At 47.6% G+C, this 68,596-nt stretch overlaps 1 protein-coding gene across 4 annotated transcripts; it reads left to right on the top strand.

Annotated features, from left to right (window-relative positions):
• The first annotated feature begins 6,968 nt into the window (after positions 1-6,968).
• LOC127054221 (nuclear factor 7, brain-like) lies at positions 6,969-41,340 on the top strand. 4 transcript variants are annotated; one of them, XM_050960246.1, is made up of 8 exons: positions 6,969-7,183; positions 13,485-13,544; positions 14,349-14,471; positions 24,633-25,101; positions 34,578-34,600; positions 35,208-35,320; positions 39,004-39,063; positions 39,696-41,340. In XM_050960246.1, the coding sequence occupies exons 4-8, from the start codon at positions 24,676-24,678 to the stop codon at positions 40,250-40,252; spliced, it is 1,179 nt and encodes a 392-aa protein (XP_050816203.1). In that variant the 5' UTR covers positions 6,969-7,183; positions 13,485-13,544; positions 14,349-14,471; positions 24,633-24,675; the 3' UTR covers positions 40,253-41,340. The 4 variants fall into 4 exon arrangements, with proteins under 4 accessions (XP_050816203.1, XP_050816202.1, XP_050816204.1 ...); XM_050960245.1 differs by having other exon boundaries at positions 14,349-14,467; positions 39,696-41,339; XM_050960247.1 differs by lacking the exon at positions 14,349-14,471.
• Positions 41,341-68,596: the final 27,256 nt, after the last annotated feature.

Below are 68,596 nucleotides of genomic sequence, written 5' to 3' on the forward strand. Positions count from 1 at the left end.
GAGCTCTGTTTCACATGTGTGGGTCCCCGCCACTCCCTGGGGGTGTACTAGGGTGACCAGATGTCCTGATTTTATAGGGACAGTCCCAATTTTCTGATTTATTTCTTATATAGGATCCTATTACCCTCCACCCCATCCCGATTTCTCATACTTGCTGTCTGGTTACCCTAGGGTGTACACAGGTGTGGGTCCCAGCTGCTCCTTGCCCCCCTCATTGAAGCAGGTGTGCAGGGTTACTACCCTGGGAACTGCAGGGCAGCAGTGGACATGGGGCTGGCTGGAGGCAGGGCAGGGTCTGACTGGAGGAAGGGTCTGGCTGCAGGCAGGGCAAGGGGTGTGGGGATGGCTGGAGATAGGTATGTGTGGGGTGGGGTGGGCTGGCTGGCTTCAGGCAGGGCCACAGGAGGCTGAGGCATGGGTTGGCAGGGCTGGAGACAGAGGAGTGCAGGACTGGCTGGCTTCAGGCAAGGGTGTGTGGCAGGGGTTGCCTGGAGACAGGGCAGGGGATGGTTGGCTGGAGATAGGGCAGGGGATGCAGGGCTCGCTCCAGCCCCTGCTGGGAGCCCCAAGCCCTTTAAATTGCCCCCTGGGGAAGCCGAACCACCCCAGTACAGCGCACTCGCTCTTGCTGGTACAATGAACCGGGGCAGGGCCTGATTCAGTGGAATTGGTTGAATTGGCCTAAAGCCAGCCATGCCAGTATATCCAGGACATTACTTGCACACTTTTCCCCCATTGATACCTAGTAGTTGCACTGCCATCTCCCATAGCTACTTATGTTGCAGCATTTTTGTTAAAACTAAATTGGGAAGAAAAATGACTGATTCAGAACCTGTTTAATGCTTACGTTATTGCTAAAGGGTGTGGTGAGATGTAAACTTGGAGAGAGGAAGGTTTCTGTGATATTGCAAACTGTACTACAGTATCTCAAATGCCAAGCTGCATTTCAGTGATCTGAGGTCTGAAGAACAGTGTGGAACTAGCTATTTTATGGGATGTCTACATTTCATCCTGTAGTAACATAACTAGTGATAGGAAAGCAGGGAGAGAGAAGTGTGTGCGTGTGTGTGTGTGTGCGCGCGCGCGCGCACTCGAGCGCTTGGCAAGGCTGGTGGCCACGGGGCCAATGGGTGTGGGTGGGCTGGGTGGGATCTCGGGAGTCATGTCTCAGGGATCTGCCCTGCTCCCCAGCAATGCTTCAGCTCTGAGCTGTCTCCACTGCCTGGGACCTGTGGGGCCCCACCTGCCTCCCCGGGGGAAGAGCCACCTGGGACTGGTGCAGAGGCTGGGCCAGTCTCGGCCAGTCACAGAGGACAGTAGGGGGTGGGGAGAGGCTGAACTGGGTCCTGAGGGAGCTTGGCCTGGGTAGGCTGTGCTTCAGCCTGGCTGATTGCACCACTCCCAAGGGGCCGGAGTTTTCCTGCCCCAGGACCAGCTCTGGCTGCGCTGCCAGCTCAGCCTCCCATCAGGGCTGGCTATTGTGGCTGGGGGTTAGGGTGTGGCCAGTGATGAGCTGCCAAAATCTTAACAACCAGTTCACTATAAAAAGTTCTGATTTAAGGGTGGGGAGCTGGGGCTGGGGGAGACATACTGGTGGGGCTGGGGGCCCCTCCAGGGCCCAGGCCAGTTGCCCCGCTTGCCCCCTCCCCTCTCCTCTGGCCAGCCCTGGAGCTTGCAGCAGGACACACACACCCCCGCCACCTTGCCAGGCCTCTCAAAAAGCGGCAGCAGGACAACACTCTCAAGCTCAGCTGAGCTGCCAAGCTGATGTCGGTGGCTGAACACGCTGCAGTGGGGGGAAACGGGGCAAGGGCCAGGGGAGCCTCAGCCTCCTCAGCTGGGAATCCTGGGAGCAACAGGATGGTCCAGCCAGGGCCGGCGCTTCCATTTAGGTGGCCTAGGCAATCGTCTAGGGCGCCAGGATTATTGGGGGGCGGCATTTTGCTGGGGGTGGGGTGGCAGGCGGCTCCAGTGGACCTGCAGCAGACATTCCTGTGGACAGTCCGCTGCTCCCGAGGCTCCAATGGACCTCTCGCAGGCATGCCTGCGGCAGCTCCAGTGGAGCCGCGGATCAGCGCGCGGGATGGCAAAATGGCCGTGCGCCTAGAGCGCTAAAAACACTAGTGCCGGTCCTGGGTCCAGCCTGCGGACTGGAGTTCTTTGCCCACCTCCTGGCCCTTTAACAACCGGTTCTCCACGGAGGTCTGATTTTAGCAACCGGTTCTTGGAGCTGTGGGAACTGGCTTCAGCTCACCACTGCATGTGGGAGGGTAGGTCTCTAGTGGGTCTGGGGGGATGCTGGGCAGTGGGGGCGTGGGGAGATCTGTGTGTGTTGGGGCAGCAGTGAGGGGATCTGTGGGGGGGCTCAGTTGTGGAAGGGCTGTGGGAGGTCTTCAGCTAGGGGGTGACTGGGCAGTAAGAGGATCTGTTGGGGGGTTCTGAGTAGGTGGGGAAGTGGTCTGGGAGGGCACTGGGCACGGGGGTTAGTGGGGGTCTCTGGGTGGTGTGGAACTGGGCGTAGGTAGTCAGAGGGGTGCTGGGCAGGGGTGTGTGTCGGGGGGTCTCTGGGTGGTGTGGCACTGGGCGTAGGGAGCCAGAAGGGTGCTGGGCAGGGGTGTGTGGGGGGGTGTCTCTGGATGGTGTGGCACTGGGCGTAGGGAGCCAGAGGGGTGCTGGGCAGGGGTGTGTGTGTGGGGGTCTCTGGATGGTGTGGCACTGGGCGTAGGGAGTCAGAGGGGTGCTGGGCAGGGGTGTGTGGGGGGGTCTCTGGGTGGTGTGGCACTGGGTGTAGGTAGTCAGAGGGGTGCTGGGCAGGAGTGTGGGGGGGTCTCTGGGTGGTGTGGTACTGGGCGTAGGGAGTCAGAGGGGTGCTGGGCAGGAGTGTGTGGAGGGGTCTCTGGGTGCTGTGGCACTGGGTGTAGGTAGTCAGAGGGGTGCTGGGCAGGAGTGTGTGGAGGGGTCTTTGGGTGGTGTGGTACTGGGCGTAGGGAGTCAGAGGGGTGCTGGGCAGGCGTGTGTGGAGGGGTCTCTGGGTGGTGTGGCACTGGGTGTAGGTAGTCAGAGGGGTGCTGGGCAGGGGTGTGTGTGGCGGGGTCTCTGGGTGGTGTGGCACTGGGTGTAGGGAGTCAGAGGGGTGCTGGGCAGGGGTGTGTGTGGCGGGGTCTCTGGGTGGTGTGGCACTGGGCGTAGGGAGCCAGAGGGGTGCTGGGCAGGGGGGTAGCATGGTGCAGCATGGGCCCACACCGAAGGGGAAGAAGCAGGATGGCAGCACAGGGCTGGGCTGGACAGTGCCCGTCTGGCAGCTCCCGGGTTGTAAGCAGTGCCCTTGTACTGGGCTGGGTGTTTGAGTGAGGGGTGCAGGCTCTGACCTGGGGTATAGCAGGGGGTGCAGACATGTGGGCTCTGGGAGGGAGTTAGCAACTCAGCACGTTGTGTAAGAGAAAGAAGCTGCAGTGATTTCATACAGACATAGAAACTGACAGAGACACTTTTACAAAGTCAAAACGTGAGAGGCAGAGTTTGAGGGAGGGAGGGGGCGTCTGTACAATATTTCACTGCATTCAGCCTCCTGGCTGGAGCAATAACAGCCCTGCAACACTTGTGTGAGACAGAGAGGAGCTGCGGTGTCTGAGCTTTGACAATATAGGAATTGGGAGGTCTGTGCCTTTAAGACCCAGCCCCAGGAACCCGCCCCCTGCTCCGGGGCTGACATGCAGCGTCCTGGGAGCAGAACGAAAACAGGCTCTGCCCCCACCACAACCCCCGACACCCCCAGATTTTCGAGCACAGCGGATGGCTCATCCCCAGGGGTCGCTGTTCCCCCCTCTCCCCCTCCCTAAACGGGGGGTTTGTCCCCGCACAGGGTCTGGCAGCGTCTCCCTCCCCGGGCTTAACCCCGGCTACCACCCTCGACCCCCGATTTTCCCCCTTCAACCCCTCTCCCGCCGCTATCTACAGCAGTTTGATCCCCCCTGGCCAGTAAATTTTTGCCCCCTGCTCAGACCCTGGCAGCCCCCCCGCTGCGATTTGCCCCCCTTGGTGCTTTTAAAGCCCCCCAAAGAGGAGGCAGCAAATCGTAAGCAGAAGTGAGGGCAGAGAGAGGGCAGCGGCGACACCAAAGGTTACTGCGCATGCTCAGTTCATCTGCGCATGCTCGGTGCAGCCAAAGTCGGGAATCTGGAGCGGTCACTGTTTCCGTCGTTACACCCCACCTGTCAGAATGAGCTACCCATGGGAGAAAGCTGGGAGAGCAGCTCATTCCAGTAGCGAAGCAAACAAACCCTGCTACTAGGGCTGTCAATTAATCCCAGTTAACGGCATAGACTCAGACTTTAGGGTCAGAAGGGACCAATATGATCATCTAGTCTGACCTCCTGCACAAAGCAGGCTACAGAATCCTACCCATCCACTTCTATAACAAACTCCTAACCTATGTCTGAGTTACTGAAGTCTTCAAATTGTGGTTTTATGCAATTAACTAAAAAAAATTAATTGTGAGTGATTGCACTTATAATAATAGATTATCAATTGAATGTATTAAATATTTTTGGATGTTTTTCTACATTTTCAATATTGATTTCAGTTACAACAAACAATACAAAGTGCACCGTGCTCGCTTTATATTATTTTTATTACAAATATATGCACTGTAAAAATTATAAAAGAAATAGTATTTTTCAATTCACCTCATACAAGTACTGAAGCACAATCTCTTTATTGTTAAAGTGCAACTTACAAATGCAATTTTTTTGATTTCATAACTGCACTCAAAAATAAAACAGTGTAAAACTTTAGAGCCTACAAATCCACTTAGTCCTACTTCTTATTCTACCAATTGCTAAGACAAAAAAGTTTGTTTACATTGATAGAAGATACTGCTGCCTGCTTCTTATTTACAATGTTACCTGAAAGTGAGAACAGGCATTTGTATGGCATTTTTGTAGCTGGCGTTGCAAGGTATTTACATGCCAGATATGATAAACATTCTTATGCCCCTTCGGTGCGTCGGTCACCATTCCAGAGGACGTATTTCCGTGCTGATGATGCTTGTTAAAAAAATATGCATCAATTAAATTTGTGACTGTATTCCTTGGGGGGAGAATTGTATGTCTCCTGCTCTGTTTTATCCGAATTCTGCATATATTTCGTGTCATAGCAGTCCCTGGTGATGACCTAACATATATTAGTTTTAAAAACACTTTCACAGCAGATTTGACAAAACGCAAAGAAGGTACCGATGTGAGAATTCTAAAAATAGCTACAGCATTCTACTCAAGGATTAAGAATCTGAAATGCCATCCAAAATTGGAGAGAGATAAGGTGTGGAACATGCTTTTAGAAGTCTTGAAAGAGCAACACTTTGATGCGGAAACTACAGAACCCAAACTACCAAAAAAGAAAACGAACCTTCTGCTGGTGGCATCTGACTCAGATGATGAAAATGAACATGCGTCAGTCTGCACTGCTTTGTATCGTTATTAAGCAGAACGCATCATCAGCATGGATGCATGTCCTCTAGAATGGTGGTTGAAGCATGAATAGACATATGACTCTTTAGTGCATCTGGCATGTAAATATCTTGCAACGCCAGCTACAGTAGTGCCATGTGAATGCCTGTTCTCACTCATTGTAAACAAGAAGCAGGCAGCATTATCTCCTGCAAATTGTAACCATCCTTGTTTGTCTGAGTGAATAGCTGCCCACAGGGGCGGCTCTAGGTATTTTGCTGCCCCAGGCACGGCAGGCAGGCTGCCTTTGGTAGCTTATCTGCAGGAGGTCTCCGGTCCCGCGGATTCGGTGGCATGCATGCGGGAGGTCCGCTGAAACCGCGGGACCAGTGGACCCTCCACAGGCATGCTATCGAAGGCAACCCGCCTGCCGCCTTCGCGGCGGCCAGCACAGCACCACTCGCTTGGCGTGCTGGTGCCTGGAGCTGCCCCTGGCTGCCCAATAAGTAGGACTGAGTGGACTTGTATCATAACCTAGTCCCAGATTTGGACCTTAGCGTCCAAAATATGGGGGTTAGCATGAAAACCTCCCAGCTTAGTTACCAGCTTGGACCTGGTAAAGCTGCCACCACCCAAAAAATTAGAGTGTTTTGGGGCACTCTGGTCCCCCCAAACCTTCCCTGGGGACCCCAAGACCCAAATCCCTTGAGTCTCATAACAAAGGGAAATAAACCTTTTCCCTTCCCCCCTCCAGGTGTTCCTGGAGAGATACACAGAAACAAGCCTAGGGCAGGGGTCCGCAATGCGGTGCCTGCGGGCGAGCCCACGTCCTGGCCAGTGGTCGAGCATCCACTGAAATGCTGCTGCGACGCCTCTCGATGACATCATCGAGAGGCGTTGCCACCGAATTTCGGCAGCATTTTGGCGGATGCTCGACCACTGCCACGGTCCTTCATCTGGCACCCGTCAGACAAAAGGGTTGAGAACCACTGCCTAGGGGCTGCAGGGACCTGGTAGTAGTGCAGAGCCAGAGCAGGTAGGGAGCCTGCCTTAGACCCGGGCTCTGGTGCTGACCAGCAGGGCGGCCTGGGGCAGGGGGTGGTGCAAGTGGGGCAATTTGCCCTGGCCCAGTGGCGGTCTGGGTCTTTGGCAGTGGGGGGCTCTTCAATGCTGCTAAAGATGCAGAGTGACTGAAGGGCCCCCCACTGCTGAAATGCCGCAAAAGACCTGGACCGCTGCCAGGTGAGTACAAGTGCTGCAGCTCCCTTGCTTTGCCCCAGGCCCCCTGAATCCTCTGGGCAGCCCTACTGACCAGAGCTGCCAGGGTCCCTTTTCGACCACGAGTTCTGGTGGAAAACTGGATGGCTGGCGCCCCTATCTGGCTCCTGCACAAATTCCACCCCCTTCCCCCTTTGCTCACTTTGATTGCAGTGAGCTGATTGGGATGCAAGCGAGGGCAGCGGCCTCAGCAGATGTGACTGAGCATGTTCCGGTCTCTCCAGCCTGCTCAGTAACAGCAAAGTAGCAAATCGTGGTGGGAAGCAAATTCTGTGATCCCACGCGAGGGTGGCAGAGCTCTGCGCTGTCTCCTCCTCCTCCTCCTCTGAGTAGCAGTCAGCTCATCTCTGCTTCTCCCGGCACCACCCGGCCGGGAAGGGGAGAGAGGGGACCCCGTGGCAGCCCCCAGGCCTGGGAGAGGGACATGAAGAGCCCCAGGAGCTGCCAGAGAAGCAGAGGTGAGGCTGGAGGGCGGATATGAGGGTGGAACTGATATGGGGGCGGAGGAAGGGGCAGATGTGGTGGGGGATTGACGTGGGGGCTGGGCAGGATTGAAGGGTCAGTCAGATCTGGGGGGCAGAACTGATGCGGGGGCTGTGGGGGAGTGAATTGATATGAGGATTAGGGGCAGATTAATTGCTGGACTGGGGGCCGGGCAAATGAGGGGGTGGGCGTTTGTGCAGTGTTGCAGACATCAATTCACTCCGTAGATGTGGGTGAGGGGGCAGCTAATTGTCTCTCACACGCTGGGGATGACGGAGGGGGGGCGTTCCCCAGACATCTAAAGAGACCAAAAACATGATATAATCTTTAAAAAAAACACCACCACACGATTTGGGGGTTAATTTCATTATTTTGAAGGGGATGACTCATGGAGGTCGGCAGTGCTACATTTTCACAAAAGACTCCAGGGCTGTGACTCTCTGAATGGCTTCCTAGCATCTCAGCAAACCGCATGAATCAGTTTCTGGAAGGGAACCTCCCAGTTGCTGTGCAGGTGGAGCATATCTCTGAGCTGAGGAAAGTGAGACTTGCCCTTTTCCACTGTCCAGATGGAGCCGGGGCCTCAGGGAAGCCTAGGAAAAGTCTCCAGAGTGAAGCTACTTGCGACATCAGAACCTGTCACTCTAGACTGTCAGTGCAGTTTCTTTCTAGCCTGCAGCTCCCCTGCTGAAAGGGATCACATACAGATGTCTCCTGCCCTCAGTGCAGACAAGCTGTGCAAGAAAGAAACCTCAGGCCAGCAGAGCTGGCAAGTTGTGTGGGAGCACCAGCTCCACTGTAGTTAAAATTGAGAAGCTCTTTCTGTTTTAAGGATGACATTTCTTAGTGCTCTCAAATCTGCATAGATACTTGGATTGCCTTGTAAGTTGCTGTGCCTTATGGGAGCAAGGAATAGGGTTAATGACCAAATTAGGGGTCATTTGACAAAGGGGTTCCTAAGATATAGCTTCCCCCCAACCATTTTTCTTAAAATTGATGGATTTTCCAACAAATTTTTGTGCGCGCTTGGGGAATCAAGCCATGGCTCTGTTCAGACCCCAAAGGATCTCACTAACATTTATCCCCCCATGTGCCTGACACCCATTACCTCTTAGGACAGTGGCCAGAAACTTTTCATAGTTGTGCCCCTGCCTTACCCCTGTCTGCTCCCCTCTCCCCAGCCCTCCCCTGAGCTGGTGCTCAGAGTGGGGCTGCGGTTCCTGAGGGGGTCAAATGTGTGAACAGAGATAAAGGGGCTGAGGCTGGAGCTGCACCTGAGGGTGCGGCTGGGGCTGGGGCTGGGGCCAGGACCGGGAATGGACCGTGGCCGTGGGCTGAGACTGGGGGCAGAGGCGGGAGTGAAGTTGCAGCTGGGCCATGGTGAGGGCCAACAGCTGGGACCACATCTGGGTGTGGAGCCACACTGAGGCTAGGGATGGGGCTAGGAGATGGGACTGCATCTGGGGTTGGAGCAGAGCTGGGAGTGCTGTCGGATTGGGTGGTGCTCCTCCCCATCTCCCGTGGGGGCTGACCAGAGCCTGCCGCACTCCCTTAACATTCCTCCATGCCCCTCTAGTTTGGGGACCTCTGTCTTAGGAGGAGCAACATTTAAAATGTTCTGTTCAATAAAGAGTTACACTCTTCAGACTGGCTGGAGCCTAATGCTCATGCACAGAATGGATTACACTGCACATGGCAGAGTACCCAAGAAGGTTACTAGCCACCAGGCTTTGCTGTGACCTGCGTGGCTCAAGGAATGTGCTGTGCACATTCCAGAACAACACCCCTCATTGTAAGTTGAGAACCCATTGCCTGACTAACCTAATTGCCTTCTATGACGAGATAACTGCCCCTGTGGATAAGGGGACAGCAGTGGACATGTTATTCCTTGACTTTAGCAAAGCTTTTGATATGATCTCCCACAGTATTCTTGCTGGCAAGTTAAAGTAGTATGGTTGGGATGACTGGACTATCAGGTGGATAGAAAACTGGCTAGATCGTCCAGCTCAACGGGTGGTGATCAATGGCTCCCTATCTAATTGGCAGCCGGTATCAAGTGGAGTGCCCCAAGGGTCGGTCCTGGGGCAGATTTTGTTCAATATCTTCATTAATGATCTGGAGGGTGGCGTGGACTGCACCCTCAGCAAGTTTGCAGATTACACTAAGCTGGAAGGAGTAGTAGATATGCTGGAGAGTAGGGATAGTATACAGAGGGACCTAGACAAATTAGAGGCTTGGACCAAAATAAATCTGATGAGGTTCAACACGGACAAGTGCAGAGTCCTGCACTTAGGATGGAAGGAATCCCATGCGCTGCTCCAGACCAGGAACCGAATGGCTAGGCAGCAGTTCTGCAGAAAAGGACCTAGGAGTTACAGAGGCTGAGAAGCTGGATATGAGTCAACAGTGTGCCCTTGTTGCCAGGAAGGCTAATGGCATTTTGGGCTATATAAATAGGGGCATTGCCAGCAGATCGAGGGATGTGATCAGTCCCTTCTATTCAGCATTGGTGAGGCGTCATGTGGAGTATTGTGTCCAGTTTTGGGCCCCACACCAGAAGAGGGATGTGGAAAAATTGGAAAGAGTCCAGTGGAGGGCAACAAAAATGATTAAGGGGCTGGAGCACATGACTTATGAGGAGAGGCTGAAGGAACTGGGTTTGTTTAATCTGCAGAAGAGAAGAATGAGGAGGGATTTGATAGCTGCTTTCAACTACCTGAAGGGGGGTTCCAAAGAGGATGGATCTAGACTGTTCTCAGTAGTACTAGATGACAGGTCAAGGAGTAATGGTCTCAGGTTGCAGTGGGGGAGGTTTAGGTTAGATATTAGGAAAAATGTTTTCACTAGGTGGGTGGTGAAGCACTGGAATGCGTTACCTAGGAAGGTGGTGGACTGTCCTTCCTTAGACGTTTTTAAGGTCAGGCTTGACAAAGCCCTGGCTGGGATGATTCTGTTGGGGATTGGTCCTGCTTTAAGCAGGGGGTTGGACTAGATGACCTCCTGAGGTCCCTTCCAACCCTGATATTCTGTGATTCTGTGATTCTGTGACTGGAGGGAATCTAACATAATACTGATTTAAAAAAAAAAATGCTCCAGAGGTGATTCTTGAAAGTATTTGCTGGTAAGCCTAAATTTAGAACCAGACAAACTGGTGGGAAAGGGAAATTGTGCCTCAGCAATCTAATTCATTGAGGATGTCAACAAGCATGTGGACAAGAGTGATCCAGTGGATATAGTTTACTTGGACTCTCGGAAAGTCTTTGGCACAGTCCCTCACCAAAGGCTCTTCGCAAAATAAGCAGTCATGAGATAAAAGGAAAGGTCTTCTCATGAATCAGTAACTGGTTAAAAAATAGGAAACAAAGGGTAGGAATAAATGGTCAGTTTTCACAGTGGAGAGAGGTAATTAGCAGGATCCCTCAAAGATCTGTTCTGTTCAACATATTCATAAATGATCAGAAAAAGGGGGTGAACAGTGAGGTAGAAAATTTTGCAGATGATTCAGAATAGTTCAATCCAAAGCTGACTGGGAAGAGTTACAAAGGACTCTCCCAGAACTGGATGACTGGGCAACAAAATGGCAGATGATATTCAGTGTTGATAAATGCAGAGTGATGACCAGTGGAAAAAATAATCCCAACTATACATACAAAATGATGGGGTCTAAATTAGCTGTTACACTCAAGAAAGAGATCTGAAAACATGTGCTTGACATACAGTTACAGTACAAAAACTAACAATATTAGGAACTATTTATTAGGAAAGGGATATATAGTAAAACAAAATATCGTAATGCCACTATATAATTCCATGATATGCCCACATCTTGAATACTTCATGCAGTTCTGGTTACCTCATCTCAATAAAGATATATTAGAAAGGTAAAAGCAGCAGAGAATCCTGTGGCACCTTATAGACGAACAGACGTTTTGGAGCATGAGCTTTCGTGGGTGAATACCCACTCCGTTGGATGCATGTAGTGGAAATTTCCAGGGGCAGGTATATATATGCAAGCAAGAAGCAAGCTAAAGATAACGAAGTTAGTTCAGTCAGGGAGGATGAGGCCCTGTTCTAGTAGTTGAGGTGTGAAAACCAAAGGAGGAGAAACTGGTTTTGTAGTTGGCAAGCCATTCACAGTCTTTGTTTAATCCTGAGCTGATGGTGTCAAATTTGCAGATGAACTGAAGCTCAGCAGTTTCTCTTTGAAGTCTGGTCCTGAAGTTTTTTTGCTGCAGGATGGCCACCTTAAGGTCTGCTATTGTGTGGCCAGGGAGGTTGAAGTGTTCTCCTACAGGTTTTTGTATATTGCCATTCCTAATATCTGATTTGTGTCCATTTATCCTTTTCCGTAGAGACTGTCCAGTTTGGCCAATGTATATAGCAGAGGGGCATTGCTGGCATATATTACATTGGTGGACGTGTAGGTGAATGAACCGGTGATGTGTGGCTGATCTGGTTAGGTCCTGTGATTGGTATCGCTGGTGTAGATATGTGGGCAGAGTTGGCATCGAGGTTTGTTGCATGGATTGGTTCCTGAGCTAGAGTTCCTATGGTGTGGTGTGCAGTTACTGGTGAGAATATGCTTCAGGTTGGCAGGTTCTCTGTGGGCGAGGACTGGCCTGCCACCCAAAGCCTGTGAAAGTGTGGGATCATTGTCCAGGATGGGTTGTAGATCCCTGACAATGCGTTGGAGGGGTTTTAGCTGGGGACTGTATGTGATAGCCAGTGGAGTCCTGTTGGTTTCTTTCTTGGGTATGTCTTGCAGTTAGGAGGCTTCTGGGTACACGTCTGGCTCTGTTGATCTGTTTCCTTATTTCCTTGTGCCGGTATTGTAGTTTTGAGAATGCTTGGTGGAGATTTTGTAGGTGTTGGTCTCTGTCTGAGGGGTTAGAGCAGGTGCGGTTGTACCTCAGCACTTGGCTGTAGACAATGGATCGTGTGGTGTGCCCGGGATGGAAGCTGGAGGCATGAAGGTAGGCATAGCGGTTGGTAGGTTTTCGGTATAGGGTGATGTTAATGTGACCATCACTTATTTGCACTGTGGTGTCTAGGAAGTGGACCTCCCATGTAGATTGGTCCAGGCTGAGGTTGATGGTGGGGTGGAAGTTGTTGAAATCGTGGTGGAATTTTTCCAGAGTCTCCTTCCTATGGGTCCAGATGATGAAGATGTCATCAATGTAGCGTAAGTAGAGAAGGGAAGTGGCCTGTAGAATTTGGTGTTGGAGAGTTGTCTGGCGGCCTCCTTTTGGTAGTCAGACCTGTTCATGATGACAACAGCAACTCCTTTATCCGCCTCTTTGATGATAATGTCAGGGTGGTTTCTGAGGCTGTGGATGGCATTGTGTTCTGCACGACTTAGGTTATGAGGCAAGCAATGTTGTTTTTCCACTATTTTTTCCAGTGGGGTGAGAAAACTGCTTGATCTAAATACTGCCTAGTCTAATGAGGTGTAAGATTTAGACTGTGCGCTTTACCTTTTATTTTCTTTGGTACCTATCTCTGACCGTTTGTGCCTACCACTTATAATCACTCAAAATCTATCTTTCCATAGTTGTTAAATCTGCTTTATATTTTACCGAAAACAATATGTTTTGGTTGAAGTGCTTGGAAAATCTCAGCTCTGGTTACAAAGGCCAGTGTGTGTCCTCCCCACATCAAGGGAGGGGTGGACTGGGTAATAAACTAACACTGGTCAGGCTTCTGACTAGGGCAAGCTGGTATAGATCTGAGGTGTGAGGCTCAGGGCTTGGGAGATTTGCTGGTGCCTTTCATGCAATTTAGCTGGGTGTGGAGCTGCACATGCTATTGTACTGAGTGATAACAGTGCCTGGAGGGGTTTGCTGTTTGTCACTGGCAAAGCATTGTGAGAGGTCGCCCAGGCTGGGGAGTTAAGGGGGCACAGTGGTATCCCAATTCTAGGTTGTGTACCCAGGGGATCCTCTCACAATGGGCAACTGTCAGAAGACAGGATACTGGGCTAGATGGACCATTGGTTTGACTCAGTGTGGTTGTTCTTATATTCTTCTACTGATTTTCTTTTTTCTTAAGATGGTTGTGATGTTGAGTGGCTGTTGATTCAACAGCTTTGATATACCTGAATGAAAGAGGAAATAAAAGTGCAAGGCTTCAGATTAATTTTTATCTGGCCTCTTTAGAAAGATCTGTGTGTGTGTATTCCTCTGTCATAATAAAAACATTTGTCAGTTAATAGGGGCAATGCCATTGTAAATATGACAAAGTAAAATCTCATCTCACTTATTCTGTTATTCCCTCCAGATGCTCTGCCATCTGAAATGGAGAGGGAGTATTGGAAGTGATTGTTGTCATATACAAAGGGTGAGCTTTATTAAAATTAAGAGAAAATTCACATATAAACCTCTTTGTTAAAGTAACATGAACACACCACTCAAACGCACACTAATAATCAGAAACATTGTCACTGACCAGCCCCCATACACCTAATCTCAACTCATAGGATTTCCCAACTACGTTTTATTAAATATCTCTGTGTGTTTCTTTCCTCTCTGCCTTTTTCTCAGTCATAATTAATGTCAGTTATGTCAATAAAGTATTGAAGGATGTTTAAAGCTGAATCCAATAATCATCTCCATTGGTTTTGATGGCTTTCAAGGCATGGATATATTATTAGACGGGAATATTGGAGAATTCCAACACGTTTCCCATAGAATGCTGCAACACAGCCAGTGATCACATGGCCAACAAAAGTGGTATAATAAGATTACCACTCATGGACTTAAACTGAATATCCAGCTGGGCCATGTTTAAGATTTAGGTAAAGATTGATGTGGTAGAGTTCAATCTGCAAGGCAGCCATTTCCCTTTGGGATTTGTCATGATAAGCCAGATAAGAATGGGGATTTCTTTATAAGTATTGAAATTCCATCAGAGTTGGGTACCTCCCTCCCTCAGACTCCATGGAAAATCCCAGATGTACAGTATAAGCTTTTCTAGATATTCAGAGAAAGCTGAGTAAAGATCTCTGCATAAAGAATCCCTTGTTTATGTCTGGCTGCTAGCCCTTCAGCTTCCCTCTCATCCCCCAACAGCTTGTCTGCCAAAGCTTATAGGCTTCAGGTGGGCTAGATGACCACATTGTAATGGATACCTTTTCAATTTCAGTGGTCCCTTATACCTGGCCATTGACCCACCTCAGAGAACATTGAGTTGTAAAGTGGGCCTGGTTGTCAGTTACACTGAAGCCCCTTCATACCACTCTGGCAGCATAAAGGGTCCTGGAAGTAGGTATTAGCTACATTATTATTTTATTATTTCTCTGTTATTTTTATTAGCATAGTGTCTAGGAGTCCAACTTATGGACCAGGACTCCACTGTGTTAGGTGCGATACAAACAGAATGAAATGATGGTCCCTGCACCTGAGAGCGTACAGTCTAAGCCAACAGCTGGATACAGCCAGCCAGATAGGGTAGCACAAGGAAACAAAGAGACAGCACTGCTCAGCAGGAAAGGTGGTGGTCTTGGAACACTTGTGGCCTAACTGTTGTCCAGCCTTTTGTAGACATCAGGGCAAAGAAGAGTTGTAAGCAGGGATTTGAAGGAGAAGAAAGAGGGAGTTTTGTGGATGTTTATGGGTAGTTCCTCTGAGGCCTGAGGGGCAACATGAGAGGAAGCATGAAGGTGCTTATTTGCAATGTAACAAGGGGGTGATGGAGGGTGGTCCCATGGGCTGATTGGAGGTGGGAGTCGACCTTTTAATAGTGAATGAGAGATGATAATTGGGTGGAGATAAGTCAGAAAGGGCCTTGAAAATGAAGACAAGCAGGTTATGTTTGATGTGGTAGAGAAGGGGGAATCAGTGGAGGGATGCAAAGAGAGGGGTGACATGGGCAAAGTGGTGGGTTAAGAGAATGACTTTGCAGCAGCATTCTGAGTGGACATGAGCAGGCAAGGTGGCATTGTCAAGGACAAAGAAAAGGATGTTGTGGCAATTGAGATACACAGTAATGAGAGCTTGGATAAGCATTTCAGCTGTGTGTGTGGATGGAGGAGGCTGCATCTTAGCTATGTTGTGGAGAAAGAATCAGCACAATTTATACCTAGCCTGGATGTGAGGATCTAGAGAAAGAAGTGTTAAAAAGATTTTTAATGAAAAAAAATTTCATGTGGTTTTTCATTATATAAAAATTTCATAACATTTTTGTTAGTTTGCTTTCCCTTTCTTCCGCTCCCCTTCTTCTCACACAGCTGAACTTGTATAAATATATTGACACTGCTGTAACTGTGTCCACTCTGGAGGTTGTACCAGTATAACCGTATCAGTAAAAAAAAAAATCCCATCCAAAACTGACTTTGTTATGCTGCTACAGATGCTGTGTGTCCATCAGGCCTTATGCTGTGTCCATCACCAGAGTATCTGAGGCCAGATTCACAAGTCAATCTAGGTGCCTAAATCCCAGTTTTGGTATCATTGCGGTTCACCCCCACCTACCTAACCGTGTAGGCACCTGAATTTTCTTGGTGAAAGGTCCTAGGTGCCTGAGTTCTGCCTCACTCTTGGTAGCCGGATGCCTGTCTCCCACCAAGAGCCCCAGTGCAATCTACAGAACAAGGGCAGACAGACGTCCATATACCTATCATGCCTGCAGAGTCTAATCCAGAAGGTGTGCTCAGAGGCCTCCTACCCACTCGGGTCCCATTCAAAATCTGTCAGGAGGAAGAGCTTCTGCAGCTGCCTACCTTATAACTGTTAGCCTTGTGGTTACAACAAGCACTTAACCTGGGTCTCCCACATCCTGGCTCAATTCCCCCCTTCCTGCCTGCCTCGGGGGAAAAGGATTTGAACAGGTGGTCTCCCACCACTCACCAGCAGGCGTTCACCACTGAGCTCTGGGCTATTCTAATGCGAGTTCTCTCAGTCTCCCCTGTAGAAGCTGTTCCATTGTATAGAAATACTTCCATAGTCATTGGGCCTCAGCGTGAGTGTGAGAATAACTATAACCTGGTGCTTGGGGCACACACCTTACCAACATGGAAGAATGGGTTGCACTAATTGTCACACACACACACAGGTGATGGGCAGGGAGAGTGAAGGGCAGTGACAATGAAGGAGAGAAGTCAGTGTGACAGTGAGATTGGTAAGTGCTTTTCAAAGTCAGGTGTGATTCATGACATAGCTCACCCATTTTGTGCATTTGTTCATGAGAAGTGGAGTTATTTCAGTGCCTTAAAAAAATTGTTGAAGTGTTTCTTGTTCCTATTCTGATTATTAAATGACCATTCCCAGCACTGCTGAAGCCCTCACAGTGATGGGAGATCAAATATTTAAAAAAAATATTAAGTGATTTTTGTGGATTTTTTCCCCCATATTAATACTTTTTTTTTTTTTTGGTTCCATTTTGTTTTTCCTGGAGGGAGCAGACAGGACCAGGGTCATTCCCTGCTGACCAAACACCAATAGGAACAGATGTTGCATGGTAATATGATGAGAACACAGAAGGAAATAGGACCTATGCACACACTGTAAAAGATTATTATATTACACTAGAAAATACCCTGACTCTGGGTCACCAAATTCTCCTACAATGGGAAAATGACCTGCTGCAAAATCTGCTACCACGGGGCAAAGGGGCAATATTAATTGTAGAACAAAAACCAAACAACAAATGTTAAAAAACTAGGATGTACAGAGTCAAGGTGACATTTCTTATGCAACAAAATGTACAGCTTAACCCCTCTCCCCCATGTCTCCCAGTATCCTCAAAGCCTCACTTCCTCGCACAGCCCTACACACTTCCCCTCTTCCCCCATGGGACTTTACACTCTTCCCTACTCCTTATGGGCAGGCTTGGCAGAATTCAGTGTGTTTTTTATAATTTTGATTGATAACATTTGATGTTTATTTTTAAGCATTTTTCTCTATTTTTATTTGTTCAAATGTTCACAGTTGTGCAAAATTGTGGGTTTTAAACATGTTTTTCCAATTTTTATCTAGTGAAATGTTCACAGTTGCAGGAGAGTCTGTAAATAAGGAGTGGTCAGACAATAATTATTTAATGGCAGTAAACATTGAGATTCAAAAAAATTAAAGCTTTATAACCATTAAAGCACAAATTGTCAACATTGCATGACAAAATGCACAAAGTAAATATCCTTACATCAAACTGTAACTAGTTCTCAAGCAGCATTTTTCTTACTTTGCCTATCTGTAAATTCTGATGATTAACAATGTAAATATTTTTTTCATTGCGCTGTGTGTGTGTGTGTGCACGCGCGTGTGCAGTGAAATCAACAATTATTGACATTTACCAATAAAAATTTATCCTTCCAAGCTTGGATGGGGAGATTGAGTGCTGGGGGGAGTCCTTGTGGGGGCTGGGTGCAGGTGCTGAAGGGCAGTCCCTAAGTGGGGGACTGGGTGCATGGGGGTAGTCCCTGGATGCGGGACTGGATGCTGGAGGGGGCAGTCCCTCTCTGAAGGGCAGGCACATGTGGCAGCCCAGTTTGGGGGGGCGGGTCAGGATGCTGGAGGGACAGACCTAGGGGGTTGGGTGATGGGGGGGAATTCTCTGGCTGGGGGGGAGTCTCTGGGTGGGGGGGGGGCTGGGTGCATAAGGGGCACCATGCGATTATTCCATATCCTGACATTATTTGCACTCACAAGGGCATTTGCCTGTGTGCCCTGGTCCATCCCTGGGACAATCTGTTGGGCAGTGCTGTGAGGGAAATAGCACAATACACTGATATGGGGCCAGGTTGATGTGGGAGACTCTAGCTTATCCATTGGAAATGGCCCCAGACAGGCTGGTACAAGAGTCCTGGCTGGGATGAAACAGTTGTCTCAGCTGTCTATTCTGAGAAAAGTAAAGGAGACTGATAGATTCTGCATAGAACACTGGGATAAAAGCTTGCAAAAAAGATCCATATCCCAAACATGCATAGATATGGGAAGACCTGGGTCATCCTGTGGAACAGTTTGCCAGAGGATGTTGTGAAGGCCAAGACTATAACAGGGTTCAAAAAAGAACTAGATAAGTTCATGGAGGATAGGTCCATCAATGGCTACTAGCCAGGATGGGCAGGGATAGTGTCCCTAGCCTCTCTTTGCCAGAAACTCAGTATGGGCGATGGAATGGAGCACTTGATGATTGCCTGTTCTGTTCATTCCCTCTGAAGCACCTAGCATTGGCCTCTGTCGGAAGACAGGATACTGGGCTAGATGGACCTATAGTCTGACCCAGTATGGCCATTCTTATGTCCTTATCTTCTTATGACCTTGAAAGAGAAATCTTCCAAATCTCACCAGGTATCGAAACTTTGTGTGTGGAAGCAGTCTGTGCTGCAACAAACTCCACTGGCACCAACACTAAGACCAGCATCAGTACTGAAACCTACATCTGGATCACTGTTGGATCCAGAACCAACAGTGGTGCAGAGAAGTCTGCTGGTACCAATATTTTTTTATTGCCGTTACTAGGGCATACTTTCTCCCCGGCATTGAATAGGGAACCATACCCCTTACAGTCCCTACCCAGTACTGATGGAATGTGGAAGAACAGCTGAGGACTTGCTGAAGTTCATCACTAGCTGAATCTCAGAACAATTAGTGATTATCTCTGAGAGCTCATGGAGGACAGGTGAGGTACCAGAGGACTAATGAAGGGCAAACATAGTACCTATTTTTCAACAGGGGAACAGAGAGGACCTGGGAAAGTATAGACCAGTTAGCCTAACTTTGATACCTGGAAAAATATTGGAACAAATTATTAAACAATCAGTTGGTAAGCACCTAGTAGATAATAGGGTTATAAGGAAAAGCCAGGATGGATTTTGTCAAGAACAAATCATGCCAAACCAACCAAATTTCTTCCTTTGATAATGTTTCTGGCCTAGTTGATAGGGGTGATGCAGTAGACGTGATATAACTTGTTTTTAGGATGGCTTTTGACACAGTCCCACGTGATGTTCTCATAAGCAAACTAGAAAAATGTGGTTTAGATGAACTGACTATCTGGTGGGTGCAAAACTGTTTGAAAGACTGTACTCTATGAGTAGTTATCAATGGTTCGCTGTCAAACTGGGAGTGTGTATTTACGGGGATCGCTCGGAAGTCATTACTGGATCTGGGACTGTTCAGTATTTTCATGAATGACTTGGATAATTGAGTAGAGAATGTTCATATAAAAGCTGTAGATGACACCAAGCTGAGAGGGGTTGCAAGCACATTGAAGGATAGGATTAGAATTCAAAACAACCTTGACAAATTGGAGAATTGGTCTGAAATCAACAAGATTAAATTCAGTAAAGCAAGTGCAAAATACTTCACTTAGGAAGGAAAAATGAAATGTACAACTACAAAATGTGGAATAACTGGCTAGGTGGTAGTGCTGCTGAAAAGGATTTGTGGGTTATAGTGGATCACAAATTGAATGTGAATCAACAATGTGATACAGTTGCAAAAAAAGCTAATATCATTCTGGGGTGTATTAACAGAAGTATCACTTTGCCCAGCCCAGGTGAGGTCTCAGCTGGAGTACTGTGTCCAGTTCTGGCCACCACATTTTAAGAAAGATGTAGACAAATTGGGGGGGAGGCACAGGAGAGCAACAAAAATGATCAAAGGTTTAGAAAACATGACCTATGAGGAAAGGTTACAAAAACTGGGCATGTTTAGACTTAAAAAAACAAAACCGAGGGGGAAACTGATAGTCTTCAGCTATGTTAAGGGCTGTGATAAAGAGGACTGTGATCAGTTGTTCTCCATGTCCACTGAAGGTAGGCAAGAAGTAATGGGCTTAATCTGCAGCAAAGGAGATTTACTTCCTAACTCTCAGAGTAGTTAAACTCTGGAATAGACTTCCAAGGGATTCTGTGGAATCCCCATCACTGGAGGTTTTAAAAACAGGCTGGCGAAATCGGGTGGTCTACTTTTACTTCGTCCTGCCTCAGTGCAGGGGGATGTACTTGATGACTTCTCCAAGTCCTTTCCAGTCCTACATTTCAATGATTCTATGGTAACATTTTGGGTTTTTCCCCCCTTCTCCTTCCTCTCTTTCTCTACCCCTTTCTCTACCTCTCCTCCCACACCTATACTGGTATAAATACATTTACACCAGTATAACTGTGTCCACTCTAGGGGTTGTACTGCTATGACTATATCAGTTAAAAAAAAATCACACCTCCAACTGACATAGTTATGCTGGTATAGAAAGTGTGTGTCAGCCAGAATGTATCCTGTGTACATCACTGAACTATTTGAGCACCTCCAAGTCCTGCATTCAGTGGCATGACTGCCATGTGTATGTGTGGTATGTTTCTACTTTATCTCCTCCCTTTTCCAGAGAGATTTTTTTTTTTAAAGTAAATTGCTTCTCTGCTCTATATGGTTAACAGAGGCAAGTCAAAGCAGTGCAGCTGGCACATGGAGAAGTTTTTTTTTATTTTTTTATTATTACTCTTCTGGTTCTTAGAATAGCAGGAATTCATCCCACAGTCTTTGATGTACTGCCAAGAAAGCTCTGTCTCCTGCACTGATAAATTTTGTGCTTGCAGTAGGAAGTTTCATTAAGCCATCAGCTATTGAAACAAACAACCAATAAGCAACTACTAAGCAATTTGAGAAAACTCAGAAATCCAGAGTTAAAGTTACACAAAACTCACTAAATTATTATAGATGAGGGTTGAACTTGCAACACAAAGACACATTTGAATGCAAAGAATTGCACAATTAAAATGACCCCATACTGTTATCTCTATCCTTGTAGCTTCAGCCAGACTTGGGTGCGTGGAAGCAGTCTGTGCTGCAACAAACTCCACTGGCACCAACACTAAGACCAGCATCAGTACTGAAACCTACATCTGGATCACTGTTGGATCCAGAACCAACAGTGGTGCAGAGAAGTCTGCTGGTACCAAATATATTTCTTATTGGTACCAGCAGACTGGAGTGTAGCGGGGTCATCACCCCACTCCGGCCCTGAAAGGGTTAAAGGCCAGCCCTTGGAGAAGGCTGGGCTGAGAGCCAATAAGAGGCTGGGAAGCAGCCAATCAGGGCCAGGCTGGGCCCTATTAAAGAGCTGCTGGGCCAGATGGCAAACAGTCTTTCTCTAGCTTTAGAGAGAGTTTCTCTCCATCCTTGAAGTGAGAAGGACCTGGCTGCCTGGGAGCTCAGGGTACTGGAAGCACAGCAGTGCTGGGGAAGGGCAAGAGGAGCTGGGGAGCTCCAGCCTGGCAACTCCCCAGGCTGAGGCCTTGTTTAAGGCCCAAGCAGGTACTGGGGCTGCCAAGGTGCAGCCCAGGGATAGACAGAGGCAGTTAATCCAACCCCCTTGCCAATGGTGAGTGGCCATTACAGACTGTAGTTTGCCCCAGAGAAAGAGGGCTAGCTGACAACTGTCAGTAGCCACTGAGGCAAGGTGGGCATGGAGGGTGGGGGTTCCCCTGGGAGGGGAGACCCAGAGTGTGGGGACTGCTGTGGGCAGAATCCCAAGGTAAAGGGCACCGGGTTCTGGGAGGGACATGGGGCCAGAGGCAACCAAGACACCAGCCAGCAGGACATGCTCTCAGTGCTGGAAAAGAGCTAATTCCTGGACTAACCAGCAGGATGTACCATGCTGGTGGGTGCTTGACTTGCTACAGGGCATCTTGGAGTTAACACCCTGTGGAGATGCATGGGGCAGTTCACACCTTACAAACCTATGGTCTCAGGCTTTCTGCAGGCTCAGGCAGACATCATTGTATTAGTTATGATTGGTTCTTTGTTCTCCATACCATGATTAATGTCCCCTGTGGGACACTAAGAGCCTCTCAGTGTCAAATGGCAAAGTGCTCGCTGCTCTGTAAATATAACTGTTACCAGGGCTTACAAACCCACTACACCTCACCCATTGTTGCAGATATAGACTAACATGGCTGCTACTCGGAAACCTATACTTATCCACAAAGTAGCTTGTGAGGTACCATATGAAAAATGGTTATCCTTTGGTCAATGATATTAGTACTTGACACATGTACGGTTAGCTTGTAAAGAGTTAAGTATATGTGCTGGAAATATGTTCCTAAAATATATTCAGACCGAGCAATTTGAATAGAGTGGATAAACAGGTTTGTCTCAGACAAAGGCATGTGAATTTACCACTCTGCGTGAGTCAAGTTTGTAAGGCAGATACACTGAAAATACATTTGTATCTAAGCTAAACAAAGTGATCAAACCCACAGAAAGAGCTAATTAACAAGAGGACAAAAAGGGTACATGACTTCTGCTCCCTGAGGAATAAGTAGCAAGAGAGAAGAACTTTGTCTGTGGTTACTTTAAAAAAATGCATTTCAAAGGCTTTCTGAACTCTAAGCAAAGGGGAAAAGATATTGTGGATCCATCTCTGAAGGGACTTTGGCCTTGTCTACACTACAAAGTTGCAGCGCTGGTAAGGGGGTTACAGCGCTGCAACTTAGGATGTGTACACACCTGCTGGGCATTACCAGCGCTGCAACTCCCTGTTTGCAGCGCTGGCCGTACACCCGGTCGTGCCTCGGGTGTAGAGGATCCAGCGCTGGATCACCAGCGCTGGTCATCAGGTGTAGACACTCACCAGCGTTTTTTGTTGACCTCCGTGGAATAAGCAGGTATCCCAGCATACCTGAGGAAGCCTCTCTGGCAATCAAGCAAACTCCACTGCCCTCCAAGCAGGTCTCCTTCCCCGCGGTTTGCTCTGGCGTTCCCCGACCCCCCCTCCAAGCAGGTCTCCTTCCCCGCGGTGTGCTCTGGCGTTCCCCGACCCCCCCTCCAAGCAGGTCTCCTTCCCCGCAGTTTGCTCTGGCGTTCCCCGACCCCCCCTCCAAGCAGGTCTCCTTCCCCGCGGTGTGCTCTGGCGTTCCCCGACCCCCCCCTCCAAGCAGGTCTCCTTCCCCGCGGTTTGCTCTGGCGTTCCCCGACCCCCCCTCCAAGCAGGTATCCAGCCCCGCGGTGTGCTCTGGCATTCCCCGACCCCCCCCTCCAAGCAGGTCTCCTTCCCCGCGGTGTGCAACAGCGCTGCAGCGCGGCCACATCTAACACCACTTGCAGCGCTGGTTGCTGTAAGTGTGGCCACTCTGCAGCGTTGGCCCTATACAGCTGTACTAATACAGCTGTAACAACCAGCGCTGCAAAATTGTAGATGTAGACATACCCAAAGAGGCCAGTGCCCTTGCAATCCATGAAAAGCGGGTCCCCCAGGCATGAGGGCGGAGGACTCTGAGAACTGACTGTGAATAAGAAATTGTGTGAGACCAGGATTGTGATGTGTTCAGTTCAAGACACTGGAAAGTGGGTTTTCTTTGTAGCCATTTCCTGGTTCTGTTATCCTTGTTCACTGTGGCTTAAATCTCAGTTCCTTATGGTAAAATCAAAAACTAATTTATTAATAAACTCACCTCAGTGCCGTGTATTGAAGTAAAGTGTGGATCCTCAGCTAACCTAACTGGCTGGGTGTGCCCTGGCTCTTTGGAAGTGGTGGTCTTGATAATTTCTGTGAATATCCAGTGATAGGGGCTGAATACTGCAGAGGAACACTTTTCCAGGGGGTTCAGGAACTCTGGTTCAGGGAATGTTACCTGCGAGGCAGGGGTAAGACTGACAGAGTCTCAAGGAGTTTGCTGGTAAGGTGAACAGGCTGGTGTGTTAGGGAGCTGACACAGCTTAAGCTCCAGCAAAGCTCCCTCTTGCTGAGGCAGAGGGGTCACACAGTGACTTCTGTTCTGGGTGTCACACTCTTATTCTGATAATGCCTATTCATCTAGCTTTGGAAAGGCCCCCACCTTCCTAGCTCCAGGTCAAGCATTTCTAAGGCCACTGTGATCTCCACAGCCTTAGACAATCCTCATCAGTCTAGGTGATTGAATTCTAATATCCCTGTCTGCTGTTCTTTGAAATAAGGCAGAATAGATTCTTCTCTCTATAAATCCCTCACCTCGCTATGGACTATGAATCATTGACAGGCCCAGACTCTGTGGCCCAATGGGTGTGGTCAAGCCAGGGTAAAGCAGAACCACCGCCTGGTTGTAGCAGAATGATTGATTACTTGCAAGCAGTGTGGCTTTTAAGAAGTGAATAAATTCCTGATCCTCCACATGGTCTGGCCACAGTCTTAAAGAGCAGAAGCAAAAGAACAGAAATCACTCAGTCAAGTGTGAACTGAAGAAGGGCATCTAGAGGGAAAGTGCTGTTAGCTAGAGTAGTAGAGCAAGTCCAATATCAGAGCTAGCTCACTGGGGCTCTGAGTTGGAAGTACCTGGGAGTACAAATAGCTTACAGTACGTCTATCCCGTCCAAAGCCTGGCTGGAGTACTCATCTCCTCTGCCATCCTTTCTCCATCCTCACATTGCGTTTCCACACCTTCCCCCAGCCATTTAGTCTTCATTTTCCCTCTTTAGTTCTCACTGATTTTTTTCTCATTCTGTCTTCCCCATACAGACTAAAATAAGCAATCAGCAAAACACTGGCCAGTCCAGCAGCCATGGCCTCAAGAACTTCAGCAGGTAGGGTGCAAGATGAAGCTGTATGTCCTATCTGCCTGGAGTACCTGACGGAGCCTGTGACTCTAGACTGTGGGCACAACTTCTGCCTCGCCTGCATCACTAAGCACAGTGAGACATGTACAGAGGGGGACTATGACCCTTTGTGCTGCCCCAGCTGCAGAGCCCAGATCCGGAGACAGAATTTCCAGCTGAATTGGCAGCTGGCAAATAGAGTAGAGCAAGTTAAACACTTGCATGTTGAAGCAGAGAGAGAACAGAAAGTGAATCTATGCGCAAGACACAAGGAAGAGCTGAAGTGGTTCTGTGAGGATGACAGAGAAGCCATTTGTGTGATCTGCAGAGAGTCCAAGGAACACAGGGCTCACATGGTGGTTCCCATAGAGGATTCTGCCCAGGAGGACAAGGTAGGAAACAAACAAGCTTGTCTGATTTAACCTTTTAATAATACACTCTTCCCCCCAAGGAGGTGAAATTTCTCTGAGTATTTCTCAGAAACACCAGATTCTCCCAGTTTCACAGATTTCTTCTCCTTCAACCATAGTCCTGAATTACAGACTGACCTCTTTTCAGCACTGCCACCCTACACTGTCAGCACCCTGCAGTTAACTACGCTCAGCAATCCCTGGGGGTGAATGGGGGCACTTGTCCCCTAAAGATCATGATTGGTACATGGTGGTACCAGGCCATGAATGCAAGGAATGTGCCTGCTTCAGGCAGATAGGGCATTCAGATGAAAAAGAACAACAGTATCCAACATTCTCCTGTCTTGGGTGTGTACATGGGTGGTATATAATACCACAGACCCGGGGCTGGAGGAGCTCTTGTTCCACGCCGCGCACCCAGAGCTGTGGTGGGGTCACAGAGTTTTTCCAGTCTCGGGGGTGGAAAGAGTGAGCTGCGGGGGGCAGAGTTTGGGGGGGGAAAGTGGAGTGGGGGCAGAATGGGGGCGGGGCTGCGGGGGAAGCAGCAGAACAGGAGTGGGGCCATGAGTGGAATGAGGATGAGGCAGCGGGGAAGGGATGGAATGGGGTGGGGACATGGGGAGGGCCACAGGTGGAAGAGACGGAATGAGGGAGGGGCTCTGAGCTCAGAGCTCCAGCCAGGGCTGAGAGAGCTCTGCCACAGTCCCAGGCAGGACTGAGAGCTCGTCCCCAGCTGAGGCTGAGCTCTCAGCCCCTCTCCGTAGCCCCAGCCGAGCTTTTATCCCCCTGCCGGGGCCATGGAAGGGAGGGGCCAAGCTTTCAGTCCCCCTGCCTGCCCTGTCTGAGGACACGGAGGCTGAGAGCAGCTGGCAAGACTTTGGCTGGAAGAGGTGGGGCCTCCACTGGAAGAGATGGGACAGGGGGCTAGTCTCCCCAAGGGGAAGCTTCACCTGACGCCCATCGGCATGTAGATTAATATCAGAGACCTGTGGGAAGTGGCACAAGTAGAAAACACAGCAGGGAAGATGATCCATAAAAACACTTCTAACAGATAACTTGGGGATAAAGTTGCAAACTTATGGTCCTCTGCTATCTGTTAGGGGGTCATTGGTGCTAATGGCTTGCTGACTGGGGATCTTTGAAGTATAACTAGGCTTGGCAAATTCAATTTTTATTATTTTGTAATTTTAGTGTTTATTTTAAAGTATTTTTCTGTTATTGATTTAAATTTTCACAGTTGTGCAAAATTATGTTTTAAGAATTTTAAATTCTTTTATTAATTTCAATTTTCAACGTTTTGGGAATGATAGAGGGATCAAACAATGAAAGGTTAGACAAAAATTATTTAATGAGAGTCGACATGTAGATTCAAAAATGTAAAGCATTATAACCATTCAAATAAAAATTTTCAACATTATATGTCAAAAATATACAAAGTAATATGCTAAAATAAAATACATTCTCAAGCAGCATTTTTCTTACTTTGCCTATATCTAAATGTCAATTATTATTGATGGAAATATTTTTGTAGTTTGTGTGTGTACAGTGAAGTCAGTATTTACAAATACAAATCTAATCCTTCAAAACCTCTGTCTCAGCATTCAGGACAAAACTCCCTGTACTAAGAGTTAATGTGCCACACAATAACCACTGTGACAGACTCAGACCAGTGGGGAACAGGAGTCTGGTAGAGGGCAAATATACTGGTCACTGGATGAGTAGTTCTCTGTTCCCTGAGTGACCAGAGCAGAGGGTGCACTAGAGTAATCAGGAACCTGCTAGAACCAATTAAGACAGACAGGCTGATTAGATCACCTGCAGCCAATCAAAGCAGGCTAATCAGGGCACCTGGGTTTAAAAAGGAGCTTACTCCAGTCAGACGAGGAGGAGCCAGAGGAGAGGAAGTGCGTGTGAGGAGCTGGGAGCAAGAGGCACAAGGAGCTGCGAGTGAGAGGGTGTGCTGCTGGAGGACTAAGGAGTACAAGCGTTATCAGGCACCAGGAGGAAGGTCCTGTGGTGAGGATAAAGAAGGTGTTTGGAGGAGGCCATGGGGAAGTAGCCCAGGGAGTTGTAGCTGTCATGCAGCTGTTACAAAAGGCACTATAGACAGCTGCAATCCACAGGGCCCTGGGCTGGAACCCGGAGTAGAGGGCGGGCCCGGGTTTCCCCCAAACCTCCCAACTCCTGATCAGACACAGGAGGAGTTGATCCAGACTGTGGGGAAGATCACTGGGGTGAGCAAATTTGCCAATAAGCGCAGGACCCACCAAGGCAGAGGAAGAACTTTGTCACACCACACTCAGAAGGTTGTTAGTGAGAATGGATGGTTAACTCAGAGGCCTTGTCTATGCTTACAAGTTCATTCAGATTAAGATAGGTATGTAGGATGTGGATTTAAAGTGCAAGATCAGAATAACTCCATGTACAGACATACTTCTTCTAGGGTATGTCTACAGTATGGGAAACAGATAGTATAAAGTCAAGTGCACACGGCCACACTAAGCACAGTAATTTGGTGGTGTGTGTCCATGGGGGGAGGGAGAGCTCAGTGGTTTGAGCACTGGCCTGCTAAACCCAGGGTTGTGAGTTCAAACCTTGAGGGGGCCACTTAGGGATCTGAGGCAAAAATTGGTCCTGCTAGTGAAGGCAGGGGGCTGGACTCAATGACCTTTCAAGGTCCCTTCAAGTTCTAGAAGATTGGTATATCTCCAATTATTATTATTATGTACTGAGGCTAGTGTCGACTTCTGGAGCGTTGCACTGTGGGCGGCTATCCCATAGTTCCTGCAGTCTCCCTCGCCCATTGGAATTCTGGGTTGCGATCCCAGTGCCTGATGGGGCAAAAAAACATTGTCGCTGGTGGTTATGGGTACATCCTCCCCCTCCCTCCATGAAAGCAACGACAGACAACCGTTTCATGCCTTTTTTCCTGGGTGAACTGTGCAGACGCCATACCACAGCAAGCATGGAGCCCGGTCAGCTCAAGACAGCAGTCATGAGCATCGTAAACACCTCGTGCATTATCGTGCAGTCTATGCTGAACCAGGACCTGAAAAACCAGGCGAGGAGGAGGCGGCGACGGCAGTGCGGTGACAAGAGTGATGAGGACATGGACACGGACACAGAATTCTCTCAAACCACGGGCCCCGGTGCTTTGGAGATCATGCTGTTAATGGGGCAGGTTATAGCCGTGGAACACCAATTCTGGGCCCGGGAAACAAGCACAGACTGGTGGGATCACATAGTGTTGCAGGTCTGGGATGATTCCCAGTGGCTGCAAAACTTTCGCATGTATAAGGGCACTTTCATGGAACTTTGTGATTTGCTTTCCCCTACCCTGAAGTGCCAGAATACCAAGATGAGAGCAGCCCTCACAGTTGAGAAGCGAGTGGTGATAGCCCTGTGGAAGCTTGCAATGCCAGGCAGCTACTGGTCAGTTGGGAATCAATTTGGAGAGGGCAAATCTATTGTGGGGGCTGCTGTGATGCAAGTAGCCAAAGCAATCACTAAGCTGCTGCTACCAAAGGGAGTGACTCTGGGAAATGTGCAGGTCATAGTGGATGGCTTTGCTGCAATGAGATTCCCTAACTGTGGTGGGGTGATAGATGGAACCCATATCCCTACCTTAGCACCAGAGCAGTCAGTACATGAACCGCAAGGGGTACTTTTAAATGGTGCTGCAAGCACTGGTGGATCATAAGGGACGTTTCACCAACATCAACGTGGGATGGCCGGGAAGGGTTCATGATGCTCGCGTCTTCAGGAACACTAATCTGTTTAAATGTCTGCTGCAAGGGATTTACTTCCCAGACCAGAAAATAACAGTTGGGGGTGTTGAAATGCCTATAGTTATCCTTGGGGACCCAGCCCACCCCTTAATGCCATGGCTCATGAAGCCATACACAGGCAGCCTGGACAGTAGTCAGGAGCTGTTCAACTACAGGCTGAGCAAGTGCAGAATGGTGGTAGAATGTGCATTTGGACATTTAAAGGACGCTGGCACACGTTACTGACTTGCTCAGACATCAGCCAAACCAATATACCCATGGTTATTGCTGCTTGCTATGTGCTCCACAGTCTCTGTGAGAGTAAGGGGGAGATGTTTATGGTGGGATGGAAGGCTGAGGCAAATCGCCTGGTCACTGATTACGTGCAGCCAGACACCAGGGCGATTAGAAGAGCATACCAGGAAGTGCTGCACATCAGAGAAGCTTGGAAAACCAGTTTCATGACTGGCCAGGCTATGTGTGAAAGTTCCGTTTGTTTCTCCTTGATGAAAACCCGCCCCCTTGATTGACTCATTCTCTGTAAGCAACCCACCCTCCCCCTTTGACCACAGCTTGTTTTCAAAGGAAATAAAGTCACTATTGTTTAAAAATCATGTATTCTTTATTAATTGATTATAAAAAGAGGGAGAGAACTGACAAGGTAGCCCGGGTGGGGTTTGGGAGGAGGATAGGAGGGAAGGAAAAGGCCACTAAAAAAGTTCAAAATAATAGTCTTTTGCTTGGTCTGTCCACTGGGGTGGAGTGGGAGTGTGCACGGAGCCTCACCCCCCACGTTCTTACATGTCTGGGTGAGGAGGCTATGGAACTTGGGGAGGGTGGTTATACAGGGGCTGCAGCGGCACTCTGTGATCCTGCTGCCAATCCTGAAGCTCCACCAGACGCCAGAGCATGTCTGTTTGCTCCCGCAGCAGCCTCAGAGTTGCATCCTGCCTCCTCTGATCTTCTTGTCACCACCTCTCATCTCGAGCATCTCTCCTCTCCTCATGTTGGTCCCGTCTGTCCTCACGTTGGTCCCTCCTGTCCTCACGTTCACTGGCATCTTTCCAGTACTGTGATACCATGTCCTTCCACTCATTCAGATGAGCGCTTTCATTACAGGTCAATTCCATGATTTCAGAGAACATTTTGTGTCGCGTCCGTTTTTTTCGCCACCTTATCTGAGATAGTCTTCGGGATGGAGGAGGGAGGCTTGAAAAATTTGCAGCTGTGGGAGGGAGGGAAAAAAGGGAGAGAACTATTTAAAAAGATACATTTTACAGAACAATGCTTATACTCTTTTACGGTGAACAAGACTATTCACATTACATAGCACATGTGATTTCGGTACAAGGTCACATTTTGCATCTTAATATTGAGTGCCTGCGTCCTGGCATGACAATGCCTGGCAGCGTATGGTCCCGGTGTTTGCTGGCATTCAAGCAACATCCATTCTTTATCTCGCTGTGTTATCTTCGGGAGAGTAATATCATTCATGATAACCTGGGATATCTCCCGGAGGCCAATACCGTCGAATTGCGGCCACACTAACCCTAATTCGAAATGGCAATGTCGATTTCGGCGCCACTCCCCTTCTCGGGGAGGAGTACAGAAATTGATTTTAAAAACTCTTTATATCGAAGTAAAGGGCTTCGTTGTGTGGACGGGTGCAGGATTAATTCGATTTAACTCTGCTAAATTCGACATAAACTTGTAGTGTAGACCAGGCCCTAGAATAAGAGTGGAATAAGCTAAAACAGAAAAAGGCACTCTGATTCCAGAATAGGAATATCCACACAGGGTGCTATTTGAATATCTATTGCACTTTAAATTTACAGCCTACATAACTCCTGATTAACTTCCCCATATACACAAGCCCACGCAGTAAACACTTTTGAGGCTTCTTTGTGTTGTAAAAGCTGCCCAGAGTGGGTGTAAAGAAAAGGCCATGTGGCTCCAGAGAATGAGTTTTGGGCTATGTCTATACTACAGAGATTAGGCTGGCATAGCAATATCAGCATATCTATGCCAGCAAAGTCCCCTGGTGTAGGTGCAGCGTACAACAACAGAAGGAGTTTTTCTGCCAGGGTCAGAATGCCACTTCCCCAATACATTAGCTACATTGAGAGAAGCACTCTATCAGCACAGCTGTATCTACACTGGGGGCTTAGCTGTGTTCATTAGGGGTGTGTTTTTTTTTTTCATTCCCCAGCTGACAGTCTATGTGCGCACAACTTTTAAGTGAGACCAAACCTGAGACTCAGGCTTTCCTTATGTGGTTGGGATAAAAATACTGCGAGTTAAGCAATGGTTTACACTTAAAACTTATAACGGCATAGCTATGTCGGTCAGGGATGCGAAAAAACCCACAGCAGGGGTAACTTAACTATTTCACTCAGGTGGTGTCAGGAATAAAACAATGGGAACACAGCAGTTCTGTGTGATGAATCATAGAATATTAGGGTTTGAAGAGACCTCAGGAGGTTACCTAGTCCAATCCCCTGCTCAAAGCAGGACCAACACCAACTAAATCATCCCAGACAGGGCTTTGTCAAGCTGGGCTTTAAAAACCTCTAAGGATGGAGATTCCACCACCTCCCTAGGTAACTCATTCCAGTGCTTCACCACCCTCCTAGTGAAATAGTGTTTCCTAATATCCACCCTAGACCTCCCACACCGCAACATGAGACCATTGCTCCTTGTTCTGTCATCTGCCACCACTGAGAACAGCCGAGCTCCATCCTCTTTGGAACCCCCGTTCAGGCAGTTGAAGGCTGCTATCAAATCCCCCCACATTCTTCTCTTCTGCAAACTAAATAACCCCAATTCTCTCAGCCTCTCCTCATAAGTCATGTGCCCCAGCCCCCTAATAATTTTCATTGCCCTCTGCTGGACTCTCTCCAGTTTGTCCACATCCCTTCTGTAGTGGGAGGACTAAAACGGGACACAATACTCCAGGTGCCGAATAGAGGGGAATAATCACTTTCCTCGATCTGCTGGCAATGCTCCTTCTAATACAGCCCAATATTCCGTTGACCTTCTTGGCAACAAGGGCACACTGTTGACTCATATCCAGCGTCTCGTCCACTGTAATCCCCAGATCCTTTTCTGCAGCACTGCTGCTTAGCCAATCAGTCCCCAGCCTTAGCGTCACATAGGATTCTTCCTTCCTAAGTGCAGGACTCTACACTTGTCCTTGTTGAACCTCATCAGATTTCTTTTGGCCTAATCCTCCAATTTGTCTAGGGACCCTCTCCCTACCTCTCCCCGCATCTTAGTATCATCTGCGAACTTGCTGAGGGTGTAATTCATCCCATCATCCAGATCATTAAAGATGTTGAACAAAACCGGCCCCAGGACCGACTCCTGGGGCACTCCGCTTGATACCAGCTGCCAACTAGACATCGAGCCGTTGATCACTACCTGTTAAGCCTGACAATCTAGCCAGCTTTCTATTGACCTTATAGTCCATTCATCCAATCCATACTTCTTTAACTTGCTGGCAAGAATACTGTGGGAGACTGTATCAAAAGCTTTGCTAAAGTCATGCTATATCACATCCATTGCTTTCCCCGTATCCACAGACCCAGTTATCTCCTCATAGAAGGCAGTCAGGTTAGTCAGGCATAACTTGCCCTTGGTGAATCCATGTTGACTGTTCCTGATCACCTTCCCCTCCTCCAAGTGCTTCAGAATGGATTCCTTGAGGACCTGCTCCTTGATTTTTCCAGGGACTGAAGTGAGGCTGACTGGTCTGTAGTTCCCCGGGTTCTCTTTCTTCCCTTTTTAAAATATGGGCACCGTATTTGCCTTTTTCCAATCGTCTGGGACCTCTCCAGATCGCTACGAATTTTCAAAGATAATGGCCAATGGCTGTGCAATCACATCAGCCAACTCCCTCAGCACCCTTGGATACATTAGATCTAGACCATGGACTTGTGGAATGAAAGATTAATGCAAGTAAGTGTGCTCTATCTAAAATTATAGTTTATTAGTTTTAAGCACCGACATAAGCAATAGGTTTAGAACATCCAAATACTTTAAACCTAAAGTCTGGAATGGTATTGAGTAATTAATGGCAGATACACAGTGGCCAGTTGCTCACCTGTCGGGGAGTAAAAGTGTCAGGAAAATCGTCTCTCTTAGGATGGCTTCAGAGGGCTGTTCCAAAGTACACTCTATTATCTAAACTTTTTATAAGTAACTTCTACAAAACACATAGATCATAATGACCCCTAAGAGATCATTATTTTTCCTAACTTTCAATAAACTTCTAATATCAGCGGCACCCAGACTCAAGGTCTTCCATCCACTTATCTTCCTTCAGGCTCAATTATTTACTTTTTTCTCCTCTCCTTTGAGCTTGCCTCTAAAAAGCCTGTTTCAGATTAACCTTTAACTATGTGGTGTTCTATTTTATTAATTCATGGTGGCTGAATGCATATAATATGGTTCCAATTAGCTTGATCACATACTGGGTTACACCCCCTCCCTCCAATCCAGGGCAACAGCCCTAGCCAACATACATCTCCCATGTAGATACAGATATGCCAACAAAAAAGTGCTTCTGTCGGCGTAGCTCATGTTGTTCAGGGAGGTGGTATTCATATATTGGTGGGAAAACTGCTTCTATCATTGTATGCTGAGTCTACAAGAGGGGGCTATTCCGGGATAGACTCTGTAGTATAGACATAGCTAAAGTTTGGCTGACTCTCAGGTGAGAGCTGAAAGAGAGAAAGGCAAGGGAACTGCTGATGGAGGCAGAGCAGAGTTGTCTTTCTTTCTAAAGGGATGTGTCTGTGCGCATTCTGTGGGCTTGTCTGCACCTGAAAAGTTACATTGGCATAGCTTCGTCTCTCAGGGGTGTGAAAAATCCACAACTGACTTAACCCCTGGTGTAGACAGAGCAAGATAGATGTAAGAATTCTTCCATCAACCTACTGCCACCTCTCAGGAAGGTGGATTAACAACAGTGACAGGAGAAAGCCTTTCATCACTGTAGTAAATGTCTACACTGAAGCACTATGTCAATGCAGCTGCAGAGCTGCAGCTGTGCCACTGTAGTATTTTAAGTGTAGATATAGCCTGTCACCACCTGTGCTTGAAGAAACAGGGCTTGTGTACATTTGGTAAATAAATAACATCCCAAAAATACCTGGCTCCACATCACCTGTTTCTGCTCCAAATGTGAAACAGACCTGTGAGGCCCCCCCAAATCTGCTGTAGCCCGGAGTCAATGATACTCTTTTTCCATGGATAAAATCACCAAATAGAAAAGGCAATGAGCGGTTATGTTGAAGATCTACCCTTCTACCAGACTTCATTATTAATTCAACCAATGATCCTCAAACAAATATATATGTTAAGGTGAAGTCATGGTTGATATTACAAATTTCTCGATTAAGAGTAAAAATCCTTCAAAAACATTGTAAGAAAGAAGCAAACAAAAACATTAAACAACCAGAAATACAGTGTTAAATGTGAAGAAGCTACTCAGAGTCTGGAAAGTCATAGCAAACACAAACGACTTTAACTCTGCACTTTTCATAATGTCTTGAGAGACTCGGAGCACTGTATCCATCCATAACAAAACTTCACCATAACAATAACCACAAAGATTTGATTTTAAGAACTAAATTTTTGCTAACTACAGCATATACATTGAGCTTCCCTCTCTCTTTCTTTCTCCTCTAGGAGGACAGCAGCGTCTTGAGCAGGTAGGTGTCATCTCCTTAAATGTCAGTAGGATGGGAAGGGTTATTAACATGAAATATTTTCCCAGTAAAGTCCATCCTTGGAGGACTGTCTTCCTTGGGAGTCCAGGGATGGAATATGGGCTTTTCACCTATAGGCCACTGGATCCTGCCCAACTCAGCAGGGATCCAGAATGTTTAGAGAATTGTGAAGTATACTAGGGAGCAGAGCTGGGGGGTCTTACTCCAGTTCCCGGTGGGCAGGTGTCCACAGAAAAAAAGAGCACCAGAAATATGATAACAGAGAGTGAGAGATTTTTAAGGATGAAAGGGGGAGATAGGCACCAAATTGTCTTTGCTGCCTTTGAAGAGGTCCTCTCATATTATTCGGAAAAACACAAAGCTCGAAAGTAAATTGGCTTTGGAGATTAATTTTTTTTCTTATCCCTAGAGCTGGATTCTCATGGGTAAGGTTGAGGTATCATGATGGGACACCATGGGGGAAGCCTACACTGCAATTGCCTGAGCTATACTTGCTCTAAGGCTAGTGTAAACCAAGTAATTCATTCCCTAGGCTCCTTAGGCCAATAACTTTCTCTGTCATGAATAACAGTCTTATTATTTTCTCTAGGCATGTGGAGGCGAAGCTCCAGCACCAAGTGGAGATTTCTCCTGAACTGTCTGAGAGCCTCAATACTTATAACCAAAGTGATGCTCTAATGGAGACTCAGGGGGAATTCAAAGGTACCGAGAAGGGGAGCTAGAAGGATTCAGTGGGACTACTCATTTCCTTAAAGTTAGGCACATGCACAAGTTAGCAAGATCTTCTCTTTAGAAATTATGCTGGAAATTTTGGACCTTAGCCTCTCTGTGTCAAATCTTGAAACCTTGGAATCTTGATTCCCACATCTTAAAATCAGTGATGATAATATCATGAAAGTAGCACAGTAGTACAGATTGTGCAGCTAATGGAGATTTAGTGCGCGTTAAGGGTTTGCATTTTGCGTGTCAGCCATTTCAATGTGTACTAACTCTGTGTAGAGAAGCCCTTAAAGAATGTTGGTTATTATGTCATGAGCTTAAAAGAAAACAGAAGATCCATTTAAGAGGGCAAGTGAAAGCAACAAGTTAAAGAAAAGAACATATAACAAATGGGATGTCGGAAGGAACTGACATTTGATAAGGGAAGCTACAAATATTCATGAAAAATCTATGACAATAATGACAATCCGAAGGATTTAAAGAAAAATAAAGTAGAAACAAATGAGATAATAACAATGGTGTAAATCTATAATCAAATGGATATGGTGAAATACTTCATGATAAGTACTGGAACAGGTTACCTAGGGAGTTTGTGGAATTCCCATCACTGGAGGTTTTTAAGAACGTTTTAGACAAACACTTGTCAGGGATAGGCTAGGTATTGATTAATTTTTCCTCAGCACAATATGACTTCTTGAGGTCCCTTCCTGACTTACATTTCTATGATTCTATGAAACAGACAAGGAAGATGTATTCAGTAAATACTTCTGTTCTTTATTTGGAAAGAAGCTGGATGATATATTCACAGTATTTAATGGTGATTCTAACAGGTTAGAATCTAATGGTGGGGTCTAAATTAGCTGTTACCACACAAGAAAGAGATCTTGGAGGTATTGTGGATAGTTCCCTGAAAACATCCACTCAATGTGCAGCAGCAGTCAAAAAGGGGAACAGAATGTTGGGAATCATTAAGAAAGAAAAAGATAAGACAGAAAATATCATATTGCCTCTATATAAATCCATGGTACACCCACATCGTGAATACTGCATGCAGATGTGGTTGCCCCGTCTCAAAAAAGTTATACTGGAATTGGAAAAGGTTCAGAAAAGGGCAAGAAAAATTATTAGGGTCATGGAAGGGCTTCCATATGTGGAGAGATTAATAAGACTGGGAATTTTCAGCTTGGAAAAGAGATGACTAAGGGGGAATATGACTGAGGTCTATAAAATCATGACTGGTGTGGAGAAAGTAAATAAGGAAGTGTTGTTTACTCCTTCTCATAGCACAAGAACTAGGAGTCACCAAATGAAATTAATAGGTAGAAGGTTTAAAGCAAACAAAAGGAAGTATTTCTTCACACAACGCACAGTCAGCCTCTGTGGAACTCTTTGCCAGAGGATGTTGTGAAGGCCAAAACTATAACAGGGTTCACAAAATAACTAGATAAATTCATGGAGGATAGGTCTATCAAAGGCTATTAGCCAGGATGGGCAGGGATTGTGTTCCTAACCTCTGTTTGCCAAAAGCTGGGAATGGACCACAGGGGATGGATCGCTTGATAATTGCCTGTTCTGTTCATTCCCTGAAGCACCTGGGATTGGCCATTGTCAGAAGACAGGAAATTGGGTTAGATGGAACTTTGGTATGACCCAGTATGGCCGTTCTTTTTTTATGTTCTGGATTCTCTTTCCTTTCTGGCTACTCACAGTCAGGGTAGTTAACACTTGTCTGTCTCCCATTATCCTGGTGTCTGAGCCCCTCACATTTCAGTGTATGTATCCTCACAGCACACCTGTGAGATAGGGAAATACTATTATCTCCTTCTGTATAGATGGGGAACTGAGACACAGAGTGACTAAGGGTATGGCTACACCACAAACTACGGTGGAACTGTAGCATGGACAGGTATACCTGTGCTAGCTCCAGGGCATGTCTACATGCTGTAGCAATGCACAGAAGAGGGCTGATTTCTAAAACGCACCAATGCTCTGTTGTGCACTAATTGGTCCATGCAGACCCTGCTGGTGCACACTAAATGTTTCCTAGAGCACTCTAACGTAATGCAGTTTGAAACAATAGTTCACTAAAGCACACTAGGGAACGTTTAGTGTGCACCAGCAGGGTCTGCACACACCACTTATTGTGCAACACACATTAGTACACTTTAGAAATTATGCTCCTGTAGTGTGCATTGCTGCACCATGTACCTTTAATCTGCCAAGCGCAGGTAACAGTAGCTGTGAAAACACAGCACCATGGACCAGCAAACTGAGTACATAACTAGGGCCCCCCAGCAGGCTTGTACTGGGTGGGGAGCCCATGCTGAAGTCCATGCGACCACATCTTAATTACTCTTGTTGTCCATGTTAGCTAGCCTACCCATATTACAGTTATACCTTAGCTTGCAGTGCACATGTACCCACAGCGTTCCAAGACTACACAGGAAGTCTAGGGTGAAGCAGAGAACTAAACCTAGATCTCCCAAGTCCATGGCTCATGCCCCAACCACTGGACCATGCTTCCCCTCACCAAAGCTGTCTCCATTTTTGCTCCAGAGTCTCTCTGTGTATTTTGTCCCTATCTGCTCCTCTCTGTCTGTAACGTGCCTTGCTTCACTTCTGCTATATTAACAAATAACTAACAATAAAACAAAATAAGACATAACTGTAAAATAATTAGGGCTGTCAATCACAGTTAACACAACTCAAAACAAATTAATCCCTTAACTCGATTAAAAAAAATAATTGTGATTAATCGCTTTTATTCGCAGTGTTAAACAATAATAGAATACCACTTTAAATTTTATAAATATTTTTGGATGTTTTCTACATTTTCAAATATATTGATTTCAATTACAACACAGAATACAAGCTGTACAGTGCTCACTTTATATTATTATTTGCACTGTAAAAAGATAAAAGAAATAGTATTTTTCAATTCACCATAAAGAGATTGCACTACAGTACTTGTATGAGGTGAATTGAAAACAACTGTTTCTCTTGTTTCGTTTTTTACAATGCAAATATTTAATCAAAAATAATAATATAAAGTGAGCACTGTACACTATGTATTCTGTGTTGTAACTGAAAACAATATATTTGAAAATGTAGAAAACATCCAAAAATATTTAAATAAATGATATTCTATTATTATTTAACAGTGCAATTAAAACTGAGATTAATCGCAATTATTTTTTTTAATCTCACAATTGCGATTAATTTTTTTAATCACTTGACAGCCCTAAAAATAATCCAATGTTCTTCCTCAGTGGAACAATTTAACATGGGGCTGGGGTGGGTTCTCCATCAGCAGAAGAGAGAATGCTACAGTCCAGCCACAAGTTATTGAAACCCAAGTGGGAATAACTGGGTGATGTTCTCTAGGCTGAGTTCTGCAGATGGTCAGACGACATCATCCTAATGGGCCCCTCTGGCATTTTAAATCTATGGGATGCTAGAACGAATGGGGAACTAGAAATGAAAAATTGTTTAATTTTAATCCGGCCTCACTAGAAAAAATTGTCTTTATTCATTTCTCAATCTCTGTCTGTTTCTTTCTATGCTCCTATCTATGGGCCTCCAAAAGACAAGTTTGTTAATAGAGGGGATATAATTACAAATGTATCAACATAATATCTGATTTCTGCCAATATTTTTTTTTCCAGACAATCTGACAACTGAATTAGAGAAAAAAATATTTCAATCTATGGGACCAGATGAGAAAGGTAAAATTAAATTTTAAGGCAATCATCAGTTAAATTCCCACAGTAACAGACTCAGCTAGCACTCAAACAACCTTAATTCTGTCCCTCTGCTTCTGACAGAGCATTGGGGTAAATGAGCACAGTCTTGCTTCTCAAGGTCTGCTACATCCTTCAGTCCCCTTTCTGGACTCTCCCCTGCTCTCTCTCTTTACCTTAGGATTGGAAGAGAAGCTTGGGGTCACTGCTTTCCGGAGTGGGGAAAGGATCTTTCCCCTGTGCCACTTCCTCGGCTGTTTTCCCTGCCCCATGTATTGCTGGTGGCTTCACTGAATGTTGTAGGCAACTCCAGCTCTGCTACCTCTCAGCTCTGTCTCTGCAGCTAGGAGTGTGGCAGCCCCATAGGGGGAACAAGGAGCAGCTTGAAGGGATCTGCACTCATAACAGCAGCTACAACAGTACCCCTATTGATTGTGGGATGGAAACTGCAGTGAGATCCCTGCCCAGCCAACCAGGGAGGCAGCTCCCTGTAACAGAAGCAGAAAATCAGGCAGTGTTCCAGTTGGAACAGAGCTGCTAGGGAGTGTGAGAAATGGCCCCCAGCCTCCCCCAGGGCTGAGCTCTGCCTCTAACGCTCTGATTCTCTCTCTCCTCAGTGAATGTGACTCTGGATCCAGACACGGCTCATCCCCGACTCGTCCTCTCTGAGGATCAGAAAAGCGTGAGATGGGGATTCACACGGCAGAATCTGCCCAACAATCTGGAGAGATTTGACAATGATCCCTTTGTGCTGGGTTGTGAGGGATTCACCTCGGGGAGACATTGTTGGGAGGTGGAGGTGGGGGAAGCAAGAAGCTGGGTTTTGGGGGTTGCCAGAGAGTCTGTGAGCAGGAAGGGAAGGATCAGTGTTAGCCCTGAGCAGGGCTTCTGGGCTTTGCGGCGGAGCGGGGCAGGGTGGTTGGTGGCTTACACTTCCCCTGAGGGGACCCACCTCCCTTTTGCTGATAAACCCAGGAGGATCCGGGTGTCTCTGGACTACGAACAGGGGCAGGTGACATTTTTTGATGTTGATAATGAGGCCCTGATCTTCACTTTCCCACCGGCCTCTTTCTCTGGGGACAAAATCCGCCCTTTTTTCTCAGTTGGAGAAAGAGGAATATACACATCTTTCTCATACCTGTGTGGGCCATCCCATATCACAGTGTGTCCCTGAGACATGAGGGAAAATATCCCAGTGACTCTCGAGAACGTCACGAGGTGGAGGACTCTAGCAGTCTTCGGTGGCAGAAAATGAGAGAGGTGGAGTCCAGGGAGAGAAGGTGCTATGGGGAGTGTGAAGGTGGAGTGTGGAGAGGGGCAAACCTATAGAGAAGATGTTTGGGAGTGGAGAGGTGAAACTGGCTAAGGAGATAGGAGGGGAGGGTCAGTTACCCAGCAGAACAAAATACACAAACCTTAACATGCATTGGAGAAGGGGAAACCAATATGGAATAAATGTAATTCTCTTGCAAAAAAGAATGAAAAATATTTTAAGGAAGAAATTAGGAAAGAAAATCCTTCTTTGAGCCAATTTAATCTTTACTGTACTTTGCTTTGTTTGTATCATTTCAACAGATCTTAATGTCAAAATAAGTTCTGGCAGTTCAGTTAACACTCTGCCTTTTAGTACCTGGCATGTCTGGCTCTGTCTGTCACCCATCCCCATTCAGCATGGTGCTTTGTCCACCTCTAGCAGTAGCGGGAGAGATTGTTGATCCTGCTACAGCCTTAGCTAACAGAGCTGGGTCTCATAGCACAGGCAGTGGTGGCTCATGCTTTAAGATCCAGAGAGCACTACTTCCAGCTGACAATAACTTCCCCCCCACCCCTGCAAGGCATGGCATAATATAAACATAGTGGGCCAAATTCAGCCATTGTGATCAACCTCTTCAGCATCATTGCTGCTGGCAATTGGAGACACTGGGAAGGGAATTTGAATCAAGATTTAAAAAAAAAAATACAAAAATTCTGGTTTGCTGCAGAGCACGTCTTTTGTGACCAGTATGAGAAAAAGAAGCATGTTCACTGTGTCCAAATGAACTTGAACCTCAAATAAAAACAGACATTTGAAAGTCCTGGTGTCCTATTTGTGATCTCAGGAAATGTCATCATGAGAAATACAGGAGAGACGCTATGTTCTGTGGTAAGGAATCCAGAAGCGAGACTGAGATACCAGACATTATTTTGGAGGTACAGCGAAACCCCGCTATAACGCGATGTTTGGGGTCCAAAAAATTCCATCGCGATAAATGCGAGGTCGCTGTATAGCAGGGTTTCAAGCTGGTCAGTTTAAGTCAGTGGTCCCCAACGCTGTGCATTGATGTGCACCGCCTAGTGCTTAGTGCCCGTAGTGCCCAGCAGGTAAGAGAAGCCACGGCCCTTCGCCTGCCAGAGACAGAGAACTCCGAGGCCGCGGGCGCCCATGCTCTCTGTCCCCGGCAGGCACGGGGCCGTGGCTCCTCTCGAAGCCGGAGAGAAGCCGCGGCCCTGCACCTGCCCGGGACAGAGAGCACCGGCGCTCGCAGCCTGGGAGTTCTCTGTGCCTGGCAGGCGTAGGGCCGCAGCTTCTCCCCTGCTGGGCACTAGGCGGGGGCCATCATCAATGTCCCAGCAGGTGCCATGGCGTTGGGGACCACTGGTATTAGGCCTTAAACGGGAGCCAACTTATAATCACATTATATGCGATTTCGCGTTATGGCGGGGTGCGTTATTGCGAGGTTTGACTGTAATTACAATTCACAGGAGAATATTTCACTTGTCTGGGATAAAATTCACCTTGATCACTGAGTGGAAGGCTCTGGTAACATACGAGGTCTGACAGCCAGGATTCTGCCTATAGAAAAAGACAGCATACAGAGATGGGATCTGCCTGGGTTAGCGTGGCCTCATAGAAAAGTCCTTCAGAGAACACGTTAATGTCGATGCACTCTATTACATCTGAAAGTAAAGACACAGTCATGAGTCAGATCAGTGGAGACTCTTTTCGTACCAGACAGTCCCAATGTAATCAGAGATAGCTGTGAAACAATAGAACAGATTCAGTCATGGTGGCATGCCCCCATCAAAGTATTTTGTTTTTCTGCTGAAATAGTTCCATTTTGGGACATTTGTTTGATGAAAAAATAAAAAAAAGTCATGGAAAGCAGACACTTTTTAGGTAAAATTTTTGTTTAATTGAAACCCAAATTTTATCAAAAATCAGTTTTTATACAAAAATTTCAACCAGCCTTACTCATAGGGCCATCCCATGAACCTTTCCATAGGTTATCTAGGCCTGCCAAGCATTTCCATTTCTTTTCATAGCTCACAATGGGCTGGCATGTTCTCAGTGGTGATCCATTGGTGGTTTGTCAGTCTTCTATGTCCAATGTGGCAAAATGAGATTTTCAAAGCCTCCAGTCCTAATGGCTTTGGACACCCAAATCAGCAAGAATCTCACTGCTTCTGTAACTCATGTAAAGGAAGCAAACCACAGAAATGTAGCCACAACCTTCACTCCAAACTATTTTTTTTATTATTATTATTTTGGTCTGTGGTTAATTAAGTATGGAAGGTGGAATTTCAACAATACCTAAGTGAGTTCAGTGCATACGTCCCATTCAAAGTCAATGGGATTTGTACCCCTAACTCCCTTAGGTACTTTTGAAAATTGCAGTCGTTAGTTGGGAGCTTCATTTTGAGAATAAGGATCCTGAAGCCTCTTAAGAACATGCTGGTTTTTGGGTATGTGAGTTATCTCTTTGAGTTCAAATTTATGCAACGGAGAAAGGGTTTGCGGGGGGGAAATTGAATGGTCACTTTAAAAAAAATGAGAATTTGCATCTGGCAACTTTGCATTTATTTATTCTTTCTTCACATCAGAGCCAGGAGTCAGCACACATGCTAATGCCCTCTTTCATCCCTCCTGTCCCCTGACACTAAACGTGGGGAAAGAGAGAAATGGCTATGATAGGAGTTCTCCCTGAGCAAAGATTTCAGAGCCCATTGAGACAACGTAAGCCATACTGTGGTCTATTCCCAGATACAGCAGGGAAATGAAACTCAACAAACTTCACATCAAAGCGTTTCCTTGAAATTATTCTTACAGATGGGAGTTTCTGCTCCATGGATATGTCAGGGATGTTGTCCCACTGTCCCCAGGGCCGGTGCTACCATTAAGGCGAACTAGGTGGTTGCCTAGGGCGCCAAGATTTGGGGGCGCCAAAAAGCGGTGCTCTCAATTTTTTATTATTTTTTTTACAGCAGTTCCTCCCCGAGCGCGCAGTCGCTGCTCCACTTCTCCTGCCACTCAGGCTTGCAGCCTCAATCAGCTGTTTGGTGCCGCAAACCTGGGAGGAGAATTAGAGCAGGGCCGGCGTGCTCAGGGAGGACATGGAGCAGAGGTGAGCTGGGGTGGGGAGGTGCTGCATGGCTCCCAGGGGGGGAGTTGCCGTGGAGGGGGCGCTTCAGGACATAGGGGAGCTGCTGCAGGGGGGGCACCTCAGGGTGGAGGGGGGTTGGGGAGCTGCCGCAGGGCTGGGGGGGGACGCAAGGTGGAAGTTTCGCCTAGGGCGCGAAACTTCCTTGCACCAGCCCTGACTGTCCCAAACCCATGGTTTCCACGATCTGTGTTGGGGGAAGAGGGATATGCCGGAGGCAATGAATGGAGATCATTGCTGAGGTCCTTTCCTCTGCTCTGCTATCTGACCTGAGGAGCAGATCTGTGCAGAGGCTGTGCTGCTAGAACCTCAGAGGCAGGTTGCACTGGCCCCTGTGTCCTCACAGAGAAGAGTCTCAGGAGCAGGCTTGTGCAATGCAGGGGACACGTGAAGGCTCCAGGGCTCTCTGCTGGTGGACAGCTCATATTAAGGGCAATGACGATGGGCTCTCAGTTAGGGTGAAGAGAGTTTTTTGCAAACAAAGTTTCAGCAACAAACTCTGTTGTTTTCTATCACTGTGATTAAAGGAAAGAAAAGCCATTTTGGATTTTTTCTTTCTGCACCCCAAGGGTAATAATTCTTAGCAAGCAAAGGGTTAACATGCACTTTTAGCACTAGCAGTACCTGAGCCTTTAATTGAAGAGCAGCTGGTACTTCATTACTGTTATGTCTGAGGTATTTATGGTTCCTGTGTCTAGAGACAAGTGGAACAGGAAGCAAATAAAAGCGATTTCCGGCCTACTGGTTAGTGCTCTCTCTGGGGAGACCATGGCTCCAGGCCTTGCTCCAATGACTGTTTTATAAAAAAGTGGAACAGCTCCAAAAGGAGAGACTGCGAGAGCCCCAGCTCCCAGTGGCCAGGGAACTCCCCTCAAAGATGAGAGATCTGGGCTCAGGCCCTTGCTCCAGGCCAGGCAGAGAAGGGATTTGAGGCTGTGCATCCCTCAGCCTGGCTGAGTGCCCTCACTGCTGAGCCATAGATGATAAGGCAGCTGGGGTGAAAGTAACTTAAAGGACTTACTGGTATGCTGGAGTCCTGAGCAGGTGCATGGCCTCAACCGGAAGAGGTGGGGCCTTTCAAGATTTAAAGGGTCTGTGGCTGGGAGCCCCAGGGCCTTTAAATCACCCCGGAGCTTCCAGCTGCAGAGGTGGCTGGGAGCCCTGGGGCTCAGGGACGAATTAAAGGGCCCAGGGCTCTGGCCACCACGGAGCTCCGGGCCCTTTAAATCACCGCAGGAGCCCTGCTGCTGCTACCCTGGGGCAGCAGGAGTTGGGCGGGAATTTAAAGGGCCCAGTGCTCCTGCCACTGCGAGGAGCCCTGGGCCCTTTAAATCGCTGCCAGAGCAGTGACAGGGCTCCAGCGGTAATTTAAAGGGCCTGGGGCTCTGGTCACTGCGGGGAGCCCCGAGCTCTTTAAAGCACCACTGAATCTCTGGCAGCGGGGCTCAGGCGCTGCTTTAAAGGGCCTGGGGCTCTCCACAGGGGCTGGAGCTCCAGGCCCTTAAAATCCCTGCCTGAACCCAGCTGCCAGAGCTCTGGCGGTGATTTAAAGGGCTCGGGGTACCCCGCAGCGGCTGGAGCCCTGGGCCTTTTAATCACTGCCGGAGAAGCTGGTTCAGTCCGGCACGGCGTACCGGCTCTTGCTGGTACACTGTACCGGACCATACCACCTTACTTTCATCTCTGCAAGGCAGGCAACGGTACCATCCTTCTCATTTCCCATGAGATGGGGTTAACCTGGTGTAGGCCCCTTGCCCTGGAACAGGGTTCATGGCTGTGAATCCGAAGTAGGGAGAGCTGCCTCTCTGCAGTTTACAGCCAGGCACCTAAGTCCCTTTGATGGACGGGGCTTAGGCCACACTGCTGTCCTTGGCATGTCCTATTGTCTGGCTGAGGCAGCTTCCCACTCAGTGCGCTGTCTTTTGTGGAATCCCATTCTTAGGCCTCTAGCTCTCCCGGTGCATTGTACAGGGAGCCTGGGTTCCTAAAAATAGGTGCTGCAATGCTGGGTCTGAGTCCCCTTTGTGAATCTGGCCCTTTCCATCTCCCTCACACAGAAATCTCCAAATGCTGCTGGTCAAGGTTCAGGTGCAGCCCATTTGTGGAATGAGGAAAATGAAACTCAGCTCCTCGCTTCCCTGCACTGGGGCTTCTGAGAATCCAGCAAAAACCTTCCAAGCTCAACTGACCTGCTCCCTTTGCTTGGAGCTGTCCAAAAATCCAGCAAACACAGCTTGTGGGCCCAGTTTCCGCTGTGTCAGTGCAGCGAGATGTTAATGCAGAATGGTCTCACTGTGTGTGATTAGGGTGTCGAGAGGAACAACTGAGTCATAGCCACCAAAATTCACACAAATAGGCAAGACTCTGTCCACTTGGGTCAGCCCTCAGTTTCCCTGATCATAAATAAATCAGTTAAAACTTCCCTTTCTATGTGGAGGGTATTTTCTGTCATTTGTATCTCCTGATCTATTTCAGGGGTGGAATCTGTGACCCAAACACTAACAGGGACACAGTTCCCCATTCCCAGGCTGCACTGGGGCACACTGCATTCCCAGAGGGAGAGGAGAGGGGGAACAGCAGCCATGAATAGCCTAGAACCCAGCCTCTGGGGGTGAAAAGACAGAGCCTGTGTTGGGGAAGCTGTGGGCTGAGGAAACAGCTAAGTTCAGGGACAGTATCCCCCACTCCGAGAAAGGAGAGCAGATGGGTGGCTGGATTGCAGAGCATGTGCAGTGAGACCCCATCCATGGAGAGTGAGGATGAGGGAGGTGAATGTCTGAGAACCAACTCCGCCTCCTCCTCTCAGTGCCACATCTCTCACACACCCACCTTCATTGACAAGGGACCTGAGCTCCCTGCTGTCAAACTCTCCCCTTCCCTCACCCCACAAGACAAGGAGCTTGTCATCATCTCAGATCTCACAACCAGAAGCGCTGTTCTGACCTGCTGCTGCTGTACTGGGGCTGCGTGAGGACTCCTCACTGTGGATCAGAGGAGAAGTGAATCCCTTTTCTGTAACTCCTTCCAGAGTCTGTCCAGGCCCAGCCACTGAAACCCAGGAACAGGGCTTGGAAGAGACCAAGGAAGGAGTCGTCAGGGGTAGAACTGAGCAGGAATTTTTTAATGAAACTTCTTTTTTGTTGTTAACGAATGCTGATAAATCAAAACCAAACTATTCACACAACAGGACTGAGTTTGACAAATCGCCTGATTTCAATTTTTAAGTTTTGACGTTGTTTAAATGTTTTGTTTCAACCTGGTTAGACCCAAAGATCCCAGCTTTCCAGTTTGAAATGGCTTTGTGTTTCCAAGTTTTAGCTAATTTGAGTAAAAAACACTTGGGGTCAAACAGGATGGTGTGAGAAAATCCAAAATGTTAGGGGTTGAAAATAAATTCTCCTGTTAAACACTCACCACTCCATGAAAGGGCTCCAGCTCCCTCCATGCCCCTGCCCAGACCTTTCCCTATTTTTATTTACTAAAACAGAAACAAACCAGAGGTGAAAGATTGTGTCTTGAGGAACAAGAGTGACCAAGCTCATTCTGAAGATCCAGAATGAAAATAAATCACTAAACTCTCTGAGGAGATTTCTTGTCTCAGGAAGCTGATCACTGAACTAAGGGAGAAGTATCAGAAGCCAGTGAGCAAATTCCTGCAGGTGAGACTGTGTTTGAAACATCCCCGATCCCAACACAGGGACAGGACAGTCAGAGATTGCAGTGTAACTCCGTGTGGGCATTCCTGAAATGTGAATTACTATTGTTCTTTGAAGAATTACAGACACATAGATATTGGAGATGGAATTAGCCCATTAGCTCAGCAGGGCTCCTTCCTCCCGCCATATCAGCAAAATCCTTTCCAGGGATCCCATGTGTGTCAGGTGGGACTGAGATTCCTGTCGCCCTCATATTCTCTTTCCTTCTCCATTTTATTTCATTTAATCCAGTTTTGCATATCATTATCTCTAGCATGTGTTTGCCATTCATTTATTTCTCTGTCTCCCCCTAAATATCATAGATCATTCCAACTTTGGTTCCCAGTTTTCTCCCTTGATCTTATTCCTTCCCCTCCTGCTTCCCCCTGACCTTTTCCCTCTCAGGATTGCTTTATTTTCCTCTTTTCATATCAGTTTCCCACGGCCGTATCCAGGACAGAAAAGCTTTCTGCGACTGGCAAAACCAACCACTATCCAGTCGGAAGCAGAGCACTTTCCATCAGCTCAAAGCTGAAGTTCAAAGGAAGATGTGAGAAATAAAAAACAAATGATGGGAGGACAAAGCAAAAGAAATCCAAACATTTGCTGACAGACATGACATGCAGAGGGTTTTTCTTGTGAGACAAAAATCCTGTACGGACCAAACTCATGTAGCCTCACATCTCTGAGATCAGAAGATGGTAGTGCCCGTCTTAAAGATAACAAATCCATCAAAGACTGCTGGAAGGAACATTACCAAATGCTTCTAAATTGAGACTTGACTGTGGCTCCCAATACCATTGACTCCGTCCCTCAGCATCCAATCTGGGAAACTCTTGCCAACCCACCAACATCTGAGGTCTGCAAAACAATTAAACAAACGAAGAACAATAAAACACCAAGTCCTGATGGGAAACCAGCTGAAGTACTGAAAGTTGGGGGGGGAGAAACACTGACTAACAAGCTTCACTTGCTGCTCCTCAAAATCTGGCACACACTGAAGAAATCCCTGCCGTCTTACGTAACGCTAACTTCATCACCATTTTCAAAAAGGGAGACAGGTGCAACTATCAAGGCATTGCCCTCCTCTCCACCACTGGGAAGAATCTTGCTAGAGTGTTGCTGAATCACCCGTTAGAGGGCTTATTCATTCACCTGCTCACTTCCCTGGTCCTTCTCGCATGAACAGAGAGCAACAATACCCAAAGTCCAAAGGTGCAAACAATTCAATGTTTATTGGGGTGAACTTCCAGCAAGCATGATTCCAGTTTCCTTCCTTAGTGTCCCCCTTCCCAGCTCTGACACCACAGATCCTTGCCTGTATCCCTGTTGCCATTTCCTCCCCCTTAGCAAAACGTGATTCCAATTCCCCCACCCCCATTCCCTGTTCCCATTCCCCTTTTGCCCCCTACTTCCTGATCAACTGCAGACTATATAGTAAAACTTGAGTTCTGCTTAGCTATACCTTAACCAACCATTTTACTGAAATTTAACTAACCAATCCTAAAATATTGTAACATGGTTATTTAACCAATTATATCCCACCACCTTAATTGGTTTACACCCAACAAAATTAATTATACAGCAGACAGAAACAATCAGAGAACCAGACAGCGATTATACAGACAAACAGCTATTGATAAGTGAGTTCTTGCCAGACAGAATGCTATCAAACTAAGTTTCCTTTTACATCTCCTAGGCTCTTCCCTTTATCTGGAGGTGATAGATCAGATCACCTTTCTAACAGCCCCAGATTGCCTTATTTCAATGTGACTAGTTTGGAATGTCACTTCCCAGCTTATGGCTGCCTCTGATGTTTAGCCAAAGGCTTAGCCTAAGAACAGGGCCTCAGACAGTCACAATAAGGGAAGGACCTTACACAGACAGATAGTGATTTTGATTCTTTCTTTTATACCTCTAGAACTAGCTTATTGATAAGAATACACCTAAATTCTTAAAGTATAGGCCTTTGCAGACAGGCCTGAATATCTATGCCTGTTCCCTGTTGCCGAGGAGGTACTTCCAGAGTCCCAGTGTAGCTTCAGACCATCATGAGGCACAATCGGCAAGATTTCTGCAGCCAGGCAGATCCAGGAAAAATGTCAAGAACACCACCAGGAGCTGTATGTGACCTTTATCGATCTGACCAAAGTCTTCGACTCTGTCAACCGTGAGGCTCTGTGGAAAATCATGTCAAAGTTTGGCTTCCTAAGCACATTTATCACCATTGTAAAACTCCGCCATGACAAGATGACTGCCTCCATCTTGTGCGGTGGCTTTATCTCTAAGGCTTTTGTCATCCAAACTGGCATAAAACAAGGTTGTGTATTGGCACCCACCCTTTTCTCCATTTTCTTAGCAGCTATGAAAACACTAACCCAAGACTTTCTGCCACCTGGCATTGGCATCCAATATCGGAGTAGCGGAGTGGTTCTCCACTCCTGCTCTGAAGGGCTTAAAACAGCCCAGGAGAGGGCTGTAGCTGGGGCAAGAAGCCTGGGTTGACTGGGGAAAGTAGGCTCAGCTGTGGCCATGCCCCAGTCAGGCCCAGCTGGCCCCATAAGAGGCTGTGAGCTAAAAGCCCAGGGAGTCTCCCTCTGTCTGTAGAGGGAGAAGGGCCTGGCTGCAGGGAGCTAGTGGAGCAGGTCTGGGAAAAGGCAGAGGAGCTGGGGAGCTCCAGCCTGGAAAGCCCCAGGCTGCAGCCTAGCATAAGGCCAACAGGTACTGGGAGTTGCAGAGGGTAGCCCAGGGATAGGCCAAGGCAGCATGTCTAAACCCAACCTTTCCAGTGATGAGTAGGCTGATACTGCAGTCTGCCCCAGGGTGCAGGGGCTAGACAATGACTGGCAGTAGCTGTATACTGAGGCGAGGTGGGGATAGAGGATTGGGGTTTCCCCAGGGAGTGGAGACCCAGGTCGGTAGGGTAATGCCAGGGGGCAGCACCCCAGTTAAAGGGTCCAGGGGAGGGACACAGGGGTCCGGGGGGGGGACACAGGGGTCAGAGCTGGAATGAGCTAATTCCCGGAAGTCACCAGCAGGAGGCACCGCAAGGGTGAGTCCGCACTCTTACAATCGGATTGATGGCAACTTCTTCAACATTTCTTGTCTCCGTGCCAGAACTAAAGTAATATTGGCAACAATAACTGAACTCCAGTGCACAGATGATTGTGCTGTAGTTGCTCACTCAAAGGAGGATCTACAAACAGCCCTTAATTGTTTCACTGAAGCTTACAAAAGCTTAGGGCTAATTCTGAACATCAGCAAAAAAAAAAGTTTTCCACCAGCCAGTCTCTGGTCAATCATCAGACCTAGAAAGGAAGATCTATATTGACAAAGAAGAACTGGAAAATATAGAATACTTTGCCTATCTTGCCAGCCATCTCTCACAGAGGGCAGACACAGAGGTTAAGAATTCACTGTACCAGTCTAGCCTTTGGCAAATTGTCTTGCCGGGTGTTCAACAATCACAACATCAGAACACATACTAGACTTTTGGTTTATAAAGCAGTGGTAATCCCAACTCTCCTCTGTGGTTATGAGACTTGGATGACCTATAGAAAACACCTGAAAAACCTGGAACACCAGCACCTGCACTTTCTTCGGAAAAGCCTCAACATAAAGTGGGAGGATCATCCTCACAGAGGCCAACATCTTCAGTGTTGAGGCCCTGATTATCCAGCACCAGCTGAGTTGGAGCAAGTACTGTGTACTCATGCCTAATGTACGCTTATTGAAACAACTGCTGTATGCCCAACTCACCAAAGGAGAAAGGAAATGAAGAGGCCAAAATAAACACTTTAAAGACACCGTCAAGATAAACATTGATAGATGTGGCATCGACACTGCACTCTGGGAGACAGCAGCTCAGGATAGGGATAACTGGTGAAAACTTGTCAGAGAGGGAACGTCCACTTTCGAGGAAAATCGCCTTGCCCTCGTTGCAGAAAAGCACTGAAAAGAAAGGAAAGACAATGGTCATGCAGCAATCGTGATCCAACCCTGTCTTCTAACACCACCTGCAATGTCTACCAAGGAAGCCTGTGGCTCAAGAATTGGACTCTTCAGTCACCAAAGGACCCATGAAAAATAAAACCTGTGAAAGAAATCATCCTTGACCTCGAGGGATCACCAACGATCCCTTTTCCCAGGCTTCTCTGTTTACTCTTGTTTTGTTTCATTATGGCCTGGTTTTTTTTTCCTTTCATTTCTTCTCTCCCTTCTAGTTAAACCTGCCCTATACCTGCATCTTCCATCCCCACAGCCAGCTCACCTTCATCCAAATGACATTCCCCCTCCTACACCTCCCAGCAGCTCCTTCCCACCATAATGTCCCTTCCCCAGTGACCTCCAGGTCACAGTCACCAGTCTCTGGGTCTCCATCTTCTCCATCTTCCAGTCACCTTCTTCTCAAACCTCCCAAATCCCAATTAGTTAATTCTGTGTCCCTGCAGCTGGCTTCAGTGAGGAAGGGAGTTTGGAGCATGAACCCTGTCTCAAGTGGGGCAACTGGAGGGGGGAGCTGCCCCAGGAGCTGGGAGGGTGGAAGGAGGCCTTCTAAGGGGAGGAGGTTCGGGAGCCATTACTTTGTCCTTGGGCTTGAAGAGTTATTATGAAATTCAGGGCCCAGGGAGCATCCCAGCTCTTCCCTCCCCAGGAGGGTATCTAAGAGATGGTTCTTCTACCTCTGGGACCCACTACTGCCTACCATGGTGTGCAGACAGTTCCCACGTTTCCCCTCTCCCTCCCAGGCCCCCCTTCTATTCTCATTCTGGTCTAATTATCCTGGGGCAGGCTGTTCTGGGAGCAATCACCAGCCCATTGGCAAGTTTGTTGTCTGCTCTTAAAATGAAAATAATATCACCATTGTTGTTTTTTAATACTGAGGTTAAAAAATGCTGAATCTTTATTTTAACTGGTCCCCCAGCACCCCCCCCCGCCCCCCGCCTTTTTTTTTGTTCAGTTCAGGTTCCATTGGTAAAACAAAATTGTGGTTCAGGTTTGGTTCCCATTCAAGTATGAAATACCCGCTTGAACTGGTTGTCCAGTTCCAGTGAGTGACCAGATGGACAAATGACATCAGCATCGGCCTAACTGTCCCTGTGTCAGTCTCTCTCTGTGCTTTAGATATTAGAGCCCTAGAGTTAGCTGCCATTGTGATTTGGGAGCCTGGGCTGAGCAGCTGCTGCTCCCAGAAGGGTCTATGCTAGGACAGATCATCATTAAACGTCCCTCTATGCCCAGCTGATGGGGGACATTCTCCTGTGGCTGGAACGTTGATAACTTCGGGGATATAGGGGGAATGACTGCCTACTGCTATGGGGAGGGCTTGCAAAACAGAGGCCTGCAGTTTAAATCTCTTAATGTCTGAAACCCCTAACAAATTTTGCGCTCCCACCAAGGCTTTTACTTTTCTCATATATTTTCCATGGGCGATAGTAACCCAAACTACAGGTTTTTCTTCTACACTATTAAGACCTTGAACAAACATAAATGAGCCTGTGGGGGTGTGGGGAACCTCGGACTTAATTACACTAATTTGGGCGCCGGTGTCCAACAAAAAGGTAATGGGGAGGCGACTATCGACCAACAAAGTTGCATAGGGCCGTTTGTCGGTGGGGGTCTTGGTTTGGGCCGGGGCACAACCGGCCGTTACTCGTTTTTTGACTGGACATAGTCATCCCAATCTTTCCAGCCTAGTTGCTTTGCAACTGTCTGCTGTTCGGTGTTAGACATTTTACGCAACGCCTCTTTGGGGATTCCCTTGTGAAGGAGGAACCCGAAGAGTGCCCTTTCGGCTTTGGTACGCTCTGGATAATTTTTCGGGGCTTGGTTGTCCCCTTGAGCCGCCGTGGCCGGGAGTACTGAGGGAGGCGGCGTTTCCGGAAATCGAATCTTGCTAACAGCCTCGTACAATGTAACCACGGGGCGCCCTATGGTGGCATGTAACATGAGCGTTGCCCCGGTGTCAAGTTGGGGACCCCCTTCCAAAGCTAAAGTAAGAGCGTCCATTGGCACCGGAATTTGGGAAGGATCGGCCACAAAAATGAACGGCAAATTACTTTGTTGTTGCTGCTGGTTAAGATTTAGTGGAAATTGATTCGGGTCCCAAAGTACTATGGAGGCGCCGGCAATGCCCCATATTAAGTCATGGGGTGTTTTAAGGCTGCCTGGGGGAACATACATGCCTTTAAAGCTTCCCCTCATAGCGAGGATGGCTGCCGCCAGGGTAGTAACTGGCCAAGTTCCGTTGTTTAATAGAGCGTGACCAGGGAACCCCTTTGACCAATTGACCGTTTTAGCCAAGACGGCGGCCTCCTCCCTATCTACTACTTCTGCCCCGTGGTCCAGGACCACACGGCCTAGCCACGCCAGGGGTGGCTCATTCTCCCTACGCTGGGTTTCCCTCATAAAGTGTTTTAACTCGGCTTTAGACCGGGTGCGATATTCGGTTGTGGTGATGGTCTGACCCGTGTTAGAGTCGACCTTGCTCTTAGTCACAGCAACGGGCATGGCTTCTACTCTAATCCCTTCCTCTACCGCCGGGGGGGCCGTGGGCAGAGCGGGGTATAGCGAATGCTGAGGCACCTCGTAAGGCGGGGAGGAAAAATCACTGTCACTGCCAGCGGGTGTTTTCTTTACCTCCCCTTCCTCGCTTGCCTCGCTCTTGCTACCCGTGAAGGAATCCGAGGCTGCTTGCTTTGCTGCAAACATAGTACTTCCGTGAAGCACAGCACAGAGATCTAATGCTTTATTTAACACACAGAACAGAACAGTGGAAACGTCCTCTGACTTATATTCATCGGGTCTGAGTTTTTTAGGCTTTTTGACTTTTTCTAGCTCTTCTAACAGGTGGGTTAATAGTTTGTGAGCCGGATCGCCGCCTTGTACCCGCGGTGGGGGAATAAGTTTGGATACGGCGCCTCCTGATTTTTTGACTATACGACTGCACTCTCTCCAAATTTGGGAGGAGGCTTCGGTCCGATTGTTCTCTGCGACCCCCGTGCACTGAGGCTGCAGGGAATTATCGGCCGGCTGACACCTGAACGTCGGGTGACAGTGGAGGAGGCACCCTACCGCGGTTAAGGTTAATGGTGTCATATAATTCTTGGACCCGGAGCCCGACTCAATAGAGCAGACCCAATCTAATTTAGGTTGTTCCGATTGTCAGCTGGCCACTAGATGAAATTGCAAATGCTGAAATTGCTCGAGCTCAGATTGTTTGCGGTCCACAATGTGCCATGGACATGATCCATCCTCGAAACATCCTGTTCGTGACACCATGTTAGTCACCCGATAGTATGCGAGGACCCAAGTAGTCAGATGCACACCTGTTATCTACCAGGTTGCAGGGTGACCAAATGATAAAGGTTCGTTTTTGGATGTTTAGAGGGGGAACAGTTGTGGCACAGTGTGCAGGCACTGAGACGTATGGCTTTACCTTAATGGTTTATTAGTGATACAGAAACAATATTGACTAACAACTCTATTTATACAAGGAAACACACAATATACTCATACAAAGAAAGACACAATATACAGTTAACCCAAAAAGAAAAACTTCTTAACTTCCAAAAGTAATTAATTACAAAGCATACTTACTAATACAAACCAATGCAAAAACATTATGGCCGGCAGACGCGTAAGCTCCACTGGAACATGAGAGCTGAGAGAGGCTTCGAGGTGATCAGGCTCGGTTACGGGTGCACTCAGGGTGCAAGTGACTCAAATGCGTTCTCCTCTCTGCCTGCCAAACTGTGGGCAGGACAGATATACCCAAAGTGACCCCCCCCCAAGATCTAGTGAAGAAATCGCTGACAGCTATGTGGGGCTTCTCGTCTACCAAATAAGGTAAAATTAACTATAGATAGGGTTTTGCCGAGTTTCCCCGAAGAGTGGGGGATATTCTGTTGCAAGCTGTTTGCAAAATATCTGTAAAGTATCTGTAAAGTTGCAACAGAGCGGTCAAACTTCAGCCTTAGCCTTACTGGAATGGTCAACCCTCAGCCTTTACTGGCAAAGAAAATAACAGGAAACAGCTCGGTGTACGTGCTGGCTTTGCATCTAAGCATGGAGGCCAGGGCAGACATGCAGAAGCAGGCCTGGTGTTACAACACCTCTATGCCCAGCTGAGGGGGGACATTCTCCTGTGGCTGGAACTAGCCCCGTAGGGCAGCCTACAACTTCGCCAGCATTAGCTCCAGATGATGAGAGAGACCTGGGGGAAAGTACTGGGGACAGGCAGGAAAGTAACTCTGCACAAATGGCCCCTCTTCACCCCATCTCTGCTCCTGGGGGTATGTGAGTCCCAGAGCTGCTGCCCTCACTGGCACACCCAGACTCACACTCCTATTAGCAGTGGCAGTAGCTATTGGAGAGGAAACACTCACAGGAATGGCAGGACAGTAACCAGTTCTTCCATGCAGAAGTGAGAGAGGAGAGACTGAAAGAAGCAGGAGGAGCAATAAAAGTGTCCCGGTGGGAGGGATCAGGTCTGTGTTGTAATAACATCACTGAGGGTTTTCCTGGCATGGCGGAGTCTAGAGCAGGGGTGGCCAACCTGTGGCTCCGGAGCTACGTGCGGCTCTTCAGAAGTTAATATTCGGCTGCTTGTATAAGCACCAACTCCGGGGCTGGAGCTACAGGTGCCAACTTTTGAGAGTGCCAGGGGGTGCTCACTGCTCAGCCCCTGGCTCTGCCACAGGCCCTGCCTCCACTCCACCCCTTTCTGCCCCTCCCCTGAGCCTGTCATGCCCTCGCTCCTCCCCCCCAGAGCCTCCTGCATGCCACAAAACAGGTGATTGGGAGGTGCAGGGAGGGAGGGGGAAGCACTGATTGATGGGGCTGCCGGTGGGTGGGAGGCTCTGGGAGTGTGTGTTGGGGGGGGTGCTGATGGGGACTGCTGGCATATTGCTGTGGCTCTTTGACAATATACATTGGTAAATTCTGGCTCCTTCTCTGGCTCAGGTTGGCCACCCCTGGTCTAGAGTGTCTGTTTGCAGGGAAAGAGCCTTGGGGGAATCAGGGTTTGTAGTGGACTAACGCTAATTCAGAAATCTCCCCAGTTGCCCTTCTCACCCTGACAGGCTGCAGAATAAGGATCACATTTTCCTCCAGATCATCCCATCTTCCTAGGGGACAGGGAAGGGAAATGTCTGTGGTGGATCAGATCAGGTAGAGGATTTTGGGTGGAGCTGCTGGAGAAGGTTACTGTAGAGGAGGAGGGGCAGGAAATACACAGGGTGATGCATGGAGGGGGACAGGGTGTGATAAACCTGCGGGGATATGCCTAGGGCCTGATTTTTGAACAGGCCCATTGATGGGGGAGGTGAACATTCCCCCATTTCTGAAACTGGAAACAATGCCCCTGGACAGTGCTGGGAAAACAGACCAGAGTGTTGGAGCCTGAACCCACTAGGCAGAGACTGAAATACAAAGGGAAGGTGCTAGGATTCCCATCCGTGTTTCCTGCGCAGAGCTCTGCTTCCCATATCAGCCTGTGCTTATTAGTTGGGTGGTAAATGAGAAGATCCTGCCCTCCTCTGTCTTCTCTCTGTTCTCTGGTACAGAGCATGATGGGATTCTGCTCCTCTGGCCCTCCCAGAGCTGTCCTATTTTTGTGCTTCTTCTCCCATGAATAGTGGGATTGTGGCTGGAGCAGCAGGCACTGAGTGAGGAACACTTGTTGTTTCAGATGCCAGTGACCTTTGAGGAGGTGGCTGTGTATTTCACCAATGGGCAGAGGGCTCTGCTGGACCCCGGTCAGAGAACCCTCTACAGGGATGTCATGCAGGAGAATTATGAGATGGTGACCTTTCTGGGTAAGGATTCCTGCCCCCACAGCTATTTGAAGCCATATGGCCTGCATTTCTGCATCTGGACAGGTTCTTCCCTGGTTAGTTAGATTAGAGGGGAATGGGTCTCATTGTCCACAGCCCCAGTGTGAGAGTGCTATTCACCTCCATACGTTGTTCAATGGGATAGGGGAGTCCTAGACCTAATGGACATGCTAATTCATCCCCATTCCTCCAACTTTCACGGGGGTAGAAGCAATGTATTATCCTATCTGCATTAATTCTCACTCACACAGGCTTTTTGTGCACCTCCCTTCATGGGACTAGCTCCATTTGTGAGGAGGGCTATGGACAGGGCTGGCTCCAGGCACCAACCAAGCAAGCTCGTGCATGGGGCTGCAGAGTCTAAGGGCAGCATTCCGTCCAATCCTAGGGTGGCACGGCCACACTTTTTTTTTGTTGTGTGCCGCTCTGGCTGCCCTGTAGGGGACGGTGGTGCGGAGGAGGGGAGCGCCCTGCTGGGAGCTAGCTGCATGCGCTGTCTGCCCCAGCCGGTGCCAGGTTTGCAGCAAGCCTGGCAGCCCACGTCCTTCCCTCCCCGCAGACCGGAGAGGCGCGGATCCCTCCCGGCAGGCAGCGCGGTGGGCGGGGCCAAGTGGTGAGCGCCCTGGCTGAAGGAAGCCCTGGCCGCCCCCTTCTCTCTCTCCCCCCGGTTCCCTCTTCCCTGCTAGCCGGGGAGCACACTCCACTGCCCAGGGCACATCTGCAGCGCAGGGAGTCCCACTAGCCAAAAGTTTGCACTCTGGGTCTGGCCGCACTGCAGGGTTGTTTTTTTGTTGTTTTTTTTGGCTTGGGGCAGCAAAAAAGCCAGAGCCAACCCTGACTCTGGAGATTTAGACATAGTTTAACACCAGAGCTGTGTGTGCCTCAGCAAGTCCCCCAGAGCCCACAGATCCTGGAAACTCCTAGTGAGAGTGTGACAACTCCCCCTTGTCCAGTCATTGGCCTCTCCCAAGGGGGCTCAGTGGCCGTGTTCCCATCTGGGTCAGTTTAAACTCAAGATGTACCCTTTGTGACAAATAGTCCGCCAGTCCTCAGTGCACTCTGGTCATGCCAGATTTCACCCCTGAGCAGTACTCCCCATTCCAAAACCTGACCTGATCTCCCGGCTGGAAGCAGGGGAAGAATGTTGGGTCCCGGATCTCCAGGCCTCCGAGGAAAGGAAGATCCCAAAATGTACCCGCACAGGTGAGGAGTCAGTGACACTGACACAGAAGCTATATGGCAAATGAAGGAAAAAACTGAAAATCCCCAAAATGTGGTTTGAGCACCCTCAGTTCTGCCTCATCCCACCCAGGTCAGGCTTTGGTCAGCAAGTGTCACGTCATTATGGCAGATATTGCTCATGGCTTCCCACCCACCCTGTTAGCTCTCAGGAGTTTTCTCACTGATGCAACTTCCCTGTGAGCATTAGGATAGGATGTGGAGGCAGAATGCACGGGTATGTCTGCACTACAAAATTAGGTCGCTTTTATACAGTCGATTGTGTGTGTATCCCCACTAAGCGCATTAAGTCAGTGGAGTGCATCCTCAATACCATGGCTAGCATCAACTCACGGAGCGGTGCTATCTCACAGTCCCTGTTGCGGGTGGTTTTGGGTACATGTCGTCAGTCTCCCATCCCTTCCTCCCTCCATGAAAGCAACAGCAGACAATCATTTCACACCTTTTTTCCTGGGTTACCCAGGAAGACGCCATAGCACAGCAAGCCAGGGCTGCCGGGGGGGGGGCAATTGGGGCAATTTGCCCCAGGCCCTGTGCCCCACAGGGGCCCCCACGAGAATGTCAGAGGCTTCCCCCCACCTCCACCTTCCCCCATCCCCCAGAGCCTCAGCACACTGCATCCAGGAGCAGCCCTGGACAGCGCTGCAGTGGCGTGGCTCGGGCGGGGCCTGAGGTCCTCGTGCTCGGAGCCACGTGGTAAGGGTGTGGGACTCCGAGTTCCAGTGGGCCAAGCTGCAGGAGCTCCAGGACGTGGCTCACTGAGGATCTGCGAGAGGGGGGAGGCAGGGGTAAGCGGCATGGTAAGCCCCTCTGAGCCGGGCACCCCCCCAGCCCTGACTCCTAGCTCCGAGCCCAGCCCCTCTGAACCGGACACCTGCTGACCCCATTCCCCCCCACAGCCCTGACCCTTAGCTCTGAGCCCAGCCCCTCTGAGCTGGGCACCCCCCCGCAACCCAGACCCCAGCTCCCCACCCAGCCCTGGGCAACAGTAGTGCCACCCCCAGACAGCGACAGCCCATTGAAACCAACCATCACCATCACCCAGCGACAGCCCATTATGTAATTGCAAATGTATACATACCATTAAAGCATTTAATGTTTTTCAATAATGTATTTTGTGTATTTTCAAATTATTAAAAATTAATTTTTGAATGTATTTCACTGGTTATTTTTTACATTTCCAAATACGTTACTGTAGTATTGCAACATTTTTGTTTATGGAAGGGCCCCCCCGAAATTGCTTTGCCCCTGGCCCCCTGAATCCTCTGGGTGGCCCTGCAGCAAGCATGCAGCCTGCTCAGCTCACTGCTGTTATTGTGAGCATAGTAAACACCTCACGAATTATCCTGCAATATGTGCAGAACCTGGCTAGGAGCGCCAGCACAAGGATGATTGAGAGGAAGACATGGACACAGATGTTCCTGAAAGCACACGGGATGTGGCAACTGGGACATCATGGCGGCAGTGGGGAAGGTTGATGCAGTGGAATGCCGATTCTGGGCCTGGGAAACAAGCACAGATTGGTGGGACCGCATAGTGCTGCAGATATGGGATGATTCCCAGTGGCTGTGAAACTTTTGCATGTGTAAGGCCACTTTCCTGGAACTTTGTAAGTTGTTCTCCCCTGCCCTGAAGCACAGGAATACTAAGATGAGAGGAGCCCTCACAGTTGAGAAGCGAGTGGTGATAGCCCTGTGGAAGCTTTCAACGCCTGACTGCTACTGGTCAGTCGGGAATCAATTTGGAGTGGGCAAATATATTGTGGGGGCTGCTGTGATCCAAGTAGCGAAGGCAATCACTAACCTTCTGCTAAGAAGGGTAGTGACTCTGGGAAATGTGCAGGTCATCATGGATGGCTTTGCTGCAATGGGGTTCCCTAACTGTGGTGAGGCGATAGAACACATATCTCTATCTTGGCACCGGACCACCTTGACAACCAGTACGTAAACTGTGAGGTGTACTTCTCAATGGTGCTGCAAGCACTGGTGGGTCACAAGGGACGTTTCACCGACATCAACATGGGGTGGCCGGGAAAGGTGCATCATGCTTGCATCTTTAGGAATGCCAGGCTGTTTGAACATCTGCAAAGAGGGACTTACTTCCCAGACCAGAAAATTACTGTAGAGGATGTTGAAATGCCAATTGTTATCCTTAGAGACCCAGCCTATACCTTGCTCCCATGGCTCATGAAGCCATACAGAGGCAGTGTAAGGAGCAGTTCAGCTATAGCCTGTGCAAGTGCAGAATGGTGGTAGAATGTGCATTTGGACGTTTAAAAGCTCTCTGACGCTGTTTGCTAAATAGTTTAGACCTCAGCGCAACCAATACTCCCATCATTATTGCTGCTTGCTGTGTGCTCCATAATATCTGTGAGAGTAAGAGAGAGACATTTATGGCGGGGTGGGAGGTTGAGGCAAATTGCCTGGCAGCCGATTTTGAGCAGCCAGACACCAGGGTGATTAGAAGAGCACAGCTAGACGTGCTGCATATCAGAGAGGCTTTGAAAACCAGTTTCATGACTGGCCAGGCTATGGTGTGACAGTTGCGTGTGTTTCTCCTTGATGCAAACCCATCCCCTTTGTTGATTTTAATTCCCTGTAAGCCAACCATCTTCCCCCCTTCGATCACAGCTGGCAAAGGAAATAAAGTAACCATTGTTTTGAAACCATGCATTCTTTCTTTATTCATTAAAAAAAGTCAGATAACTGACAAGGTAGCCAGGGTGGGGTGGGGGAGGAGGGGAGGAGGGAAGGACAAGGGCACATTGCTTATTGTAGCCACTCTACAAATCAAAACTGTTTGAATGATAGCCTTCTGTTGCTTGGGCCACCCTCTGGAGTGAAGTGGCTGGGTGCCCGGAGCCTCCTCCCCTGTGTTCTTGAGTGTCTGGGTGAGGAGGATATGGAACTTGGGGAGGAGGGCAGGCAGTTATACAGTGGATGCAGCGGCGGTCTGTGCTCGTTTCCTTTCCTGCAGCTCTACTAGATGCCTGAGCATGTCTGTTTGCTCCCCCATTAGCCTCAGCATCACCTCCTGCCTCTTCTCATCGCACTCACTGTAGGCCTCCATGCATTCAACTGTGCCCTATCAGTGTGGGAGGACTGCATGAGCTCGGAAAACATGTCATCGCAAGTGTGTTTTTTTCACCTTCTAATCTGCAATAACCTCTGGGACAGAGATGATAGGGAGCAAAGAAACATTTGCACCTGCGGGGGGATAAAAAGGAAGAGTAGAATTTAAGAAGATACCTTTCTGAGAACAAAAGGGAGACTCTTTCACAGTGAATCAAGCAATTCACAGCAGACAGCACACGTGCTTTAGGTACAAGGTCGCATTTTGCCTTTTATATTGAGCGCCTGCTGGTATGGTGACACATCACACACAGCTGGGCAACAGAATTCGGTTTCCAGGCAGCGATAGTAAGCCAAAGGATATGCGAGGTTGGCTTCTTCATAACATGTGGGAATGGTTTCAAACTACAGTGCCCTCCTTTCCCATAGCAAGCATTACAGGTTGGGTTTGCCATTTAAAAGGAGGGGCTGCGGTTTTTGGGTGGATGTGCAGCACACCCCTCCCCTCACCCCACCGTGTGGCTATTCTCAGGGATGATCCCTTTTAGCCAAGCGCAAACAGCCCAGCATGAACGGGGGCCTTTTACTGTTCCCTTACAAAAATTTCCCTATTTCAATCAGGTGACCATGAATGACATCACTCTTCTGAGGCTAACACAGTAAGATGTAGACTGAATGTTGCTTGAATGCGACCAAAACCCAGGACCACTTGCTGCCATGCTTTGTGCTGCAATGATTCCAAACTACTTGCTATTGGCATGGTAAAGTGTCCTACCACGGAGGATGAAATAAGGCAGCCCTCCCCAGAAACCTTCTGCAAAGGCTTTCAGAGTACCTCCAGGAAAGCTTCATGGAGATGGCCCTTGCAGATTCCTGCTCCATCCCCAGACACGTTAACAGACTTTTCCAGTAGCTGTACTAGCCATGAATGAATCCCAAGTCTTCAGGGCAAATCAAACATTAAACAGAATTGCTTTTAAACCCTGTAGAGTAGTTACAAATTTGCACTCACCAGAGGTGGCTTCTCCGGTTTCAGGGTCCGGGAACCCGCCTTGGGAAGGTATTGGCTCCAGGGTGATGAAAATGGTATTGGCTGCCAGGGAGAACGGATTCTCCACTTGCCTGCTACACATCAGAGAACAGACATGGGAAAGAAACCGTTTAAATGCTTGCACTGTGGGAAAAGCTTCAGTCATCACTCAGCCCTGATTAGACATGGGAGAAGCCACACTGGAGAGAGGCTATATAAATGCCTTCAGTGTGGGAAAAGTTTCACAGACTCATCAACCCTTATTGTACATCAGACAACCCACATGGGAGAGAAATCCTATAAATGTTTGGACTGTGGAAAAAGCTTCAGTTGGAGCTCAAATCTCACTGCCTGTCGAAGACTGCACGCAGGACAGAGAACCTATAAATGCTTGGACTGTGGGAAAAATATCAGTGGACCATCAGCCCTTATTGCACATCAGAGGACCCACACAGGAGAGAAAGCCTATAAATGTTTGGACTGTGAGAAAAACTTCAGTCAGCGCACAGGTCTTATTAAGCATAGGAGAACCCACAAGGGGGAGAAACTGTGAAAATGCATCCACTTGGGAAAAGTTTGTCAGAATTCACACCTTATTAGACATCAGACAATTCATACAAGAGAGAAATGGATGATAGGAAAAGCTTTAATCCCAGGTCATCAGAGAATTTACATGGGATAGAATCTGTAAATGCCTCAACAGTGGAAAAAATTTCATTCGAAGATCAAACCTTGCTTCACATTAGACAGTACACACAAGAGAGAGAACCCATAAATTCTTGGATTGTGGGAAAAGCTTCAATAACTGCAGGAAAAAATTCAGTCTGAACTCACACATTATTCCCCATCAGATAATTCACATAAGAAAGGGCTTTGAATGTGGGAGCATCTTCATTTGGTGCTCTCATGGCATCAAGCAGCAGCAAATACACACAGGAAAGAGCCCTTTCAGATGTCCTTAGCATGGAAAATGCTTCAGTTGGAGCTAACACCACACTGGACATCAGAGACTCCTTCACACAGGAGAGAAATTATCTCCGTATCCTCATTACTTGGTTGTGTCATTTACAAAAGTTTTAGCAGCATCGTAATGCAAAAAAGAAAAAAAGAAACAAAAACAAACCAAAGCCAAAATCTGCCCATCTCCAAATGTTCTGGACTTGGCTGGAAAAAGTCTAGAAGCCACTTTACCAATAGATGGAAATAGAGATTTAAGCTCAGAAAGCTCAAACAGAGCTTTGGGGTTCACTTGAATTCCCCCTCCAGGTCTGGGAGACTTCATCTCTATCCCTCAGAAGTCTGAGTCAGGATCAAAGAAATCAAAGTGTGATTCCTAAGCATGGAGAGCAAGGAACATTGTGGCAAGTGCCAGGCTGGGAGGAAGGGGTAGAATGGAGAGAGGATAAACTCTCCAAACCTCAGACAGAGGCTGCAGTGTTGGAGTAGAGCATGACAGTGAAGAGGGGAAGAGGAAATCCCTCCATCTCAAATGTGAAAAGGTCACAATTAAGTTACAATTTGGGCATGAAAGATAAAATGTAAAGATCTTGGGAAGGAAGGAGGACACACAGGTGCCAGTGCATAATTGGTTACAATTTTTGTTATTTAGGAGTGTGAGATAATGTGATAGGTTCAGTAAATTTGAAGGAGGGAGCTAGTTTTACCTATACAATGTTAATGAAAAACAATGCTCTTTGAGAACCATTTCCAGAACACAGTTCATCATCAAGCTGCTGGAACTCTGACCCTTCTGCACGACCGTGACGTGCAGAGGCGTTGCCAGGAATCCCCAGATGAATGAATCCTGACTGGCCATTGGAAATTTGTCTGTATATTGGGAGTGGTGAGAATAAGAGATGTTCTTGGTATATGTGTCCTGTGTGTGTTGCTAATAAATAGATGTTTAGAGCACAGCGGTGTAAGGCTCTTTCACTGGGAAAAGGTTCTGCAGACATCTAGAGCCATGAGCCTCAAAAGAAAGGGGAGGTACTTAAATTGACCAGATTTCTTCCTGAGCCCCGTGGGTAAGGATAGGTGCATTACACCCTGAGCCCTCAGAAGGGAAAGGGTGGGGGTGCATAAATTGACTGGTTCATACCTTGAGCCCTGCATAGGCAGGGTGCCCTAAATTGACCAGGTAACGCCTTGAGCCTTTGGTAGGGTATAGGCGAGGTGTCCTAAATGCTCTGCTTATAGCATTTAAAGTAGTCAATCAGGAAGTGGGAGTCCAGGATTCAATTTCCCCCTCTCTTTCATAGGGATAAAGGATCTGAACAAAAAAGTCTCCCATATCTCAGGAGAGAGCTCAAACCACTGTGCTAGGAATAGGCTTGGTAAAAGTCAATTGTTACTTTTTAAATAATTTTGATGGATAATATTCATGTTTATTTTTAAGAAGGTTTTTATTATTTTTCGTCAATTTAAATTTTCACCATTGCCCATAAATATGGATTTTGAGCGTTTTTTAATCTATTTGAATTTTCACAGTTGTGGAAAATTCTGGGGGGTTGTCAGACAACGTATGTGGGGGAGAGAATTATTTCATGACATTAGACACTGAGATTCCAAATGTAAAAGCTTTATAACAGTGAAAACACAAATATCACCAACGCATGTTTCATAGACTTTAAAGGCAGAAGGGACCATCATGATCATCTATTTTGAATGCCCCAGCACACTCTTCAAACTAAGTTTTCACTTCCTTATCTAGCACACGGCAGCCCCACTATCTACTCAGGTTTGTCCCTGGCCTGTGCCCCATTTTGGAGGGGGAACGAGGCCAAAATTGGTACTGTGAACCACATGGCACAATGCTACTCACTCAATTTTGGCCCCAGAGGGCCCTCCACCCCCACTGTCATAATGGGGGTGGGACACTGGGGCCTATCCTGAGTTGGCAGAGCACAAGTCCCAAAACCAGACTAGTTGGTGCTTCACCGCTTACATCGGGGTAGGCAACTTATGGCCAAAGGTGGCATGTGAGCTGATTTTCAGTGGCACTCACACAGCCTGGGTCCTGGCCACCGGTTCAGGGGACTTTGCATTTTAATTTAATTTTAAATGACGCTTCTTAAACATTTTAAAAACCTTATTTACTTTACATACAACAATAGCTCAGTTATATATTATAGACTTATAGAAAGAGACCTTCTAAAAACATTAAAATGTATTACTGGCACGTGAAACCTTAAATTAGAGTGAATAAATGAAGACTCAGCACACCACTTCTGAAAGGTTGCCAAGCCCTGTTATACAAGGTGAGAGGTAGCAACTTATGAAGGATGTAACTCCCCCCCATCAGTCACAATTAGCTCTCCATGGACCAGATGACACTAAAGGTGATGGGTAATAAATTAGGACAAGTCAGCAAACAACATCCTTATGTATCAGTAATTGCTACTGGTAGCAAATTATGGCCTAGCAGAATTTCCTATCTAGGTTGCACTGAGCATGCTCGCATGAACTGAACATGCTCAGCAACATCTGCTGAAGCCGCTGCCCTCATTCTGCCCTTACTTGGACTCAGACTCTGTTGCCTGCTCTTTAGAGGGCTTAAAAAGGGGCAAAGGGGAAAATCGGAGGAGAGGGTCAAGGTCAGAGCAGGGGGTAGAAATGTACTGGCCTGGGGGGTCTAGCAGCTGTAAGTAGTGGCAGGAGAGGGGCTGAGGGGCAAAATCAGGGAAGGGGGTAGGAGATGGGGTTAAGCATGGGGGGGAGATGCTGCCAGACCATGGCAAAGGGCAAAACCCCTGCACAGGGAGGGGCAGAGGGGGTAACAGTTACCTCAATGGAGTGAGCCACCTGTCATGTTCGCAAAAATAGGGATGGGAGGGTAGAGGGGCTTTTTTTATTTCCCCTCTCACAAGACACTACTTCTCAGCACAAGCTTCCCAGGGCTGGGTTCTCAAAGGCACAGGCATCCCAATTCCCAGATTGTCAGTGCCTAGGCACAGCAACTCCTCTCTAGCTGATATAATGTGCTGAGGCGCCATTGATGCAGTGCAATATTTCACATATACCCCCTCAAAAAGTCTTTGTCATACATTTTGAGTATTTAAAAGAATCTTTTATCACTTTATATGTCTACATGAAGTCTCATAACAGTTCAAAAATTTGTCTTATCTCCTGCTGTGATTCCCTGAATTGCGCTCCCTTCCTTGTCATCCATTTTAATTATAGTTTTGTGCCTTTTAAAATGTTATTACTCTTATTACTCTGACCACTTCATCATTTATCTTTATCATTGTGCACATGCATGTCATTGTGCTATTTATTTTTTATTTTAATAGCTAATACTCATCAAAATATTTATAAGTAAATAGTTGCTAGTAGTTTTAGAAATTCCATCCGTGTTTCTAGTATAGCACTTGCTATGTTTTTGGAGTTTTTAATTCTAACTTTTTTTCTTTTTATAGCATAAGTTTATTCTGTTGGGTCATGTGACCTCCAGTCTGATTGAAGTCTGGCCTGTTGTCAAAACTTTGTTTGCATTTGATCCACCAATGGGGATTGCCTTTTGCTACACTTATTTTGCCTCTCAATGCAGCCTTTAGTGCTTTTTCTCCTGTTATTGCTCGTGTGTAGAACTTGATTCACAAATATTCAATAAGGGCATTATACTGTCTCATGTTACATCCTTCCCAAGGGCAAAAATCTTCTACAAATTTTGCTGAACATAACAACGGCTATAGTGGGTCAGACCACTGGTCAATCTAGCCAATATCCTGTCTTCTTACAGTCGCCAATGCCAGGTGCTTCAGAGGGAATGAACAGAACTGGCAATCATCAAGTGATTAGGAACATCCAGAGAATGAGGTTGCATCCCTGGTCATCTTGGCTAATAACCATTGATGGACCTATTGTGAGGAACTGATCTAATTCTTTTTTGAACCCAGTTATAGTTTTGGCCCTCATAACATAATGAACACACATGTATAACCCCAAGATAGCTTGACAACCACAAAAATTTGAAAATCATGAGTTACACACCCACACATCATGATATTATAAAGAAATACACCTCTACCTCGATATAACGCTGTCTTTGGGAACCAAAAAATCTTAACACGTTATAGGTGAAACCGTGTTATATTGAACTTGCTTTGATTCACCAGAGTGCGCAGTGCCCCTCCCCCGAGCACTGCTTTACCGCATTATATATCATATAACACGGTAAAGCAGCGCTCCAGGGGGGTGGTGCTGCGCACTCCGGCAGATCAAATCGAGTTTGATAGAATGCGGTTTCACCTATAAAGTGGTAAGATTTTTTGGCTCCCGAGGACAATGTTATATCAGGGTAGAGGTGTATTTAAGAGTTGATTATTGAGATAGCCCCAAAGGTTTGAGAACACATTCGGAAAGGCTGCAAGAAAGATATTTTCAACTAATTTATAACTCTGTGATGCTGTGTGTCTGCACATGTGCGGCGCTATCAGTTTTCCAGAAATAGTAGGGTGATGGCAGTTAATACACAGGCTTTTTTTGGGGGGGGGAGGGAGGGCGGGGAGAAGGGGACAGACATTGGCAGTTCTTGTTGTGGGCAATCCATCTTCCAGCTCATTCCTGTGTAGTCACCTGATAGCTGAGCCAACCAGGTCGCAAGGCAGGGAAATGTAAGAAATCAGTCATCTTAACACAGCCATGTCACCTAGTAGCTCTTCTTCCCTGCAACAACAAGCACATCTGCTGAGAGGGCTTCATTGGGTGACAACGCTGCTGTATTTTGAAAAGAAGGAGGAGCTGATGTTGTTATAACAACTGAAGAAGCCAGGTGTGTACAGTATATATTATGTCCACATTATACTGCAAGGCTTAGACCTTTTCCTGCAGCCATATTAGGAGAGCACCAGCCATGACCGAAAAAGCACAAAGTCATATCCTCATGTTCCATCTAAATTACAGTAAAATAATATAATTTTGGGCTGATAAGGTGCTCCTGTCATAGCACCCACCATCACCAGATTAAAAAAAACCCAGATCTTAAGATGGTTAAAGAAAACGTTGTTCGATGGCATCCTGTCTGGCAAGAAATCAGTTATTTCTTGTGTGGGTGTGAAATCCCCATTTCTTTATTGTTTTGGCTTTATGGTCCCCACTTCTCTACTGTTTATCCATATGGTCTCTATCTGGTTCTTTGATTGTTTCTATCTGTTACATAATTAATTTTGCTAGGTGTAAATCAATTAAGGCGGTGGAATATGATTGGTTAAAGAATTGTTTTACACTATGT

This window comes from Gopherus flavomarginatus, chromosome 6, assembly GCF_025201925.1.
Source record: "Gopherus flavomarginatus isolate rGopFla2 chromosome 6, rGopFla2.mat.asm, whole genome shotgun sequence".
NCBI classification, from domain to species: domain Eukaryota; kingdom Metazoa; phylum Chordata; order Testudines; family Testudinidae; genus Gopherus; species Gopherus flavomarginatus.

Bases quoted from the DNA above. Each gene is read 5' to 3' on its own strand.
- LOC127054221 (XM_050960246.1), top strand. From the start codon at position 24,676: ATGGCCTCAAGAACTTCAGCAGGTAGGGTGCAAGATGAAGCTGTATGT. The intron at 35,321-39,003 runs GTACCGAGAAGG...TTTTTTTTCCAG, and splicing joins GACTCAGGGGGAATTCAAAG to ACAATCTGACAACTGAATTA. The intron at 39,064-39,695 runs GTAAAATTAAAT...CTCTCTCCTCAG, and splicing joins TATGGGACCAGATGAGAAAG to TGAATGTGACTCTGGATCCA.